Source organism: Camellia sinensis, chromosome 3, assembly GCF_055761805.1.
Source record: "Camellia sinensis isolate YWXY chromosome 3, ASM5576180v1, whole genome shotgun sequence".
In the NCBI taxonomy this organism is placed as follows: domain Eukaryota; kingdom Viridiplantae; phylum Streptophyta; class Magnoliopsida; order Ericales; family Theaceae; genus Camellia; species Camellia sinensis.
Window position 1 is genome coordinate 14096760 of NC_138963.1, and position 64969 is coordinate 14161728.

General features: G+C 37.0%; 3 protein-coding genes and 1 long non-coding RNA gene across 4 annotated transcripts; 1 reads left to right on the forward strand and 3 right to left on the reverse strand.

Moving 5' to 3' along the window:
- Positions 1–24273: 24273 nt before the first annotated feature.
- On the reverse strand, positions 24274–25051 carry LOC145822342 (uncharacterized). The gene is made up of 3 exons (XR_014363453.1): positions 24932–25051; positions 24677–24816; positions 24274–24596 (listed from the first exon to the last, which is right to left on the reverse strand). It is a non-coding gene; the product is annotated as an uncharacterized LOC145822342 (long non-coding RNA).
- A 207-nt stretch (positions 25052–25258) lies between these two features.
- Positions 25259–26532, reverse strand: LOC145821324 (uncharacterized). The gene is made up of 5 exons (XM_082917831.1): positions 26367–26532; positions 26067–26153; positions 25665–25968; positions 25485–25569; positions 25259–25396 (listed from the first exon to the last, which is right to left on the reverse strand). The coding sequence occupies exons 1-5, from the start codon at positions 26530–26532 to the stop codon at positions 25283–25285; spliced, it is 756 nt and encodes a 251-aa protein (XP_082773957.1). The 3' UTR covers positions 25259–25282.
- A 7611-nt stretch (positions 26533–34143) lies between these two features.
- On the forward strand, positions 34144–40993 carry LOC114319878 (putative anion transporter 3, chloroplastic). Its single transcript, XM_028266942.2, has 8 exons — positions 34144–35004; positions 38451–38677; positions 38803–39151; positions 39247–39291; positions 39573–39719; positions 39841–39978; positions 40131–40164; positions 40460–40993. Exons 1-8 carry the CDS (start codon positions 34576–34578, stop codon positions 40627–40629), a joined length of 1539 nt encoding a protein of 512 aa, XP_028122743.2. The 5' UTR covers positions 34144–34575; the 3' UTR covers positions 40630–40993.
- Positions 40994–45170: 4177 nt separating this feature from the next.
- Positions 45171–59909, reverse strand: DEX1 (defective in exine formation protein (DEX1)). Its single transcript, XM_028266939.2, has 13 exons — positions 59330–59909; positions 58891–59001; positions 58200–58282; positions 56930–57047; positions 56662–56819; positions 55234–55742; positions 55068–55138; positions 53714–53970; positions 46990–47171; positions 46589–46872; positions 46374–46491; positions 46100–46282; positions 45171–45813 (listed from the first exon to the last, which is right to left on the reverse strand). Exons 1-13 carry the CDS (start codon positions 59479–59481, stop codon positions 45496–45498), a joined length of 2544 nt encoding a protein of 847 aa, XP_028122740.2. The 5' UTR covers positions 59482–59909; the 3' UTR covers positions 45171–45495.
- Between the last annotated feature and the right edge of the window lie 5060 nt (positions 59910–64969).

Below are 64969 nucleotides of genomic sequence, written 5' to 3' on the forward strand. Positions count from 1 at the left end.
ATCTTATGCCTCCTAGGCCTACCACACCTACCACCATGATCTCGTCCTGACATCCTAATGAAGATAACAAGGAGATTAACACATTTACAAATGTGCCGAAACTAATTCACTCGCGTCCTAATACGATGAACAATAGTAATTCACTCCACATAAGCATATACCCACATAAACATACACAAATTTCATTTCCAGATAATAACCGTCCCTTGGCATTGCTGGAGTTCTAGTTAGAAACTGCAGTGATCAAGTGCCATTCCAACAAGACTCCCAGAAACCCATGGACCCGATCAACATCTTAGAAATTAAATCTCATACCCATATAATCACATAAACATGTTATCATATAAGCACACATCATCTATACTTAAGTGTCTAGCAAGCGAGACAAACCCATTATGGTACTAATGTATTCAAACCCGGTACGCTCTGATACCAAGTTGTAATGCCCTCAAAATAAAGTGAATAATCCAACCCATGAGATATATGAACATAACAGAAAATGTTATACTTTCCTTCATCAAAGTTTATATTACAAGAGATATTACATGCATTATACTTTCATAAATGTTTATTATGAAACTACAGCATGTAACGCTAATTAATTAAAATAAAATAAACGCCCTACGGGCTTACATCTTTCCAAGATATCACTTGGTTACAACAAAAGAGTCCTAAGCTCTATACATGTAAAGCCCTTGGCTTAAATTAACATTTAAGTACAAATATAACAAAAATGGAGCCTTCAGCCCTCACTCCTCCCAAGCTATATCTTTGGAGGTGGCATGTTACCAGTACGTGAAAATGTTTTCCCAAGTAGGGTGAGCCAAAGCCCAGTAGAGATAAACTAACACAATAGATGAGATTTAACTAAGATATAAGTGTCAGATAAACGTTCAATTGTCATGACCAACTCACATTCTTCCCATGACCATACAATACTGATACTTACATCTCAATCCATTTTCATTTATTCATTTCAAGTCTTAAGAGAAATATATATATATATATATATATAATATTCTGAATAACTCAACTGAGACCACAACTCAGTGGTTTTCAACCAACATAACTGAAAAATCGAGAAATCCCCTAGATGTTGATTTGTGATTATGTATCAATTTTAAGCAGTAAAACAACAATCCCAATCAAGCAATCAAGACAAATCGACACAACAATTTTACATGAAAAAACCACAATTGGACACCTCCAATTGTGATAAAAAAACCACGGGCAACAGCCACAAAACAATCCACTAAGAAGATATAAAGGAATTACATAAGTATACTCTCAATTACCTAGCGAATCCACGCCCGAATTGAACCAACCTCTATGTGTCTCTTCCAACTCCGTCTTCACCTCGGAATTGTCTTAACGATAAGCCACTCCAGAATCCACCAAAGCTTCAGGCTCGTATTCTTCAGAATCCACCAAAGAACAATTCTCTCTTTTGTGTAGAATTAAACAAACAATCCTTTGATGTAAACTTCTAAAACCATGAGTTGAATACTCAATCAAAACATCAAAGAAAACTAGCAAAATATCCCCAGATATAAACCCTAGAACCCAATAAGAAGATCTGGAGAAGTAATCCTAGATTTGGACTGAAACACGTATTTATAGAAAATTGTCCCGCGATCTCCACTCGAGCGTCAGATTGGCCGCTCGAGCGGACCTACGCTCGAGCGGGAAAAAACAACATCTAGTATTTTTGCAAGCGAATAAACTTCTAGAGCACAGCATTCTTCGCTCGAGCGGGGGAATGTCCGCTCGAGCGGACAGGCAACTTGGAATGTATTTTTGCATTTTGCTTCGGGGGCGCTGCCCCTCGACCTCGCCGTGGCACTGTCCCCTCGAGCCCCGCGAGCTGATCGGGCAGCTCGATCCCCATCATAATCAGCGAAGTGGCAATCTTGAAAGTATTAACATCACAAACTTCTCTGCAAGGCACAATTCAGGTTAGATTCGCATCTAAACACTCATAGCCTCACTGAAATAAAAAGTGCGAAAACAAATACAACTTAAAGGAGTTTTGTCAAACGGGGCTGCCAAGAATAAAAACCTAACAATAACTATCATACAAGCACTTCAACCTTGCCATTTTACGAAAATTTCGCCCGCGAGATCGACACCCATGTATACATAAGATTTCAGGACTTTCACCCTGGACATTCCAGCCAACTTAATTCTCAATAGAGTCCATCCCTTATTTCCTCCCAAACACTGGAGTACATCCCATTTCTTCTCCCAAAACATTATACATATACAATGTATTTAAAAACATCGTCATATTCAATGACTATCCATAACACATATTCAATGTCTTAATCATACCATCATATTCAATGGCACAACTTAAATGATTGGTTTCAATCCACCTAATCTTCATGCAATTTCTACAACAATCATGACTATCCTCCACTGATAGCCCAATATAGATATTTCTAAACGGATACACAATCTTTTAAACAGATAATTTATCAAATTTCCATAGGTGAGTGATTTAACAAATCCAACTACACTATTCATTCATATATCCTTCCAATTTTACATTTCCCATATCAATTTCATTATTTGTACAATTTGGTTATCTAACTCAAATTAAGGCAAATTTCTCCCTTTTTCAAATATCATCCCAAAGGTTAAATTTCACAATTCCAACACTAGAAAACCTCATATACAAGCCCAATAGTCATTTTATAAAAACAACATGGAGAACCCCTCTTTCAAATTTTGAATTTCAAACCCTAGCTTTACTCAAATCCTCCCACTATTTATACAAAACAACAAATACCTAGGTTAAAAACCATATTAAGGTGTAGAATGTCCCTACCTTAAGAAGAGAAGATGAGCCAAGCAAGAGAGAAACCCCAAAGATGTCAAAATCCCACTTTATTCTGTTCAAAAGATAGATCTTGAGATGCTTCAACTTTCTAATGAAGGCACAAGGGTATAGAGATCACTTGATTTAGGCCAAAATGTAGAGAGAGAGAGAGTATTTTAGTGAGAGAAAGTCTCAATCTATGTTTTTTGGAAAGTTTTAGAGAGAGAAAATGATGAAAAAATGATTTAAAATGTCACTTTCACAATCTGATATACGCGCAGTCCGCTCGAGCGGAGAGTTTGACGCTCGAGCGTCAGACACAAACTTATGTTTCGCTCGAGCGCAAGAAAGGACCCGCTCGAGCGTGGAACACACACTTCTAGAAGTTATCCAGACACGGTCAACCCGTTCTAGTGCAAAGAAGGCCGCTTAAGCATCCACCCACTCGAACGTAGGAAACGCCGCTTGAGCGTGAAAAACACTGTAGCGACCCCGATTCGTAAATAACAACTAATTCGTAATTATGAATGTTAACTAAGTGTTTAGAATGGAATTATGTGTTATTATTAATTGTGATATGTTCTTTGTAGTAATTTGTGCATATTTATCTGATTTGAAAATTATTTGTCATGATTTCTACTTTGAATATGAAATTGTTAGCCTAAATGCTTTCAGAAACCGAATTTGAGTTCATGGATTGACTAACTAGCATATTTGGAACCATATGAGAAGTTTTGTTAAAAATTGATTTAGTTCAATAAAATCTAATGCGATTAAATTGAGCCTTAATTGGAACTGTTTTTGATTAATTAAATTTTGTGCTAACGTTGACTAATTAAGGTTACTTGTGTTTGATTTAAATGATACATGATTGATACCTAATCTAATCTTATTAATGATCCAAGATATGATTAAGTATATGATGTGCTAAGGCATTTTGTAATGTTGGGTGTGGAGGATTAAAATCCTTTAGTGGGTGTGTGCTGAGAAATCTGTGTAGGTGTATTAAGAAATCTAAGTTAGGCATTTGGTGATATTGAATGTAAGGGATTACAACTCTTGTGGGTGTGTTGGAATAATGCATGTGTGTGCACATGTTGTGTATTCAAAATGTGAGAGTGTGTGTTGTGTAGTTTCTGATAAGATATGAGGGAATGTAGGCAACATTCCTTGGCTTATTCTATTTCATTGAGTTGAGAGTTCAAGCTAGAGAGGGAGAGAGAGTTTGACTTTAGAGAGAGAGAGCTCAAAAGTTTGAAGAAGAAGAAGAAAACTAGGAAAATGCATCTCACATTTCTGAAATTAAAGCCTTGGGTAAGGATTTTATGTCTATTTTCTGTAGCTATTCCTCCATGCATCATGATTTCATCAAGTTTTAAGCTACTTTCATGAGAGTGCAAGAAATGGGTCTTTGAACATGTAGATTACTTTCATGTGTACTCAAGGTAGATCATCTTTGATTTTAACATTTTGAGTTTGAGTTTTAAAGTCCTTGCATGCATGTGAGTTTAAATCATGTCCATTGTTTTATAAATTTATGGGTTTGTTGATCACCATTTGCATGTTATGAAAAACCATGAAAAGAGTTGAAAAATCTTACATGAAGGAGTTTTGATTCAAATCTTTCAAGAATTGATGAGTTTTTTAATAAAAGATGTTTTAAGGGTCTTGTATTGAAGTTTTCTAAAGTTATTTTATGTGTTTGATCAAATCATGCAAGACCCCAAGTTTTGAAAGTTGTTTGGAAGCCATTTTTGTTAAGCTTGGTGCCTAGAAATTCGCAGCTGGCTCGAGCGAAGAAGTGGTGGCTCGACCCAACATTACGAGCTCCCAATATTTTGAACTCTGCAAAAGCTGGCTCGACCGAAAGAGTGCTGGCTCAAGCGAGCTCAGTATTTGCCTTCAGCTGGCTCTAGCCACGAAAAGCTGGCTCTAGCCACCAACTTATTTTCAGCATGTTTTCAAAAGATGTTTTAAGTACATATCTTCACTCCCATCTCTTTTCGGGCATTCTTAGGCATGATTTATGAGCCATTAAGGATTAATAAGCTAAGAAACAACATCCGTAAGTGAATTAGAAATTATGTGTCGAATCCGAGTATGTGGTTCTATATGAACAAGCTATGTGATATGGAATGAATAGGAAGTTAAAGCAAGAAAGCTAAGCCATGTATGGCCACATGAATGAGTAATAATGAGACATGTTTTGTGCTATGTACATTTATGTTTGTAGGTCAAGACTCGAAGACTGACCAACCGTTTCTGGAAGTCCACTGTGAGTAACGTTATTGTAAAGATATGTTCATATGAATTATGTTCTAAATGTGATTTGACAAGTTATGATTTCTGAAATAATATTTGTTTACGTGAACGAATGTCCTATGTTTGAAATCTATTATGGCATCCATAGATAGTCCCAAGTCATGGGGGACGACATTTTAATGCGGGTCCATGACATATATGTGATTACGAGATCTCGTTAGCCACTTCATTGTGATGATATGTGTTTAATCGGTATCCGGAATCGATTACTCTAGTCGGAAGACGGTATGTGATGTGTTCTATGGGATGTACCATTATTATGTTCGGATATGAGGATAATTATGTTATGATCTGTTTTATGATTATGAAATGTTTGAAATTCGTTCACTACCCTCTTTACATTGATGTTATTCACTGGGCTTTAACTCACTGCGTGTGTATATATATGTATAGGTGAGCGTTTTGGAGATCAAGCCTGAAGACTTTTATCTGGATCTATGTCTTGTTGTCAGCCAACCATTGTGCCTCACGTGGAGGTTCCTGAAGTGTCACGTGTTTTAAACTCTGTTGTTTCTGTGTATAAGACTCCTTTTGTTTTTGTTGGCTGTACTTAAGATGTTATAGCTAAGTGTGTGGGTATAATGTGAAAATGATTTTTGGTTATGTATATAAAGTTTTAAAATCTCTGTTTCATATAAGTCAGTACAGCTCATTGGACGATTATATTTATGTATTTGCTTCCGCTAGCCCCCTTATTTTGTTAATCTGTTTCAGAGGCCTTCAGTAATCTTAGGATTACTGGCCAGTTACGATGCTAAACCTATAGGGATGGGTTTGGGTCGTGACAAACACCTCTCTAGTACTTTTGCAGACACGTCAAGCACTGAGAGTTTGCAACTCCGGCTCGAACGCAATAAGGCCCACTCGAGCGGATGGCCAAAATTCTGAGTAATAAAGTTTGGGAAAACATGCAACCAACCTGTTCCAAACTCAATCACAACAACCCAAAGGCCAATTTCAAGAGATACAAGGGAGAAAAGAGGTAAACAACAATATGGAAACATTAAACCCGAATTCAAAATACAACAAATGATGGGTCACAACCGGAATCGTTATAAATGTTATATCAAAAAAGAGTAAGACGACATCGTTTTTTTTAATTTCTTTTGTGACAAAAAAAATACAGTTGTATTTATTCAAACCATTTTGTGAATATATATATATATATATATATAAAGCCATCTCAAAGCCACAATATTTTTTTTTACTTTTTTTTTGCAACGGTATCTATTACAGTCGCAAAAAATTCATTTTTTTTTTTCCGGACTGAAGCTGGTATCGTCGCAAATATTCTCCTTTTTCACGACAGCAATTTTTGCCGTCGCAAATACTCTATTTTTCTACGACAACAAATTGTGTTGTCACAAAAACTCACATTTTTCGCGACAACAAGTTGTGAAGTCGCAAAAGCTCACCTTTTTCACGACAGCAAGTTGTGTAGTCGCAAAAAGTCACTTTTTGAGAAGGCAAGTGTGGCGTCGCAAATGCTTCCATCTTTTAAGCCCACTTTTCTTGTAGTGTCTAATTATTTTAATAGATAATTGTTAGATATAACTAAATCACACGCTAGTATGTGTGAAACTTCTAATGTGTGTATACATATATATATATAATGAGTAATACAATTTAAATTATGACATATGTAATGTTAATTATTATACCTGTTGTGTGGGTGATTTTTCGACCACACTGCCCGCTTAGTAACCAGCTGGAGAGCACTGGCAGAATAGATGGCACCTGACTGACCTGCAACAGAAATATAAGAATCCCGCGGTGGTTTCGACCACCCGGGGGCACTCCGACGATCAAGTCAGTATATCTCTCAAAGATAAATCAAGTACTAAACTGAATACTCAAAGTATAAATTACATACCTTAGACCCACGGGGGTGCCTCTCTTTTATAATATACTCAATCCAAGTCCCACTAGAAGTATGACTTCTATGAACTCTAGTTCACTGCTTACTCTGGACTCTTTTAAGTGATAAAGATAAACTCCTTGAGAGTTTTATCCTTATCTTGGTTCAGTCCCCTTTGTGCCTTAGGACTCTTGCCCCTTATCTCGGATTCCGATATCTTCGGAGATGACCTCAGCTTCTCCGAGATTACCTCGGCTTAACTACCAGGGCACGTGGCACCTCGGCTGACACATCGGCGTCACCATGCCACGTGTTGGTATTCAGAAAATACATCCCCACAACTGCCCCCTAGGTTCTATTACCTCGGCATTCTGAGGTGATAGAATCTATTCCGATATTCTGCCACTTCTTTTCTGAGTAATGGTGCATAAACTGATTTGGCCAATATTATTCCCCTTCAGCCGATGTGTTCTCTTCGGAGAACAAGGCTTCGATCGTACTTTCCCACGCGCATGAGCTGTCATGCATATCTAACCGTTCCTGTTCACGTGTTTTGTTCTCATTGGAGCGTGTCTGTGACGTGCCTGGAGGCTGTCTGTTCGTTCGTCTGCGCCGTCTGACGCGTGCGTTGCTCTAGGCGCAATAATTGCCCTTTTTTTTGCCGCCGTTTCAAATTTTTGACAAAACTCTTTTTTGCCTCTTCTTTTCCTTCACTTTTTCATTCCGTCTTCTTGTTCTTTCTCTCTCTGAAAGCTTTTTCTTCCTCGAATCTGCCATTGCTTCAATCTTTCTTCTGGAACTGCTCTTAATCCCTCATTCTTGCAAAGCCTTCTTTGCTGTTGCAACCGGTTTCTGGGTTCGACGAGCATTGCCTCGGCTTCATTTGTCCTGGTAAGGCCCTTTTCTTTAATTCTTCCATTCTCTTTATGTGCTTTTGTCTGTCTGTTGCCATTACTGATCTTGTTCGAGGTCTTGGATTTATTTATAACTTGAATTTGTGGCTTTACCTTGAACTTCTATGCTTTTTCATCATTCTCTTTGCCGCGTTCCTTGATTTTTTCTGTATCTCTATTGTTTCTGAGAATTATTCCTCTGTTCTTGAATCTGAAACTTCGTCTTTGTTTTCTCTTTTTTGTATCTGCCCCAGATCTGTGCCCTCGATCTTTATCTTCATACCTCATAGATTTGGGATTTGTCTGTAGAACCCCTAATCTTTAGGGAAACCTGAAAAACGCCTATCTTCTGAAACATATTCCTCTTAGTTTAAGCCAAAATAATGGGTATGTGGAGGCACAGGGTAAATACCCCGACAAAACTTGAATACTTTAGGCAAGAATTCTCTATCCCAGCCGACGTTCATCTTAAACTGGCTGGGGATAATGATACCATCGTGCCCACAGACCATTCAATGCCTTTTCCAATAGTTGCTTTTACCGAATGTGGACTTCGGCTTCCACTTGATCCCCTTTTTCGTCAAGTTCTCCATTTCTATAAGCTGAACCCTATGCAACTTACTATCAATTCCTATAGGGTAATTAACGGTATTATTGCCTTATCTAGGCAAGAAAACCTTAGAATCACCCTAGCCGACCTTCAATATTGTTATACCATGTGCCCTCTTGATCTGAAGGATAGGGGTTTTGTCTATTACCTTAAGCCGAGATCCACTCAGTACAAAATTATAGCCGACCTCCCAGACTCCAACAAGGGGGCTGGAGATGATTTTCTCATCGCTTCTGGAAATTGGGAATTTGGCCCAGATGAAGATGTCCACCTCTACCCTCTTCCTCGAACAATTACAAAGGGCAAGAGTAAGAGTCCTGAGTCAACACTTAGTTGTTTTTATTTAAGACTTTCATACTTTTTGTTTCTGACGTCTGTTTCTTTGCAGATCTTCATCAGCCACCGAAAAATTTTCGTCAATCCTTCTTCCCAGGAACAGATCTGAAAACACTTCTTGGCCTTCCAATCCATAAACGAAAAGCCCCAGTATTACTAAACTTCATCCCTACATACAAATCGACTTTACCCGACGTCCCAAGAAAAATGAAGAAGAGTCTTTCTCCACCCACAGCCACAACCTTAACTGCTTCTACATCCCGAACAGATCAAGAGTCCACATCTGACCCAGCCGATCTTCCATCAACTTCGGCCCCCTACTTAATACCAATTTCTGAACGTAAACGTCGAAGAAAGCTTGTAAAGACTGCCGAAATGGTTCGTCCAAGGCCTGTCGTCCAAGACCTTCTCGCCGACCTCCCAACTGACACCGAAGCCGCACCAACGCAATCAATGCTCCCACCCAAACCAAAGAGAGTTAAAAAGGCTCAGCCTAAGGCCAAGGCTACAGATGCCGAGGCTGAGGATGCTTTGCCGATTTTGAAGCTAGCTGAAAACAAAAAATCAGCCTCTACTTCAACCAAGAGGTCTGCTGAGGGCCAACCCTCAGGGTCTACACAAACAAAGAGGCCAAGATCATCGTCTGTGACGACCTCGGCTTCGAAGAAGCCCGACGTCCCCTGGACCCCTGATCTATCCCTGGAGGATAGGCCCATTATGGCTAGTGAAAGTGCTGATGACATTAATGTTGCTGTTGCCCTTAGCACTGCTCTTCTTCTACCAAATGACTTGGAGCGAAATGGCAAGCTTAGTGAGTATGAAAATTACGCTCTTATGCTCCAACACTCTGCTCAAGTAAGTATTTCTGTTTGTACTTTGTGATTTTTTCTTCCATTCTTCACTGAGAGTACTATCTCACATTTCTGTTTTTCTGCAGGCCATTCAGCATGCCCATTCATTTTCAATGCAATCCTTTGAAAATCGTCAAAGGTTGGTTGATATGAAAAGGGAAGCATCTTCTATGAAGAGAGAGATCAAGTCCCTTGAAGCAAAAATGAAAAAACTGGAGGATCAAGCCGAGGCTGCAACTAAAGTTCAAACTTTGGCTCTTGAGAAGGCCGAAGCTGCTGAGGCCGTTAAAAAAGTAGCTGAAGCCGACAAAAGAGAGGCTGAGGCTAGGAAGGCCCAAGCGGAGAAAGAACTCCAGCAGGCCCTGGCCACCAAAGAGGCCGAGGTCAAAGAGGCCGATGAAAAGGCCTATGCCCAAGGCATGGCCGACGTTGCAGAAGACTATAAGCTTCAAGTCAGGCAGGCATGCAACAGGGGATTTTCCCTCGGTTGGATGTCCTTGATAAAGAAGCTTGATCTTCCTGCTGACTCGCCATTGCGCAAGGCCGACGCTATTCCCTTACCATTTCCTCCACCTCCTCCTGAAGGTGAATCAGAGTCTAAGGCCGATGCTGTGGATGAAGATGAAGAACACGATGATCGTGACGCCTTGGTGAGAAAACCCAAGGATGCTGCCGAAGCCAAATCCCCTCCTCCTGCTGAGCAGGTTATGGACCTAACTTTAGATGAGGAGGGTGATGAGGTTGAGGGGGCACCCAAGGAGACTGCCACTGGGCAGCTATCGTCCAATCTTTTATTGGTAGAAAGAAGTGTTGAGTCAACAATCGCTGAGATTGATGCCGAGATAGAAGCGGAGAAAGTGGCCGACGAGGTACCACCAGAGTCGTCCGAGGTCCCAGTCCCTGCAGTGGCTAATATTGAAGAAGCTTGACAAAATTGCCTTTTGTGTTTTTTCCTTCTTTTTCTGTACTTTGCACTTTGTACTTTTTTACTTTCTGGATAATGCAAAAACTCTTTCTTTTGGCCGACGTGGTTTCTTCAATATATAACTGCAACAGTTCTTTCTCTGGATGTTTTGATCTTGTGATATTCTGTTTGACTGCTTCTGCATAGTCTTGTACTTAGAAAAAATCTTTTGCATGTTGTTTTCTTTGTGCAATCTTCTCGGGGTTACATACCTCGGGTATGATCATAAAACTTTTATCTCGGCAAGAAACTGTCCTGCAATCTTTTCATAAATTTCAACAAGTATAGAACATATAATTCGGAATGTAAACTTTTGCAAGCTTTAAGTTTCAACAAGTTTTAAACGGTTATGTTAGTCTTACCCACTTGTAAATTGCTACAAATTTCAACAAGTAATATACTTAGCCTGTAACTTTCTGTGTACCTCAGCGGGTGATCGTATGTCGGCTTAACATGAACTTGTAACTGCTACAAATTTCAACAAGTGTTAAGCATCTTCGCTAGGGTTTAAACAACCCACATATTGCTATGAGAACTTAAGCAACAACCTCGGCCTATCTTCGACTTGTAAATTGCTACAAATTTCAACAAGTGAAAATAAGGAATTAGCTTAATTTCAACTTGTAAATTGCTACAAATTTCAACAAGTGAATTAAGGAATAACATCGGCTTAACTTCAACTTGTAAATTGCTACAAATTTCAACAAGTGAAGATAAGGAATCAGCTTAATTCCAACTTGTAAATTGCTACAAATTTCAACAAGTGGATTAAGGAATAACATCGGCTTAACTTCAACTTGTAAATTGCTACAAATTTCAACAAGTGAAGATAAGGAATCAGCTTAATTCCAACTTGTAAATTGCTACAAATTTCAACAAGTGGATTAAGGAATAACGTCGGCTTAACTTCAACTTGTAAATTGCTACAAATTTCAACAAGTGAAGATAAGGAATCAGCTTAATTCCAACTTGTAAATTGCTACAAATTTCAACAAGTGGATTAAGGAATAACATCGGCTTAACTTTGCCTGAGTTTGATATGTCTTCAATATGCATAACTTTATCAATCGAACATGTTGAAAGGATTCTGAAAAGACTTTATTGATAATATAGGCCAAACAATGATGTTTATCTAATGATAGAAAAATTTCAAATTACAAGTATTCCAAGGTCTGGGCAATGCTTTGCCCTCATTGTCCTCAAGCCGATATGCTCCATTGCCTAATACTGAAGTAACTCTGTAGGGTCCTTCCCAGTTTGGGCCAAGCTTGCCCTCCCTGGGATCCTTCTTGTTCCCGACGACTTTTCTTAGGACTAGGTTGCCAACTTGAAAATCTCTTGGATTAACCTTCTTGTTATAAGCTCTGGCAAGCTGTTGCTGGTATACTGCGAGCTGAATTGCAGCTTTCTCTCTTCGTTCTTCCAATAAATCCAGGTCTCGGGCTAAGAGTATGTCATTGGTGCCATTCTCTACTCCCTGGGTTCTGATCCCTGGGATGCCGATCTCTAATGGGATGACTGCTTCTGTGCCATAGGCCATGGCAAAGGGGGACTCTCCTGTTGATCTTCTCGGCGTAGTCCGATATGCCCAAAGTACGTTGGGCAATTCGTCCACCCACTTTCCTTTTGCTGCCTGGAGCCTCTTCTTTATTCCATCCAGGATTACTTTGTTGGATGCCTCTGCTTGCCCATTGTTTTGAGGAAAACTTGGTGTTGAGAAATAATTCTTGATCTTGAATTTTGCACAAAAGTTTTTGATAAGTTTACTGTCGAATTGTGTTCCGTTGTCGGCAACTATTGCTCTTGGAATCCCAAATCTGGTGATTATGTTTCTCCAAATAAAATTCTTGACATCCACATCTCGGATTTTGGCAAGAGGTTCTGCCTCTATCCATTTTGTGAAGTAGTCTGTTGCTACCAGCAAGTATTTTCTTTGCCCAGTTGCTTGGGGAAGTTGTCCAACCAGATCCATGCCCCATTGGGCAAACGGCCAAGGGCTGGATACTGGGTTTAGGTCGGCAGCTGGCTGATGTATTAAAGGTGCAAACTTTTGACATTGCTCACACTTCTTAACATAGGCTTCGGCATCCTTTTGCATGTAGGGCCACCAATACCCCTGGGTAATGGCCCTGTGGGCCAACGATCTGCCCCCAGCATGGCTTCCACAGATTCCTTCATGAATCTCGTAAAGAAAATCTTCAACCTGCAAAGGGTGTACGCACCTTAAAAGTGGTCCAGTGAACGACTTCCTGTAGAGATGACCTTCCGCTGTTAGGCTGAATCTGGCCAATTTCAGCCTTATTTTGTGTGCTTCTTTGTGGTCTTCTGGCAGCTTCCCCTCTTTTAGGAATGCAATGATTGCATCCATCCAGCTTGGTCCAAAGCCCACGCACATTGCTTCTTGTTCGGTGCTCTGTTTATCTATGCTCGGGGCCGACATGTAGTCGATCATGATTGTCCTTGTTTTTCCAGTTTGAATTGAGCTGGCCAGGTTGGCTAACGCGTCGGCATGGGTGTTGTCATCTCGGCTAACTTGGAGTAATCTGCAGTTCTGGAATAGGGCTGCCAGTCGGATGACTTCCTTTGCATATGCCGACATTCTTTCGTCTCTGGCTGCAAATTCTCCTGTTGACTGGTTAACAATCAGTTGTGAATCACAAAAAATAATTACCTCGTCTGCCTCTGCTGCTGCTGCTAGCTTTAGCCTTGCAATTAATGCTTCATATTCTGCTTCATTATTGGAGGCTTTGAACCCCAGACGGATGGACTGTTCTACAATTTCTCCATCTGGAGATATCAGCAGTACTCCTGCTCCTGCTCCCTGGCGGTTTGAACTTCCATCGACGAATAATCTGAATGAATCGCCGATGTAGATGCTACATGGTCTGAGCTTTTCTTTTTCTTGCTTTTTTGTCTTTGACTGGGATTCTTTTTGCTTGTCGGGGCGCTGCTCATCTTGGCTCAACGGAGCCCGAGGTGTGATGGCTTCAGGTGTGAGTTCTGCGATGAAGTCGGCCAAAACTTGGCCCTTTATTGCTGTTCTTGGCCTAAATTCTAGGTCAAACTGGCCTAGTGTTACTGCCCATTTTGCTATCCTTCCTGTTAAGTCTCCTTGATGTAATAAGGATTTCAGTGGGTGCTCTGTTAGAACCACAATCTTGTGTGCCTGAAAGTAATGGCTCAATTTCTTTGAGGCCATTACCAAGGCTAGCATTAATTTTTCCAGTGGTAGGTACCTTGTTTCCGCGTTAGCCAGAGTCTTGCTTATATAATAGACAGCCTTCTGTTCCCCTTTTTCCTCTCGGATTAGCACTGCACTGACTGCGTGTTCAGAGACTGCTAAGTACAAAAACAATTCCTCCCCTGGGATTGGGTTAGAGAGGACCGGGGTTGTGGTCAAGTACTTTTTTAGGTCGGCTAAGGCAGCTTCACATTCTTCCGTCCATAGGAAGTCTGTGGCTTTTTTCACCAGGTTAAAGAAGGGTCTGCACTTGTCTGAGCTTCTGCTGATGAATCGGTTTAGGGTTGCGGCCCTTCCAGTGAGTACTTGAACTTGCTTTGCCGATGTCGGACTCTGTAGTTCCAGGATGGCTTTGATTTGGTCTGGGCTGGCCTCAATGCCTTTTCTTGTTACTAGATATCCTAGAAATTTTCCTGACCCAACTCCGAAGGCACACTTTGAGGCGTTGAGTCGGAGCCGATATCTTTTGAGTATGTCAAAGACCTCTTTTAGGTCGGCAAGATGACCTTCTGATTTCTTGGTCTTTACGACCATGTCATCGATGTAAACTTCTACCATTTTGCCAATTAGATGTTTAAACATTTTTGTCACTAACCTCTGATAGGTTGCTCCTGCGTTTTTCAGCCCAAAAGGCATTACCTTGTAACAGTACAGGCCTTTTGGGGTGATGAACGCGGTCTTCTCCTCATCTGGTGGGTACATAGCAATCTGGTGGTACCCTCTGTATGCATCTAAAAAACTCATCCTTTTATGTCCCGAAGTGGCGTCTACCAGTTGGTCGATTTTGGGCAAGGGAAAGCTATCTTTGGGGCAAGCTTTGTTGAGGCTGGTAAAGTCTACACAAACCCTCCACTTGCCATTCTTCTTTTTTACTACTACTGTGTTGGACAGCCACGTTGGGTACTGGACTTCTCGGATGGCCCTGAAATAAGGTCTGGGCAAAGTCGATTTGTGGCTGTGGGTGGAGAAAGACTCTTCTTCCTTTTTCTTGGGACGTCGGGTAAAGTCGATTTGTATGTAGGGATGAAGTTTAGTAATACTGGGGCTTTTCGGATGGCCCTGGCTTCAAGGAGTCTGTCTACCTCTTCCTCTACTGCTTCGACGTGCGTTAACGTCGGCCTTCTGGCTCGTTGAATTACTGGCTTTGCCGATCTGTCGACATTCAGACTGTGGCAGGTGACCTCGGGGTCAATGCCAGGCATTTCATAAGGTGTCCAGGCGAACGCCTCTATGTTTGCCCTTAAAAAATCTTCCAGTTCCTTTTCCTCTTCTCTAGCTAAGCCTGAGCCGAGAAGAAAAAATCGTTCTTCGTCGCCCTCCTGGACGAGGATTTTCTTTAGCGCCTCTTCGCTTTTCTCGGCTGGTTCTTTCCCGACATCTTCTAGGACTTCCATGTCCTCATCTTCAACTTCTGCTTTCTTTGGCTCCCGTATACTACAGGTGGATTTTATTGCTGCCATGGAGCAAGTTTTGGCTTGTAGTTGATCCCCTCTAACTTCTTCAATCCCATGCTCTGTTGGGAACCGGAGTAGTTGATGCAACGTTGAGGGAACTGTCCCCATTGCATGCAACCACGGCCTTTCCAAGATGATATTGTATGGTGAGGGTGTGTCAATTACCAGGAATTCCGTCCTGATCTTCTTAGTGCCGGCTTGTACTTCTAAGCTTGTTGCACCCAGTGGCCATGTCGGTGTTCTATTAAAGCCGACCATCGGGCCGTTTGATTGTTCTAGGTCATCGGGGTGAAGGCCTAGCTCTTTGTAACATCTGACATACATGATGTCACAGGAGCTGCCTTGATCTATTAGGATGCGTTTTACTTGGCACTCCCCAACCTGGAGGGATACTACCAAGGCATCATTATGCGGTTGTTGGACCAGTTCTAGGTTGGCTTCAGTAAAAGCTATCATTGGCCCTTGGCATTCTTCTGGCCGATGTCTCTTTTCCCCGACTTGGTAGATATGCTGTAAATGTCTTACCCTCTGGGTTTCTCCTCTGACTTCGTTTTCGTTGACCCTTGAGTGGATCACATTAACCACCCTCGGTTCTCCTGCTTGTGGTAGCTGTGCTGGGGGAGGGGGTGCCGCTGGTGCTTGAGGCAACCTTGCCTGCTCTTCCCTTGTTCTGGCCTCATCGACCAGGTCCCTCAGAAGGCCTTGTCTTACCAGGTCCTCCAAGTGTGCTTTTAAGGCTCTGCAACCTTGAGTTGGATGCCCTTCTTCATTGTGGTAGGCACAACGTCTACCAACGTTCCTTCCCATGAATTCCCCCGGTGCTCTTGCCGGAGCCCTGAAATAAGGTTGATTTCGAATCCGATCTAAGATTTTATGTATTGGGATCCGGAATACCGTGGTTACCGCCTGTTTATTTCTTAATTCAATTTCTTGTTTGGTCGGCCCATTGTTGACTCGGCCTCGCTTTGGCGAGCTGTTTCCTTTTTCTTGTTTCACCTCTTTGTTTCCCGATGTATCTTCTTCGGCCCTGGCGTATTTCTCAATTCTTGCCATGAGTTCTTCCATGCTTTTTGGCAATGTTTTTGCCAAAGACTTCCGTAGTGGGCAGTCATCTTTCAGGCCGTTTTTAAAGGACACGACTGCTACTTCCTGGTTGCATTCGGGTATTCGGTTGAATACCTCGTAGTACCTCTTCGCATAGGCCCTGAGGCCTTCTTCCTTGGTGATTCGTAGAGCCATCAAAGCATCAACCCTCAGGGGTTGCAGCTTGCTGGTCACGAATCTGGCCACAAACATCTTGGCCAAGCCTTCCCATGTCTTTATGCTTCCTTTTGGTAACTTGTGGAACCAATCAGATGCAATTTCCCCAAAGGATGAGGGGAATACTTTGCAGAGCAACGGCTCGTTCCCGCTATATAACGCCATTGAATTCAGGTATAGTCCAACGTGAAAGTTTGGATCTGACTTACCATCATAGATTTGAAACCTCGGCATACTGAATCTTTTGGGCGGTTCGAATTTGTCCAGTTCCACCGAGAAGGCTGTCTTCGGTTTTACTGGGGAGTTTACCTCGGCTTCTGTATTCTGCTGCCTCCTCTTGAGGTAGTCCCTTAAGTCTTCTTTGCTCCTCCCTGGAGCTCGGCTGTCTTTGGATTTTAGTCTTTTTGGTACACTACTTTCGGCCTCGTGGTGGGGTCGTTTGGATCTTTCTTCATGGGTTGTGTCAAAATGGAGTACTTGCCCCTGAACATGTCGATGTTCTTTGGGGTCTGGATTCTTCATGTGGTGTGTCCTTCGGGACTCTTCTTGCCTCGGCTTTTCCCGTCCGACTTCCCTGGAAGGCCGGTGAGAATGCCTTCCGCTTCTGGTATGCTGAGGGACCTCGGGGATTGTTTTTCTTCCATCCTTCTGAGCGTTGTTCGCCGGCATCGGCGTTTCTTGCAGCGGGTATGGTGGCTGCATGACATTATTCTGCATCATGAAGTTGACGACTGACTGGAGGTCCGCCAACTTGTTTGCTAGTTCTTTTACTTCCTCATCCCTCCGTAGGCACCTGTCCCTCCATACCTGGAGGTTATCTTCATTGTAGTACTTTCCTTGGTTTGCTCTTTTTGACGTGTCGCCTTCTGGGATGACGCCGTTCTCTCTGTGACCCTGGTCACGGGCTTCTGCATTGTGGTTATCTCCTTCGACGTCAAGGTCAATTGGTCTGCCACTCCCAGTGGGAGCGTCATCCCCAATATTTTCCTGTTGTTCGTTACTGGCCATCTATTCTTCCTTCGTTCCCACAGACGGCGCCAAATTGTGTGGGTGATTTTCCGACCACACTGCCCGCTTAGTAACCAGCTGGAGAGCACTGGCAGAATAGATGGCACCTGACTGACCTGCAACAGAAATATAAGAATCCCGCGGTGGTTTTGACCACCCGGGGGCACTCCGACGATCAAGTCAGTATATCTCTCAAAGATAAATCAAGTACTAAACTGAATACTCAAAGTATAAATTACATACCTTAGACCCACGGGGGTGCATCTCTTTTATAATATACTCAATCCAAGTCCCACTAGAAGTATGACTTCTATGAACTCTAGTTCACTGCTTACTCTGGACTCTTTTAAGTGATAAAGATAAACTCCTTGAGAGTTTTATCCTTATCTTGGTTCAGTCCCCTTTGTGCCTTAGGACTCTTGCCCCTTATCTCGGATTCCGATATCTTCGGAGATGACCTCGGCTTCTCCGAGATTACCTCGGCTTAACTACCAGGGCACGTGGCACCTCGGCTGACACATCGGCGTCACCATGCCACGTGTTGGTATTCAGAAAATACATCCCCACACCTGTCATCATTCCAAAAGGTGTAAATAATTTTTTTTTAATCATAATCTAAATAATAATCACAATATATTCTAATAAATATCATAATAAATCATAATTAATATTATAATAAAATGACAATTAACATTATAGTAAGATATAACTAAATTTTGAGGTCATACTGTTGTAGAACAAAAATATTTGTGAGTTTTAAACTAAGATCTCTAAGAAGCTCTACGGGTGGAATCCACCCACACTGATTTGGCGTTGTTTGTTTTTTTTTTTTTTTTTTTTTTTTTTTTTTTTTTTTTTTTTTGGTATAAAAAAACGTTACCGCCTTATTAGAGTCCTTATTAAAACAAAAATCTTAAAAAATATATATTTAGTTCCTTTTAAAAAAATTATACATCTTGTATTATAATATTGGACACACTTTTATGTGTCCCAAGGGCACAAGTTAAAACAAAAATTCTTAAGAAATAAATATTTAGCTCCTTATTTGAGTGGTCAACACCTTGGACAAATTTTAAAATAAATTGCGAATTAATAAATAGAGTATATAAGAATAATATATCTCTCTAATCTCTTATTGATCAATCATTCAATCACCAAACTTAGAATTGAATTGATTTGATTAGAATCTACAAAAACTTAAACAGCATATTAGTTATTATTTCTCTGCCATAAAAATTTGGTTAAATGCTAAAAGATAAATGTTAAATGTCATCTTTTTTTTGTCATTGTTTTTTGGGTGATGGGTAAATTTTCCTTGTTTTTTTTCCTCTCTTATATAAATATTTATGATTTTTTTACCTATGTGGAGATACTAATTCAAAAATTAATGGAAATAAGTGACATGTAATGCAACACCTATAAAAGTTGAAATAAAAATAAGAAACAATTAATGATATCATGATAATGTAAGGTCGCATTTGGGTAGGACCTACGGTGGTAGGTTCATACTTTTTTCTCTCGAGTCCTCCTTTCTAACACCTACCCTAGTTGAGATGTTTGCCTTCAAAATTTGGTAAAGAATAAAGAAACTACACAAGCAAAAAAATAAAAGATAAAAAAAATCTAAATTTTATTTTAAATGTGACTTATAGGTAATAAATATAAATATATTTCATTCACTTCATTTTCAAGACAATTTTTTTTAAAGGACAATCTCTCTCTAATTCTAAAGAAGTTAAGATTATTCAATTGTGTTATGTGGGTTCTACCGCTTGTTTGGTTCGATAATTCGAATTATTATAGGGAAAATTGGCCTAAGGTCCCTCCTCTACTTTTGATATGAGGAGAGGTCCTTTATAATATGTTTTGATGGCTAAGGTCCCTCAAATTTATTTTAGGTTATAAAGTACCTAAATTACCCTTCCTTTATAACATAAATTTGTTTGAATATTATATGGTTGACTTAACTGATACATTTTGGAAACCGAATTTGAAGAGGAGATTTTGTCGGAGTTTTCGTCGGAGATTTCAGTGGAGATTTTATGGTGGAGTTTTTTGGAGATTTCAGTGGAGTTGACGAGAAAGATTGCTACGATCGTGTAGATTTTGTTGGAGATTTCGTCGGAGATTTCAGTGGTGTGATAGTGTATTGATCGCGTAGATTTTCAGTGGAGTTGAATCAGGTTTGTTTTCGATGGAGATAGCACATGCATTTTGATATTTGTTTTGAATTTTTGTGTAGAGAGATGCCAGCTTGATAGAGTTGATTTTTATTTTTGGAATTAATTTTTTATTATTTGTTTTTTAATCAATTTGAAAGAGTGTTTACAGTGTGTTGATCGCGTAGGTTTTTGAGTTGAGTTGAATTAGGTTTGTTTTCGATTTAGATTCCAAATGTATTTTGATTTTTGTTTAGAGAGAGGCCAGCTTGATAGAGTTGATTTTTATTTTTGGAATTAATTTTTCATTCTTTGTTTTTTTGATCAATTTCAGATAGTGTTGACAGTGTAGGTGATTTTGATGTTTAGAGTTCATTTTTGGTGCTCTGTTTTTTATCAACATGCTGATGAATTATAGTTGTGTTCTATGTTTTTTCAAACCAGAGAAATTTCATTTTCTGCACTATTGTTTGTGTAGTCCAGAGGAAATTATAAGTGCATATGGACATGTTATTAGAAGTTTGTAATGGAGATAGAATATGAGAAAGTGAATGTAAGTTCATAAATTTCTCTATACTTGTATTTGTAGTTCAGAGAAAATTGTAAGTTTGTTACTCACTTTCAGTTTGTAGTTCAGAGAAAAGTATTTCTCTGGACTTGTATTCTATGTGATTTTTTTTCTGTAATTGTGTTTAATTGTTAGCAGTAAATTTCTCTGTGATTCATTAAGTTTCTGTGATTTTGTTTTTTATCATGTTGAAGGTGAATATCAGTTTGTAGATGTCTTTGGAGTTTTATTTTAAGTTCAGAGAAAATTATAATTTTTAGAAATTTCTCTGGACATTTATGTTGTCATTGTGAAGTGTTTCTGTGATTTTTTTTGTTGTTTTTTGTTTCAGTTTCAATGGACAGTGCAGTGTTGTTGCTGTGCAAATATGGGAATGATACTATTGTCATTAATGTTTCATGCGAATTGAATTTTGAGGAATTGGTTGGCATTTTGTGTAAAACATGGGAGAATTTGAAACCTGAGACTATGTGTATTTCATATTCTATTTTGGGCCATCCGAATTGTATGGTTCGAAATAATATTGATTTTCTGAATATGTTGAGGGTTGTTTGTGCACGCGGTGTTGATATAGTTGATGTTTCAGTTAGTAGATGTAGTACTTCTGATGAAGAGGATGAAGTGGGGTCTAATTGGGTAGATGTTGTGGATGGTGAGTGTGATAGGCTGGTGGATGTTGAAAGGAATTCACTCTCTAAGTTTTGTTCTCACCAAGAAAAGGTGTTATTGTCAGCTAGTTGGCGGAATAATATTACGAGTGTTGGACAAAAGTTTGAGGGTGGTGTGGTTGAGTTCCGTACTTTTTTATGCAAGTATGCTATTGAGGTTGGTTTTCAGTTTACGTATGTTAAAAATGACAAGCTGAGGGTTACGGCAGAATGTGCATATAAGGAATCAAGGGGATGTATGTGGCGTGTACATGCTTCTGTTGAAAAAACAAATGGGTTCTTCTACATAAGGACTTTGAACAATGAACATACGTATGGTGTGGCGGTTCGTACGAGTAAACATTCGAGGATGACTTCCAGCTTGGTTTCTGGGCTGATACTTGAAGAGGTAAGTGCAAAACCTTTAACTCGTCCAGTGGATGTTGTGAAAGGAATGAAAGACAAGTATGGGGTCTCAATTAGTTATAACTGTGGTTGGTTGAGTGTTGAGAAAGCAAAATGTAGTACATATGGGGATTCTTATTTGTCATTTGATCAATTACGGTGGTATTTTGATGAGGCATTGAAGAACAATCCAGAGAGTCGTTTTGAGTTAGATTTTGAAGATAACAAGCGTTTCAAAAGAGTGTTTGTGGCTTTTCATGCATGCATTGCTGGTTTCAAATATTGTCGGTCATTGCTTTTTCTTGATGGAACATTTTTGAAAGGACGATACAAAGGAGTTATGCTTGCTGCCACGGGGAAAGATGGGAATGAAGGTAATTGTAAATATATCTATTTTTATCTAATTATTTGAATTTTCTATATATGTAGGAATTGAGTGAATGTGAATTTTCTCTGGTTTTGGCCACTGTGTGGATTTTCTATTGTTGTGGCCACTGTGAGAATTTTCAATGGATTTTTGTCAGTGTATGAATTTTCTCTGGATGTTGTCATTGTGTGAATTGTATCTGTAGGTGGTCACTAAGTGAATTTTTTCTGTATATTATGATTGTGTGAATTTTCTCTGTAGCTGGTCACTAAGTCAATTTTCTCTGGATGTTGCCAATGTGTGAATTTTCTCTGGATGTTGGCAGTGTCAAACTTCTCTGGTTATTTTATTGTTCTATTTTTCTCTGTTGTTTTGTAGGTGGTCACTAAGTGAATTTTCTCTGTATATTATGATTGTGTGAATTTTCTCTGTAGCTGGTCACTTATTCAATTTTCTCTGGATGTTGCCAATGTGTGAATTTTCTCTGGATGTTGGCAGTGTCAAACTTCTCTGGTTGTTTATTGTTCTATTTTTCTCTGCATGTGTGTACCTAATATGCTTGTTCCTATTTGTTTTGTAGGTTTTTTTCCTGTAGCTTTTGCTGTTGTTGATGCTGAGAATAAAGACAATTGGTGTTGGTTTCTTAAACATTTATATGGAGTATTAGGATCAGAAAGGGTGATAAGTTTCATATCAGATCGACATTGTGGAATTGTGGAGGGAATTGCTAGGTTTTTCCCTAACTGCTTTCATGGATTTTGTCTGGAACATCTAAAGAGAAATTTGAGGGATAAGTTGTCATGTGGAAACACAAATTTGGTTAGGGAGACGATTGTGTCCAAGTTTTCAGAATGTGCATATGCTCCAACAAAGGCATCATTTCATTTCAAGTTAAATGAGTTAAAAAGTGAGGGAGGAGACATTGTGAGTGTTTTCTTGAGAAGTTTACCATATGAAAATTGGAGTGATGCATATTTTGCAGGGAAACGTTATGGTGAGATGTATTCAAATGTTGCTGAGTCATTCAATTCATGGATACGAGAAGCTCGGCACTTGCCAATAACAAATTTGGTGGACATGATACGGTTGCAAATCATGAATATGAGGTCTGATAAGAGGCTGCTCTCTAGTAAATGGAATAAAATTTTGTGTCCTCGTATGGATAGTGTGTTGGAGAAGTCTTTTTTGGACGGGAGGACATGGAATGTGAGTTTATCATCTGATAATGTCTTTGAAGTGCATTGTTTTCCTTCGGTTATGGTTGATCTTGGGTTGAGAACTTGTTCATGTCGAAAATGGGAAATAAATGGGTATCCATGTCAACATGCTGTTGCTGCAATTTTTAGGAGTGGAAAGAATTTGAATTCATTTGTTGAACCATTTTTTCATGCTGATATGTATCGTCAAGCATACTCCTTTTCGATTGGCCCAGTTCCAACTGTTGAAAAACCTGTGTGTAGCATTGAAGATGCTATGATTTTACCTCCATTGAGCAAGAGACCTGCTGGGAGGCCGAAGAAGAACAGAATTGCTTCTACTGGAGAGTTTAAAAGGGTGATTAAGTGTAGTCGTTGTGAGAGTATTGGTCACCATAATAAGAGGACATGCAAGGAACCTTTGTTAAATAGTTGAGGATTATACATTTTATTGATGGAATAATACATTTGATGATTACTTTGTGTATTTTGTTTTGTGAAATTTATTTTTTGGACAGTGTATATAATAATATCAATCAAATTCATCCAGAGAATTTTTTCAATATGAGTTAAAGTGTGTTTGTTGATATATACTATAGGCAGTGGGTTTGTAGTAACTGTCAAATTCATCCAGAGAAATTTTCCTATGGCAGAGAAAATTCTGTGTGTTGTGTTTTGAAGCTTCATATTCATCCACATAAATTTGACAATGGCAGACTAAAGTACTGTGTGGATTGTGTTTTTTCAATTTGATAATTGTTTTGTACTAACACAGTGCATTAGAGATTGAATGATCATATAGGCACCTTCTTTGGTGAGATATGAGTTAAATTTATCTGTAAATTTCTGGTAGCTTCATATCAGTCATTTCAAGAAATGTGCACAGCAGACAGAGCATTCAAAAAATTATTCTACAACCAAGAAACAAAATCAAGCTCTTTTGGAATTTCTCTGAGTTGAGAATTTCTCTGGACCAGTGAAGAATTTCTCTGGACTCAGTTGAACTCAGAAATTTGTGTCAAAGCCAGAGAAATTTTCATCCAGAGAAATTTTCCAGTGGCAGATAAAATTACTGTGTGCTTTGTGTTTTGTTGAGTTTGATGATTGTTTTGTACCAACACAAAGTTTTACAGATTACATGATCATATAGGCATCCCCTTGGGACGATACAAGTTAAATTTCTCTGTGAATTTCTGGTAGTTTATACCAGAGAAATTTCTGCAGACAATTTTCTCTGGCAGACAATTTTCTCTGGCAGACAATTGTTGAAATTTACATTAGTCGAAATAAAAAAAAAATGAAATTTAGATTAGTCAAGAAAGGATATATACATATACGTCAAGGATCATCATTCCTTCAATGTATCAACAAGAAAGGATATATACATATATGTGAGACAATTTTCTCTGTGTGGATATGTACATTGTCTTCCTTTCACTAGTTTCACTATTACATTTGTGGTTCTTCTGGGGGTATTTCAATTGGTTCAGTCCATGACCTGCCAACTTCGGTCACAAATCTCTCTATGAGTTCTGCCCTCATCAACCTTATCTCTTTTGTGGATAATTTGGATTTGATAGGTTCATGCTTGCTATATTGTTTCATTATATAGCAGACGAAGAGGCCACAATCCAGACTGCATACAAATTATAGGTATGGTTAGTTTTAAGAAACATGCAACTGAAATTATCTTATTTATAGATGTATGAAACTTACGAATCGCTTTCTTGTTGTGGAGCATTGTTGACATACTCAAAGTCATAACTTGTGTTTTGTGAGTTAATTAATTTGAAAGAGGGTTGTGATTGAGCGTCTCTTTCAAGACAAGCTTTCAGAAAATTCTCCACGTAATCTTGCTGCAAAAAAATAATTTTTATATAAGAGAGAAATTTACGGACAAGTCAATGGGATTCTATGAAAATTATCATCACATAAAGATGATGATGGATCAGAGAAATTTGCACTCGTTACCAATTGTTTTGCATCTTTGACATATTTGTCTTCTGCATCATCCCTCCTTGGCCTCAGTGAGTTGTAGAATCTCCATAAATTGTCTTGTTTGTCCAGGACAAGCAAGGTCCAGTGATTTCCATATGTGGACTTCTCATTACCTCCAGTATTTATTGGGAAATGGAGGAACCTATAGTTCCTCCATGCTGTTTCAATATGCTTGTCAAATAGGGAGACTCGAAAACTTTGATTTTCTGTCATGTTAATGAAATTCTGTGCTCAGAGAAAATCAAAAAATGGTTTTGTTAGTGAGACAACTGACTTCAAGAAGTATATTAAGAAGAGAAAGTAGAAAGTAAATTCCAGAGAAAATCAAATAAAATAGTAGTAACATACTAAGCACATGGATGTGAAAAAAAATGAGGTTGGTTGTTGTTTCTCTCTGATTTGGTCAGCCAAAAGGATCTCTCCATAGCCATCAATGACCTGAAAAATATGATTTATAATTGTAATATTGTTTTATAAAGGCTGATGGAACATTGCAGAGAAATGTTGATGAAAGGGAAAGACTTACATTGTTGGCAATTTCTTTTTGCTTTATGAGGTTTCCAATGTCTTCAAAGGTAATGATATTCAACTCACTTGTCCAAATTAAAGCTCTACAAGATGACAAAGAAGGGATTGAATTGTTGTTAATGCAACATAAGTTTGTAATTTGTTGTTTGTTATGTTCTATTTTGTTTGTTGTACTTACTCAAGCCCAGACACATTTGATATGTGCTGCAAGATGTCTTTTATATGATCTTTTATCAATCTTGAAATGGGAAGAGTTTGTGGAAAGACCCAAGATTTTGTGATGTTTATAGGTTGAGGCAAGACGTATGCATCAGCATCAAGCACTTCTTTGTCCTTTGTGCTTTGCTCAACTTGTTTTGCAGCTTGTTTTGAAGCTCTAGTCACTTTCGCAACTTTCGGATATTGGAATTCTGGATCATGCTGCTTTTCCTTCCTTTCTTTTGCCTTTAAATTTTTTATCATTGAGGTTGGATCTTTTTTGACTGTAGGCAGTGAAAATATTAGGAAAAGTGAAATTTCTCTGAAGGAACAGATGATATTTCAATATGTAAATTTATTTAATTCAATATTTTGCAGTTACCATAGAGTTTCTTCTTTTGTTTCGGTTGTTGTTTGTGTGGGATTTGCTCTTGTTGGGTTGTTGGTTGTTGTTCCAGTTGCATTCCAACTATACACAATGAAAATCAAACAAGCCCCAAAAATGAAATAAGAAAATATACAGAGAAATGAAATGAGCAGTAGAAATATAACTAATGTGTTGAGAGAGATATAACTTCCAGAGAAAATTACCAATGACAGAGAAAATTATAATAAATAGAAATTTCTCTGAGTTATGATGGCACAAGGACATAACTTTTTGTGGCTCAAGATTTTCACTGACCTTGTGGTTGAAGTTGTGTTGGTGTTCGGTATGGTTGTGTTGCTAGTTGGACAGATAGTTCTTGAACTTGTTCATGCAATTTGGCATTTTCAGTTTCAAGCTCCGAATTTGAACACCTCAACTGTTGAATTGTTTTTGCATCGTCTGCTTTTTCAACCTTCAACATCCTTAGTTTCATTCGGATTGTGCTTTCTTTTTCTTGAAGTTCTGAGTTATGTGATGTCAGGATTCTTATTGAAATATCCTTTTCAGCAAGTAATTCCATCCAATTTCTGTCTTCTTCTTTTTTAGATTGAGACAGTGCCTTCAGTCTTTGACGTAGATCAGCAATTTGGGCATCCTTTGATTCCTCAAATTCTTCAGGCTGATGCATTGTTGAGCCACAAATGCCATCATGTTGTTGGTCCATCTGCTCATTATTTTCTTCTTCATCACTTTCATCCTTGTTCACTTCTTCTTGTTCATCTTCATCTTCATCTTCTTGTTCACTGTCTTCTTCATCTTCTTGTTCATTTTGTTCTTTGTCTTCTGGTTCTATTTCTTCACTTTCTTTGGTGGTTTCTTCTTCTGTGCTGCTTGCTTGATGTTCTTGTCCATTGCTGCTTTCTTTGGTGGTTTCTTGTTCTTTTTGTTCATTCCCTCCATCTTCAGATGGATCTTGTAATGTCTCCTTGAATATGACAATTGCCTTTTTTAATTCTTTCTTCGTCTTTTTGCCAAGACAGAACTCCTCAGATGGGTTTTTGGCTAGCTGCTTGTTATCAATCTGTAACAGGAGACTCTTTTATTAGAGAAATGTTACAAAATTCACTGAGAGAAAAAAATCAAATAAGGAAAATAAAATTCATCTAAATGATACTAATTGGAAACAAACTTCAGAGAAAATTGTATTGGGCCAGAGAAAATTAGAGACATGGAGTTAATTGTATGGGGCAGAGAAAATTATGAAACAGTGAAATAAACAGTGTTTATAAGTTAATGTTTTACTATATTTGTGTCAGAGAAATTTGAATTCCAGTGAAAATTCATTAGAAGGGTAGAAATAAACAGTGTTTATCAAAGATGCAAGGCACACAAGTTATGGGCAGAGAAAATTACACACAAGGAGATAAAATTTGATGGGCCAGAGAAAATTATGTAACAAAGAACATAATTCAGATATTAGAGAAAATGAATCAGGGCATATAAGTTAATGTGTTACAATTGTGGTCAGAGAAATTTGGATGGCAGAGAAAATTGATTACAATGGCAGAAATAGACCAGTGGTTAACAAAGAAGAAAACAGAAATTGATATTTCAGAGAAAATTAATCTTAATCAATCAATGCACAAGGAGGGAAACAAAGCAGTGGTCAGAGAAATTTTGAAATTTCACTGAGATTTCGGTAGCAATAGGAATCTAACCTGTCGAGGTGCAAGAGAGTGGACTGGTGTCTTCTGCAGCTGTTTCGTCAAGGTTTGAAGGTTCCACTTGGCACATCTTGGGAAGTCTGTTGTGTTACTGTCTTCTGAGTCAATGATAGTTGCATGTTCACATAGCCAATACTGTGATGAAAATGAAAGTAAATAAAATTTTGTAAACGCACAAATTTGTAAGTTTGATAACTGGAAATTTGAATGGATATTATACTTACCAGCAATGCAATGACACACCCCGTAACTTTTTCTGGAGTTCTATGCAATGCCATGATAGAATCAATCAATGTTGATGTGATTGCTTCCGGCCAATCATACTGTTTCATTGATTCAAGAGGTTCCACATACTTTATGAAAACCCAACCTATTGAATTCCCACTTGTTGCAAAAAATAGGGTGAGACACAAGTACAATGTAACAATGATTGCTACATCTTTGAAGTCAGTTGGTTGCTTTCCTTTCATTGCTTTGACCAAGGCATTTTTAAGAACAGGACCAGTGAGCCTTGTGTCCTTTTGGAATCTTCTCCTGAGGAATGCAGATTTTGGCTTTTTAGAGTATCTTAATGACATGGCTCCTTTACCTCCTTCCAAACCAAAAATCAAGGTCATGTCATTTGTTGTAAAGGTCAGGTTCTTCTTCCCAACTGTGAATGCTTTTGTTTTTTCATTGTAACATTGGATTATGGCAACTACATCATCATCGGATTTCCTAGACTTCTTTGGATCCATCCTTCCAGTGGTTAGAGCTTGGATCAAATACCAGAATGGGGTCTTTTGAAGCTCTAGAAGATGTTTTGAACTGAATTTAAGTGTTTGAAAGAAGGAGACGACAGATGAGAGGTTGGATCGGAATTGAATGCTGTAGTGAGCTCTCTTTCTGTGGAGTTTAACAGGTTTTTTCCCCTTTGAGCTTGAGTCTTTTGAAATTGGGGTACTCATCTAGATGCTAGTTGCTTCATCAGCTTGGACTTGTGTGTTTTGGGAAGGAGTTTGTGGTGTTTTAGTGCTGGTTTTTGATCTTAGATGATAAGAGGACTGAGAGAGTTGTTCTTGCTTCCTTGGTTTTTCTAGTGTTTTGCTGCTGGTTTTTGATCCTAGTCCATAAGAAGACTGAGACAGTTTCTGTTTTTTGCTTGGTGTTTCCGGTGTTTCGCTGCCTCTACGTTTTGCCATTTCTAGACAATGATTAAAGCATAGAGATGTCAACATTAAATCCCAGAGAAAAATGGAAATGTCAGAGAAAATTACAGATAAGGGAGAAAATTGGAGATGCCAGAGAAAATTACAGATAAGGGAAAATTACAGAAAATTTGACATGTCAGAGAAAATCAACACAGCATCATAAACATGGGAGAGAAATTTTCAATAATTGTTTAAATTACAGATAGAAGTAAACATACCAGAGAAAATGAATGATAGAAAAAAGTAAACATGGCAAGTGAAAGAAAATTTGCATTCCACAATTAGCAAAGATAAAATAAACAAAGTAATGTAAACATGGCACTGAGAAGTACACCATATTGAAATCAAGAATTGAACAAAATAAACATACCAGAGAAAAATGCACATTCTGGAGAAAATTACACATTCTTGAGGAAATTTCCATTCCAGAGAAAATTTCAATTCATAATATTAAAATGCAAGAAAAATTTACATATACAAGCAGAGAAAATTAACCATGATAGAGACACTCAATGGAGGAAAGTGGTGCGATGTGGTCAGAGAAAATTATAAATACCAGAGAAACTTAGACAGGGGCAAGAGTGTAATTGACATTGCAGAGAAGGATACATATTGCAGAGAAATTTACAAAGCAGAGAAATTCAGAGACAAAATGACAAAACATATTCAAGAATAAGATTAAAATTCAGAGAAATAACTTTTTCTCAAAGTACATATGGCAGAGAAAATTCCAAGAAGAAACATTCATTCCAGTCCACAATATTAAAATTCCAGAGAAAATTTAAAATGACAAAGACACAAGGGAGGAAAGTGATGTGATGTGGTCAGAGAAAATTATAAATACCAGAGAAACTTAGGACAGAGGCAAGAGTGTAATTGACATTGCAGAGAAGGATACATATTCCAGAGAAATTTACAAAGCAGAGAAATTCAGATACAAAATGACAGAAACATATTCAAGAATAAGATCAAAATTCAGAGAAATAACTTTTTCTCAAAGTACATATTGCAGAGAAAATTCCAAGAAGAAACATTCATTCTAGTCCACAATATTAAAATTCCAGAGAAAATTTAAAATGACAAAGACACAAGGGAGGAAAGTGATGTGATGTGGTCAGAGAAAATTATAAATACCAGAGAAACTTAAGACAGAGGCAAGAAAGCAATAGACATTCTAGATTAAGATAGACATTGCAATTAAAAATACATATTACAGAGAAATTTACGGAGCAGGAAAATTTATAGACAGAATTACAGAAACATGTTCAAGAATAAGATAAAAACACAAAAAATTGTTGTGAAAATAAACTTGCCAGAGAAAATTGAAAGAAGAAAATTACATTAATCAAAAATCAGAGAAATTCAAATGTCAGAGAAATTTACAGATAAAATCACACAAACATGTTGAAGAATAAGTTCAAAATACACAGAAATAAATTTTTTCAAATGCAGGTAGCTTTTTATTACGAAATTGAAACCCTAATTTATGAAAGGTTATTATAAAATGCTATTAACTGTGTTTCCAGAGAAAATCTAGTTGTATTGTAGAAAAACTGACCAGAGTTAGGATGAAACTTGAATGATGAGCTGATATGGCCCGCGATGAAGATGCGACGTGACAAAGATGGACTGAGATGATGATGAGCCGTGAAAACGAAGCTTTAACCTAGGTCAGAGAAATTTGTGAGGAAGGAATGGGAATGATTTTTGGAGAGGATAACGAAGCTGTAATGTCGATGGTGCAGATGATGTTGAAACCCTAATTCTGCTGGTCTCCTGTTCGTGAAGATGCTGGATGTTTGGAATGTAACTGAGACGTCGGAATGAGTTTGGTTCTGTGTTGATTTTGGCGAGGGTATTTTGGTCCACAAAATAATTAAAAACGCGCGCCAAGTTGTTTCAGGGACGTGAGGCATCACTATCTTTTTGTGTGTCCTTTATCCTCTAAATTGTTATTATTAGGGACCTTAAAAAAAAATCCCCATTATTATAAGTCTCTATGTAAATCATATATGGAAAAAAATTAATTGATTTAATAATTATAATTGCATAATTTTATTTTTAAAAAATAGGCATTCAGTATTATATTGAAAATAATCTTCCATTTTTTTTGATAAAGAGACAAACTTTATTTGAAAACAAATAACATAAAATTGTGACAATTATTATCAAATTAATTTATTTTTTATAATTGAATTACACAAAAAATTTATAAAATAAATTATTCAAATTATCCATATAAGACTAGTAGAGGGTTCCATAGAACAATGTGAAAAGAATCGAACATCTTTCTAAGTAGAGAGGAGTGGCTGGTCCCTTTCGAAACACAAATAGCCTTCCCAATATTCTAGTCAATCTCCACTTTTTGGCACCCAAAATAAAATAAAAATAAATAAAGTAAAATAATTTAGAAGGGTTGAGTTTGAAGTTTAATAAATTCAACTTTGAGAGAATTTGACTCTACGGCCCTTTTATTTATATTATTAATAAGCCCTTTTATTTATATTATTTTGTAGGTCAATCTCCAGGTAGTTATTTTGTAAGCCCTTTTACTTATATTATTAATTAAAAAAAAATGGCCGATCTGATAATTTTATTGTTTTTATTTTATCGTCTTTATTTTAAAAAAAAAAAATCAATGATCTATTCTTAAAAACGTACGTGTCATCTACTTTTTCAGAAATAAATAAGATAAAATAAAAATATGGTAATTATCGGATCGACTTTATGTTTTTCATAGAAGATATATATAGAAGATTTTAAAAAATAAACGATGCGAATCATTTAAATAAAATTCATGATAAATCTTGTGGGCCTCTTAAGTGAAGCCCAACCCAATTTGGAATTCATAATTCATTCTTAATAACATATATTACGTTTTAATTTTTAATTCAAAAATAATTGGGACTCCTAAAGATGGCGATTCCCATGACCTCCAAAATGATATGAGTCAATTATTTGTGTTTTTTTTTTTTTTTTTCTTTTCTAAACCAATCACAGGTGAGTGAAAGTAGTGTTTTTTAAAAGTATGTAGCATTGTTATTTTTAATTTCTTACAATTTCAATCATGTAAAAGGTACCTTTCATGAATTAAAATATGATTCACACCATCCATTAGAGGAGGCCCCACATCAATTGGAGTGAGTTCCATACTAATGGATGATATGGATCACCTTTGCGGCATTATCACAAGTGATATTTAATAATTTTTTAAAAGAAATCTCAACTTGCTAACAATGACATAACAAGTTATTGATTTGTAATAAATTCAATCATATAAAATTTACCTCATATGTCTCGCGTCATTTATGATTAAATTATGAATTTTTAGCATATTTGATGGCTGTTTTGAGGTCAGTTAAATAAGTCATCTTTTTTTTTTTGAATAAATTTGTCTTTAGTGAATTATGTCAAAATTTTTAACTTTCTCAGCCCATCTTGTGCACACGAATTTAAAAGGTTAAAAAAAAAAAAAAAGATTTTATGAGAGAAATATCAGAAAATTTTTCATAAAGATTCTTTACTCAGGGATTAAGTTATGGTGTTTTATTATATATTATGCAATCACAGACACTATAATCTATCAATCATAAAGTATTATAAGACAAAACTAAACTTTTACTATTTGCAGACGACTTTAAAATTAAAACATATTTACATTAATGTAAGTCGTTTTTCTCGTTTTGTTACATATCACAGTAGATTATTTCTAAAAGTTTCATAAAATTTTCTTCATATTTTTTCATAAAGCATAACATTATTTAAAAAAAAATTATTATCTTTTATTTTTTTAATTGTTTTTTAATTTTAAAAATCTTCAATTCACGAGCAACTAAATGTGAAAAATCAACCTTAATACCAATGGCTAAGGGCCGTGTACTAAACGTGACTACGCCAAACCTAACGGGGTTTATCCATTTTGATTCCAGCACATTAAAGCTATCCTCACGCCGCGTAAGTTGATCTCGTCAACACTTTTTCGCAAGAACCTTTCACGCCGTTGATCTCAAAAGCTCATTCCTCACAATCAACGGCCACAAATGCATCTATTTACCCTATTAAACTACCATCGAACCACGTTAACATACTATGGGGACAATTGATCACCGGATGTTACCGGTTCCCGGTAAAATCTGCCGCTGAATAGTTGGCTTGGCAAGTTGGCGGTTAGGCACCCCACTGTGGTTGGTGACAAACGACCCAAGAGGAGACACGTGTTGCCACGTAGAAGTACTCGGTCGTGGACAACAATTTTCCATGCATACATAATTTTTTTTTTTTTGATTTTAGAAAGTAATTTTTTAATGACTTTATTAATGGAGAAATCATTATATTTTTCAGAATATTAATGATTGTTTTGATAATAGACTAAAAAAATAGAAAAATTACTATAAAAAATTAATTATTATTTTTTACATATTTTTTTTTTTATAAAAAGTTAAAAAAAAATCTTTCGGATTATATGTCTACATAATTTAAAAATAAAAATAAAAAATATTACAAAACACTATTAGTCAAATACATAATTACGACCTTATTTGATATATCTTATGCGGCTTATAATTTTTTTTATTTAATAAATTTGTATTCAGTATAATTTCTATTTATAATTTATAACTTATGAAATAGGTTTAATTTAAATAAATTAAATAAATTAATTATTGAGAAGCAGATAAAGAAGTAATTTTAGTTCTTGCTTTATGATTATTAACTATTAGTTTATAAAATTAGATTAATAAGTTAGATTCCAACAGAAGGGTCGCAGTCACTCCTTGATTCAAACCATAAACCTCTAACATTCTCACCATCTTAAATTATAGTTTCATGAACTATTAGGCCAACCACCCTATTATTTATCAACAAGTTTAAAATAATTATGTATTTTACTTCCCATAATATGTAAAGGATTACTATTTTTAATGAAAAATATTAGAGATCCTAAATATTTTACCAAATGTTCTATTAAATGTCTCATATAAGTGTGAAATTCATACCATATTATGAGTTTCATGTGAATCTCATCCCTATGTGACATATTTGATACAATATTTAAGATTCCTAACATCAATTATTTTTAATTAATGAATACTTCAAAACACTCTCCATTAGTAGTAATACATTATTTTTAATATGACATAAATGCCCTTTTATGCTCCTATATTTGTTTGTAGCAGTAGTGGCCAAGTCTCACCAACCCACGAAAATAAAAAGACTCACCAACCCCAAAACACGATTTGCTTTTTCTCTCTCCCTCCCTGTTTTCTATTTGAGTTAGGTTAGGAATACCAAAAATTATATTAAATATTTAATCAAATTTATCATATAAGTGTGAGTTCTACGGAACGTAGATTTACATCATATAAAATATTTGATCAAATATTTAATAAAATTTTGAGGCACCTAACATTGTTGTTTCTATTTATGCTACAAATCTCTAATCCAAATCTTGCCAATAAGTTGGCAATAAATAATCAACTCCTTCAAACTAGCAAAACCACCATTTTTGAATTTGGTTGATCTATCTATTAAATGGTTCATTTAAAGAGTTCCATTTAGCATTAGATATATCTAATTCTCTGTCCCTCCCTCTCTTGGAGCTTCTTCTCTCTCATGGCTGCCTTTACTCCAACTAAATCTCTGTTACATTCATCATTATCCAATCCAAATTCTTCATGTTTCTTCAAAACCCATTTCGATTCAGTCAGTTTTAAGAGGACCCATTTGGGATTTGAGAGAAAAATCAGTACCAAATGGGCACAAAATGGATTTTCATTAGAGAGAGAGAGGATCAAGGGGAGAGAGAAGCAGAGAGGAGGATTGGAGGTGAAGTGTACGGCGGAGGGGATAGAGAGGGGGTTGCTTGTTGGGGGGAGAGGGCAAGAAGGTAATTTGACAGCCGTGCCGGAGAGGTTTAAGGTGGTGGCTTTAATGGCTTGTGTCATGTGTTTGTGTAATGCGGATAGAGTTGTAATGTCCGTGGCTATCGTTCCTCTTGCTGCCAAACATGGCTGGAGCAGCTCTTTCTTAGGCATCGTCCAGGTTCATTTTTTTTCTCTCCCACTTTCTTTCTTGTTTTCCTGGAAAGTTTGGCTTTTTGTGTGTGTGGAGGACAATTTCTTGGTACAGACAAGTCTTGTGTACCCTGTATCAATCATTGATTATTATTTCTTTTATGTTGTTGAGAAAAATACTGATAATTGTTATTTATTATTGAATTTATTTCTTATGTTAAAAATAGTGAGACTTTGTTATAACACATAGTAGTAAATTACATAATTATGAAAGGTTTGAAAAAATATTTTGATGATTTAAATTAGGAGCTCTTAAAAATGTATACCATGTATATTGGAAAATAATAACACAATCATTTTATCTACCAACTGTTACACTACATACGTATGAATTTCACCGGTTGTATTTGTTATCAATATATTAATATATTGTGACATACTGTGATAAATAAAATATACAAAAAAAAAAAGACAAAATAAGAGAAATTAGAGATATTGTTTTATCAATTTTAATCGTTTGGTTTGATTTTCAATATTTATTTTTATTTATTTTTTTCTAAACATTTACAAATTATTTTAGTGAAAAATAAAAAACACTCATTATTTTCATATAGTTTTATCTAGAAATAATTTTTTAAAATTTAAAAAAATTAAACCAAATAGAGCCAATATATTTTAAACTTTTATACTTATTTTGAAGACATTTTTCGTCACAATTTTAATTGGAACGAACGCTTGAGACATTAGTTAAAATTTACCTAAAAAAATTATAACTTGATAATATGATCGATTAATTTAAAAAAACATTTTTCGTCACAATTTTAATTAAAACCAACGCTTGAGACACTAGTTAAAATTTATCTTAAAAAATTAGAGAAAATTATTTATAAGTTCTATTAGGGAGACTTATACTACATATGGTCCTACTAAAAAACTTAGGTTCTCATAAGTCCTGTGGGAAGTTTGTTGACACATTTACCCTCAATATTAGTTGTTAATATCATAAATAATAGTAAAACCATATATAAGAAATTGAATATTACCATAGATCATATCTATATAAACGTAACGTAACGTGGCATATACATAAACGTAACGTGACACCTATGATCTATGGTAATATGTAATTTCTTATATATAAAATTGTATGTTACCATAGATCATATCTATATAAACGTAACGTAACGTAACACCTACATAAACGTAACGTGACACTTATGATCTATGACAACATTCAGTTTCTTATATAAGAAATTGAATGTTACCATAGATCATATCTAAATAAACGTAACGTAACGTGACACCTATATAAACGTCATGTGACACCTATGATCTATGGCAACATTCAATTTCCTATTACCATAGATCATATTTATATGAAACGTAACGTGACACCAACATAAACCAACAACATTTTTACATTCAATTTAAAAAAATAAAAACTCATTAAGTTTGCGAAACGTAACGTGACACGTTACGTTACGTTTATGTAGGTGTCACATTACGTTTATATAGGTGTCACGTTACGTTACGTTTATATAGGTATCACGTTACGTTACGTGTATGTAGGATTTTGTGGAATGTATTCCTATCTAAATAGGACTTGAGACTCTATAAGAAATTACACAGGACTTACCCTATTAAGTCTCCCAAAAAATTATAACATAATAATACAATCGATTAATTTTAAAAAAAAATTATTATCAGAGGACTACATGATTAAATTAATAAGATGAGAAAAGTGATGACCATGAATGCAACTACCAAATCGGCTACACATACTTTTTGTTTGACTAATTAATTGGAATATTTTCCAAACGAGGTCTTATCTGCCAGCTGAATTGGCAAGGGGGATGGTTTAACTCTTGGTGGACCCCACTATTGCTCACCATATCTACCAAGAACTGAAAGGAAGGGGCACCTACCAAACACATTTAATTTCCTCATAAGTAAATAAATATGCTAACTTTAAAATTGCTTATTAATTATTAATATTTATATTCAGTTTTTATTCAACCGTATGAAATTATGATATTATACTTGAGGTTTTGCAAATTTGTATAAGGATGAGAGACCTTTTAGAAAATTAATTGCTTTGTATGATTGAGTTTTTAAAATTAAAAAATATTTTCCTAATAAATTGCGTCTCCTTAGTCCCAAAATTGAAAATAAAATTATTCAATTTTTTCATATGTATCAAGTTGCATGAGTGACATGATATTTCACAATATTGTTGGGAGCTTAGTTAACTGTCCCCTTAAAGTACGAAACCGTGGTAATAGGCATGCCACTTATAAATAAGCGGTTGAGTGTCATTTATATTAAGCTTTGTGAAGTATTAGGCCTTTGTTTGGATGTGGGTTGATTTTTTGACTATTTTAGTTTGAGGTTAAAAAGTTTCGTTTGAAATAAGATTTTTGAATTTTTTGATTTGTTTGAGAAAAAAAATAAAATAATTATAATTTAAATATGACATTTTTTCTTATTATTTTTTTAACTTATTTTATCTTTTTGTTAGCTCAAATAACCTATACCAAACATAGCCTAGGTAGTGCTCCGACAACGTAATAATTTCTTCATAATGAGGATGTTGGGATTTAAGTGTGGATGGTAGGAATGATACATTGAGTGGAAGAGTAGCGTCTCCACCCATGGCTCTGTTTGGGAAGTTTTATTTTGGGTTTTTTTTATTATTTTAGCTACAAAAGACAAAATAATCCAACTCATAATTATTACACTTTTTTTTTACAAAAAAAAAAGTCAAAAAGTCTTTCCCAAACCAAACTTTTTAACCCAGGCTAAAATAGTCAAAAAATGAAAAAACCAAAAAACTAACTCACTTCCCAAACGACACCTCTATTTGTTTTTTTCTTTCTTTCTCTTTTTTTTTTTTTTCCTTCTATTTTTTGGGTAATGTCAAAAGAGAACCAAAAAATAGATATTCGTAACCCAAAAAAAAAAAAAACATATTATTGAAATTTGCATTAAACACTAGAAATGTGGAGTGGTGTGGTGCATCCGTTTCATAAAAAATTTTCTCATTAGATTACAATGGTTGGTTAGCCATTGATGATTGATGCGGGCTTGTTTGGTTTGTTTTTTTGAAAAAATTTTGAGAAAAAATTTTCTACAAACAAATTTTTAAGAGTAATCAGACCAAATAAATTTTTTCAAAAAAAAATTTAAAATTTTGTTTGGTTACTTACTTTCCAAAATCACACTCTCTCTCATATACATCAAATCAATCATTTTTTTTAAAACTCTCTCCTCAAAACAATTTTTCAAAACCATTTCTGAAAAAAGACAAACCAAACAAATTTTCATACTTTTTATCTTAAAAACTACTCTACAAATACAAACCAAACAAGCCTACATGTTTGTCTTTGAGACTCAAATTGGACTGATATTTTCTTTGCTCAGTCATGTTGATTATTTGATATGCTAACATATTTGATATTACTTTTACATGGCCAGTCCTCATTTCTATGGGGATACATATTTTCATCAGTTGTTGGAGGAGCTTTGGTAGACAAATATGGAGGAAAGAGAGTGATCGCTTGGGGCGTGGCCTTGTGGTCTTTGGCCACTCTCCTCACCCCATGGGCTGCAAACCACTCGACAACCAGCCTCTTGGCTGTTCGTGCCTTCTTTGGTCTTGCTGAAGGTGTAGCTCTTCCTTCCATGAACACCCTTTTATCAAGGTAATGCTCATTTCCTTCTTGTTGAGTTCACTGAACATGTAATGCTCATATACCACATGATACAAATATGCCGATATGCTAGTTCTGAATGTTGCACTAGTTGTAATGTATCTACATCTTATCAGGTGGTTTCCAAGCCATGAAAGAGCCACAGCAGTTGGAATATCTATGGGAGGATTTCATCTTGGAAATGTTGTGGGCTTAGTACTCACTCCTATAGCTATGTCATCGATTGGAATCGCTGGTCCTTTCATCTTCTTCTCATGCCTTGGACTACTCTGGCTCTCTACATGGGCATATGGGGTTACAAACGATCCCCAAGAATGCCTGTTTATCAGCAAATCAGAGCTGCGTTTGATCCAAGCTGGAAAGCCTGACACTTCAGCAAACAAGGGCGAGCTTCCATCTCTGCACCTCCTACTGTCAAAACGGCCAACATGGGCAATTATCTTTGCTAACATTACTAACAATTGGGTAAGTTGTCCTTGGTCCTTATTTACAGTGAAATACAAATATTTATTTTGTATTCAAATTTTCATTAAGAATTTGAAATTTGTTCTTAAATGCAGGGATACTTTGTTCTTCTCACATGGATGCCAGTTTATTTTAAAACGGTGAGCATTCTCTTTCCCTTGTAGTTTCTTGTAATTTTGGCTACAATTTTGCATAGTTACCAAATTGTTCAAGTTCTGTTATGTAGCTATGGAACTTATTAAGATAAGCTTGCAAAAATAGAATATTGCCTTCTATCACAAAGTATTAGTTAATCTAAATATTTGTTTCTCACATTTAATTTGCACATTATTTTACTATAGTAGGCGATTATAGTGCCATGAAATGTTGCACAATCCTAATAGTGCAAGTACTAATCAAGTTTTCTGGTTTGTGCTAATAGGTGTTCAATGTGAATCTAAAACAAGCGGCTTGGTTTAGTGCGGTACCATGGGGAACAATGGCACTTTCAGGCTACGCTGCAGGAGTAACTTCAGATTTCTTAATCAAAGCAGGGTACCCTATAACATTAGTCCGCAAAATCATGCAGGCAAGTCTTTAATTACCCATTTTTCAAAAAAAAAAAAGTATTTAAATTATAAAAATTAAAAAAAAAAAAATCAAATTGTGTGTAATTTGTTTCTGACATTGGCTATCATAATTCGTGACAGTCTATTGGTTTCATTGGGCCCGGGATATCATTACTCTGCTTGAACTTTGCCAAGACACCGGTGGTTGCATCCATTTTCATCACAGCAGCCCTGAGCTTGAGCTCTTTCAGCCAAGCTGGTTTTCTACTTAATATGCAAGTAAGTGAAGACATTTCATTATTGCAAACTTTTATCAACAAATCCAAAGTTTTTTATGATTCTCTATACAATTAATCATAGTTCTTCAATGCCAAGTTGTTTTACCTCCTTGTGGGTCAAAAATATTGACTTAGCTTTCATTGTGTGATCAGGACATTGCTCCTCAGTCATCAGGATTCCTCCACGGTATGCTCTCAAATCCATCAATACATTTCTTCCTCCTTGAAAACTTTTTTTCGCCTGTGTTTGGATCTTGAATTTGTATAGGAAATGAAAAAAAAAAACACGACCTGCTAGTTCTTAAAAGATTGATTACTTTATTAATTATTTTTTTATTAGTAATCGTTTTATAACCAAAAAAGAAAGAAATATAACAAGGCTCGAGACACGTGTCCAAAGAAGACACACTTACATGGCCAAGAGGCCTACTACCTCACAAACGAATGCTAACATTCTTCCATTTTCCACACTTATCGTGCAGGCATTTCAAATTCAATTGCTACATTGGCAGCAATAATGAGCACAATCGGAACAGGTTACTTTGTGCAATGGCTCGGATCTTTTCAAGCATTCCTTACTGTCACTGCTGCTCTCTACTTTGCTGCAACCATCTTCTGGAACCTCCATGCTACCGGAGATCGGGTCTTCTAGACATTAATTTACACTTACCTCCTCAGTTTTCCAACATCCGAAAAATTGGATGTATCCTAGAAAAACAAAAGGAGGAAGGAAAATATGCAAATATGTATTAAGGGTTGAAATTTTGAGACATTCTTTCTGGCATTTGTAGTCTAGATCGAAAGGTGATTTTGTTTTTATTTTTATTTTTATATTTTTTATTGTACAGTTTGTTATATATTGTGCATCAGAGAAAGAAGATAGAGAGTGGGAAGAGACAGTGTTCAAGTTAACTGGCTCTAGTATATCTTTGTATAGACTTGGAATTTGTATTAAATTGGGGGATTTGATCAAAGACCCTCATAATAATAACTATAAAAAAAATTTCTTTGAAAAATCTTAACACATATCACTATTATCAAAATATTAAATTTTAAAATAATATAATTTTTAATGTAGATGTTGATTTTTAATAAAGTTAATATTTTTAAAATTTTCTTATCAAAATCTATCAAATAAGATTCATATTGACCATGTAATTCTTAAAAAAAAAAAAAATTACCATCGAAATTGATATAAACAGTAACATATTATTTTGTTTGATAGTAACATATTACTTAGTTTCACAGTAACATGTTACTCTGTTTGACAGTTATTCTGTTTGATTCTCACAGTAACATGTTACTTTGGTAATATTATTCAAGAAGAAAAATATATATTTTTTATTTGTTCTTACTTAATTATGTGTTTTCTCCTTAGAAAGTTTATGAAACAAAATAAATTGAGCTGTTCTTTTTACCAAATCAGAATTCAATGAAAGGATTTTGGCTCAATTTCCCTGTTAAATTCGATTGAAAAATGAAATCAAGGGTGTGTCCATCGCGCAAATTAGATGGATTTGTCTTTCTCTAATTTTTTTTTTTAATTATTTGATAGAAAAAAGAGATTTTCTATTAGTTCATCAGCGGCCAAACAAGTAGGTAGGAATGTGTTGTTGAGTTTGGTATGGATTAATGTGATGTTGTTTGCTTATTTTTACGCTAAGGCTGTATTTGATTGGGAGATTAGGAAATGATTTAAAAAAAGAAAAAAAAATATGTGTGAAATTTGATAAAATATAAGTATATTTTATTTTTATTTTACCTATTTTTTTCTTTCTCTTTTTAAATTTCTTTTTAAATTCCCTCACCAAACACAATCTAATTATGGGAGGTAGGTGTGAATTGTGAGATCTAGCTAGCAAGTTGTTTGGTAAGGTGGAAAGGAAAAATAGAAAGGACAAAAAAAGATACGTACATAGAACTGATCATTGACAGTCTCATTGAACCAACTACTTCGGAGTAGGTTTGTGAAGCATTTAAAAATAATAATATAATCTTTACCTTTCCTAATTCACCTATTTTCAAGGTTTGGGTATTCTTTTGCACATACAAATCAGATGGTGTGAGACCTAAACCCTTATAATTTTTTTAGGTATTTTTATGTGGATTAATTCCCTTCAATATATGGGGGTGTTGTTGAGGCAACATATATATTTTTCTTATAACTTGGTATTTGGCTTTTAAGGACTGATTAATTTCAAAAATAATCTCATCGTCTACTAATGGAGGTCTAATTAAAGTTGGGACAAATGGATTTTGCCTTAAAAATTGTTTGCATCCAAAAAATTTCGAATCTAAAACTATGGAGGAAGTGTAATCCCATACTTCAAGCCTTAACTACCTAGTCAACTCTAGTGTCGTTAAGACACCACATGAATTTTTCAAGAAGAGTAGGGTTTCAATAATTGATTTTTTATTGTGTTTGTACTACCAGAGCATCAACAGCCACACATGATTTGTAATTTCAAATGAAGCCCCAAACCTACAGAGAGTGACCACTCACCTATCAACTTCCATTTGGGAATTCTTTAAATGTTTCAAACTTCTCAATCCCAATTGGGAAAAGTCTATAATGGGCCCTCTAGTTGAGTGCACATGGTATGTATCTTATAAGAAGTATAATATTTTTCACAAAATGTATTAACTTTTGTTATAAAAAATATAATTTGTTTTGTTTTCATAAAATGTATAATTTTAGTTATACATGACTTTTAAAGTGCACATTATAACTTTAAAATTCATAATATTCATCACAAAAATCGTGACTTTTATCTCACAAAATGTATAATTTTTCTTACAAAAAGTATAACTTCTTTTACAAGGTACAAGTACGCATTATAACCGCTCCCACAGAACTGGCATACAACTACTGATTCAACCATCTTCAAAACCTAGTTTGGCTTTGACATGGGTAGGCCCATAAAGGCTACAGCCTACTATGAACAACCCAAACTCACCACTTAGGGCCCAATACATAATCCAATTAATGAAGCCCAGCACTGCTGAAGCCCCACATAGCAATAAGAACCAATGGCATCAAGACACATGGCAAGAGAAGGGCAAGCCACAACAGCAGATAAAGATCTGCAAAGTTATTGCTACGCCACATCGCCATTAATGAGGCCCCTTACAGCATTTATTGCGATAACCCCTCTCCGTCGGGACAGCACGCCCTCACCCTGAACAAGGTAAGCTACAGTATAGACTTTCAGCCAAGATGACCGGTCGAAAGGGACAACGAAATGATTACCAGAGGATATAAGCAGATGTTGAAGACAAAATGAAAGTTAAGCTTTTCTACCTCTAATCTATCTACATTCTTCACTTCTCTCTCTAACTCGCTCGTCGGAGGGTTCGCTGGGGGACTTTCCGTTGAACTCTTGTGCAGGTCTTCCGGTGGGCTTGGTAATTCAAACAAAGGCTTGAGGAGCGTGGATCAGTCTGATCCATCCTACCATCACGAACTGTATTATCAGTTGGCGCCGTCTGTGGGAAAGCTTTGCTCCGCACGCCAGTTGTACTCATTGTCGCCGGAGACCCTGTCCCAATAACCCTTTCCTACTACGCATCAAAGTGTATGGTCACGACTAGATCTATGGCTTCTCACCATAATGCTGCCGACCATCAAACTGACCTCCCCAATCTAAACAACCCACCACAATATTTCATCGAGCTTACCAACAGCATTAACCGCATGGCCGAGGGTGCTGGAACAGCTCAGCCGGCAGAGCAACATATTGTCCGCTTTGGCGTTGGGCCGCTTTGAGCTTACCCCCTCACGGTTTTGTTCCTGGGGTTAGGCTGCTTTGAGCTTGTCTCCAGAAGGCCTGTTGACAGATGGAGGGGGCCAGTACGCTTATAAGGTAGATGACGAGTCCCTTCCGAGTCGATGCGGGATAGACCCAATAGGCTTCCAAATTTTTAGGTTTGTTTCCAAATCACAATTTCAAGAATACTAAGTCAACCAAACACCCAATAATCCAAGACTCTGAGTTGAGTATATTGAGATCAGGGTTTTCAAGAAGTCCCAAACAGCCAAATTCTGATTTGGGTTTTTCAATCGAAGAAATGAATTTCAGAAGCATGGAAGAGTTCTGGACTTTCTACATGAACCAGCACTCAAAACCAGCCACAAGGCTTTGGCATTTTGTGGGCACACTCACTAGTATTCTCTGTTTGGATATGGTTTATCATGGTACAGTCATTTCTTTGTTGAAGGGAATTTTCCAGCCAGTTTTGGCCATCCATTTTGGTCTCTTTTGTGTGATTTCAAGGTGTTTAGGTTGATGATTACTGGTCAAATGGATAGAGAGATCAAGAGGCTTGGTAAGAGGCCTATTATCCTACAGTCAATTTGATTTTTCTTTCGAAATTTTCTTTTTATGTTTTTGTTTACATTTAAACTAATAGGTTGAGAATTAAGGCTCTCATTTTGTATACTTCGATTGAAGCATACTATTCAACTTTGCTGTTTAATGGTCTATTCTTATTTTGTCGAAGGATGTTGAAATTTCCTGAAATCCACAGCACATTGAGGGTCCGCAATGTTTTTTGTATTTTCATGATCAACAATTTTGGTACAATGAAAAAATGAAAGCAAATAGAAAATATTTTTCATGATCAACAAAAAAATGAAATCTATTTTAGCAAAAAATATTTCACTTTTAAAAGGCGAAAAATATTTTCCGAACTAAAGTCTTACCAATGTTACTACACTATCACCTCCACCACCACACCACCACCAACACCACCACCACCGTAGCCACTTCGCCGCCACTCCACCGCCACCTTCATCCCACCACCACCACCAAATATATAAAAATGTTTTATTTTCTGAAAAAAATATTTCATAAAAAGATATATTCGCCCAAAGAGAGCACTGTTCATAATGAGATAGAGGATCAATGCAATCTCTTACCCAAGTGATTGGCGCAATTTCTAATCTTTAATTCAAACAATCTATTGGGTTTCAAAAATATCACAAGACAGTATCCAATATTTAGTCACGTTGACATCATTTTTTTGAACCAAAAAACCTCAATTCTGTCAACTGTAACATTCTAATTTATTGAGCTACTCTTATACTTGAAATGCATTCATGTTGATGTCTGTTGAACCTAACCATGGAATCCGAAATAATTCCACCATTAAATTGAACATCCTATTAACAATTTCACACACACTTTAAAAACATTTTCTCAAAACAAAATCCTAGAGTCAATAAATATCAATTATCCTCGGATTATACCTCACAATGGGTTGAACAAAATACATCAGACAGAACGCACACAAAATGGGGATCAAGAAATCACTGGATCCGAAAAAAATATTACAAAGGTCTCACTTGGTATCTTCAAAACTTGGTATCAGTCAACATTACCTCATCTGCTTCCCATGCAAGTGTTCAAATGTGGCCATCACAATTGGATGTTTCTGGCATCTGGTCAATACGTGCAACTATTCGCGTTCTGTGAGATTTGACAACCATGTATCATCACATTTTGATATGACCTAATTATCACAAGTCGGTGTTTCGTGAAAAGGACGGCAACGGCATGGCCTCCTGTGGACGAAGGATCACGAGCACACCAAACATCCCGAGCATAGGAAGGACAAGAAGCCACTTCAATAGTTTGTAGTAATACATATGGAATGTGAGTGAGAATTCATCTGAGAAATGTAGTCCGTTCTTGTCGACCATCTCCACCAAAACTGTCCCCGTGGTTCGTACTCCCACTGTCGGAAGCTTAATCTTGTATTTTCCAGCACGGTCAAAGATCTTGTTTTGCTTCATCGTTCTCTCTCCTTGGTAATTTCCAGGAACTAACAATGTTGTCTGTTGTTTTAATAAAATATCATAAATATTGGTTAGAAGAATGAAAAGATTTAGCTAGATGCTGAGATGGCTGACAAATGAGTGATGATACACAAACAGAATCTGTATATAGAATTTTCATACAGAATGATGTGACTTCTTGTGATCCTTTCATTTCTATTCAAAACACCCATCATCAACCTCAATTTTTTTCAAATGCCATGGACACATCATTCTGGATGTCTTTTTGTATGTAAATATCATTTTCCCCGACAAAATGAAACCAGGGTAGGGAAGAGCATCTTACTGTGACATTATAAGGTGCTTGAGACCCAGACGGAAACCTGTATTTATCTATAATCTCAATTTCAACCCAGAAATTCTTGCCTTCTTCATCGCGGAAAGCTCTTGATGAAGGCGAAATGTAGATGCCTTGACGATTGAAGCGGTTTGCAACATTGTTTCGTCCCTGATTATGCACTCTCCATGCCTGAAATTGCACAATACTTAATTAAATATCAATAAACTTGGATAGTATAATGTCATTGTGCTAGAACAAATCAGATTAAGTTCTATTCTGCCTTGAGTGGATGATGAGGAGCTGGGGTAGAGAAACAGAGGACATTGCCGTTCATTGTTGCCACAACAAGGTCAAGATCATCTCCGCCATCAACATTGTCAGCCAATACCATGCTATATCTGTTATGTAAATGATTCACATTTCAGCTGAATTTTGACAGATCAAATAGAAGAGTTCATGCATCAAAGAGATTTAAAAGTTTCAAAGGGATCTTACGAAGTTTCACCAATATCCACTACATCAGCACATGATGTGGGTCCATCTATAAGATACAAATAACCATCAAATGATGTAGTAACAATAGTCAGACCCTTCTTTTTCTCCCCGCATTTGCTCAAGTCAACAAGAAGAACTTGATTCATCACTCTCCCATGAGTTCTATATGGATAAGGACGAATATCTGACCCGTCCTTGCCACTAAGAACGTATACATTTCCCGATAGTGTTGGAACTACAACATCAGTATGGCCATCCCCATCTACATCACCAACACTGGCACCCTGAGGAACACAAAAGTATTTAATAAGGATGAAGCATGCGGGATCACTTTTATGGTTTCAACTATAACAATCCCTGCAACACTTGATAAAACAAGGAAATAAGATGCTACATCCTACCTGTGGAACAAGACTTTTAAGATGTCTTTCCCAAATTTCTTTTCCTTGTGCAGTCCATGCAGCAACATTTCCATGTGTATCAGTAGTAACTAGCTCAATCTTGCCATCATCATTGATATCAGCTGCAACTACAGCTCCTTGAATTTCAGCCATTTCAAGAGGAAATTTTTCCCTCAACTTGCCTGAATAAGATACACTTCAGTGCTAAAATTTCCAAAAAGAATTAAGCATGGAAAAATCACAGAATTTAAAAAGCAGCTAAAAAAACAAACAACAATGTCCAAAGTATACTTATCCAAAATAACATTGCTAGTTAAAAGACGACTAATGGTAGGGCTGCAAATGAACCGAGCTGTTCATGAACAAGCTCGGCTCGTTAAGGGTTCGGCTTGGCTCGATTCGTTTTGTAAACAAGCCAAGCTTGAGCTCGAATATTTAGCTCGCTTAGTAAACGAGCTGAGCTTGAGCTCACATAAACTCGGCTCATTTATCTTTATTTACATTATATGATAAATATATTATTTATATATAAAATAATATATAAATATATATAAATAATAATATAAATACATTATTTATATATTAAATAATATTTTTTATTTAAATAATATAAATAATATTTTAAAAAACAATTATCGAGCTAAGCCAAGCCAAGCTCGAGTTTCATTAATGTTAACGAGCCAAACCGAGCTCGAGCCCAATATTTTATTGAGTCAAGCTCGAACTCAATAAATGAGCTCGATAAGTAAACGAGCTGAGCTCGAGCTCAGCAAAACTCGACTCGGCTCGGTTCGTTTGCAGCCCTAACTAGTGGAATTAGATGTGAGTGAATCCAGTGACATTACAGTGTTCTTAAAAACATCACTTATTTTATAGGCCATTCTTGATAAATCTTTAGATACAATATCAAGATTTGTCAACTTTACCAAAAGGCCTTGTAAGAGTTCACTAATTGAACCATATATTTGTAGGAAGTTTACTCCTTTAGTTCAATAAATGAAAATTTCTTTCTGGAGCTTGGACCAAACAGTTGGCACAGTAGAACCAATGACAAATACCGGGTGCGGTTTGATAGCTACCCTTAAATCTAACAGTCAGTAGACAAGCTGGTGCAATCTAATATGATAAACAAACATGGAGAATATTTTCCTGCAACTTTAAAGTGAAACCCTAAAATTTGTAGGCTTGGTTTGATCAGCTGAAAAACAAAATCAGGAGAACAAGGTGCCCCTGCATTGGATATGGTAATCACAAGTAGTATTTGTTATTTTTAGAGAATTCCAAGATTAAGGAATGATTAAGATATCATCCCCTATTTATATTAATGAAGATTAATAATTACAAGAGAGCCCTACGGCATAGAATAATCACAAAATAATAACTCAAATAATAATATATAATGCTAACACTCCCCCTCAAGCTGGTGCAAAGATATCTCTCATACCCAGCTTGCCTAAGATGTCATGAAATGGCTTACTCCAAACTCCCTTGGTGAGGATATCAGCAAATTGTTCTCCAGACTGCACAAAGGGAGTACATATGATGCCAACTAGTGAGTTTCTCCTTAATGAAGTGGTGATCAATCTCAACATGTCGAACCGGATTGTGAGCGATGTTGATAGCGGCCTTATTATCACAGTATAACCGCATGGAGTCCATCTGATCAATACCTAAATCACTCAACAATAACTTCATCCATAAGAGCTCACACACCCCTTGTGCCATAGCTCTAAACTCAGCTTCTGCACTTGACCTGGCAACCACATTTTGTTTCTTACTCCTCCCAAGTAACTAGGTTGCCTCCAACAAAGGTGCAATACCCTGAAGTCGATCTCCTATTAGTTACTGATTCAGCTCAGCCAGCATCTGTATAGGCTTCCACACGAAGATGATCATACTTTGAAAAATAAAAACTCTTACCAAGAGTAGACTTCAAGTGCCTCAAAATTTTCATGACAGCCTCGAAGTGAATCTGATGAGAAGTATGCATAAACTGGCTAACCACACTGACAACAACAACAATATCAAGACGGGAGTGACATAGATAAACGAGCTTACCCACTAATCGTTGATAGCTCCCCCTATAAACAGCTTCTCCTCCTTCATCATCCCCCAATTTCTAATTGGGTTCCAGTGGAGTGTCACAGGCCTTGCAGCCAAGCATCACAGTTTCCTTCAACAGGTCAAGCACATACTTTCTTTGTGAGATAAATATCCCATCCTTGGAGCGAGCAACTTCAATTCCCAGAAAATACTTCAAGGTTCCCAAGTTATTGATTTCAAACTCACTAGCTAAATATTTCTTCAACGGAGTTATTTCCTCACTATCATCGCCCGTAAGAACTATGTCATCTACATAAACAATAAATGCTGTAGTCTTACCACGTGAAGAATGTTTCATAAACAAGGTGTGAATTGCCTGACTCTGTTTGAAGCCATATTAAAGCATAGCCTGAGTGAATCTCTCAAACCAAGCCCTTGGAGACTGTTTGAGACCATATAATGATTTCCGAAACCTGCATACTTTGCCTTCTGTCTGAAGATCCTCAAAATCAAAAGGAATGTCCATATATACCTTTTCTTCGAAGTCACCATGGAGAAAGACATTCTTTACATCAAATTAATGAATTGGCCAATTTAGATTAGCTGCTAGAGAGAGAAGTACTCTAACTGAATTCATCTTAGCCACGGGGTGCAAAGGTCTCCTGATAGTCAATGCCATATGTCTGAGTAAACCCTTTGTCACAAGTCTTGCCTTGTAACGCTCAATGGAACCATCCGCTTTGAGTTTCACAATATGCACCCATTTGCATCCCACAGGTCGTTTGCCTGTAGGTAACTCAGTCAATTTCCAAGTGACATTCTTCCTAAGTGCTTTAATTTCCTTAATCATGGCAAGTTTCCACTCAGAGGTAGCAAGAGCATCTTGAAAATGGTTAGGAATGCTAACAGAGGAAATAGTTGACACAAACGCTCTATATGAGGATTACAAATGAGAGTAGGACACAAAATGTGAGATAGGATGTTGAGTACAAGATCGCACACCCTTTCTGTTGGCAATAAAAACATCAAGATCAATGGACTCAAGAGATTCAAAGTTACCTGAACTCTAATTAGAAGCAGGAGATGGCAATGGAGGAGCAGAAGTGATCTCTTGTATCCAGTTAACTTTTTGTCTGTCTTTGTCCTTGACATAAACTTTCCCTTCCCTATCCTTGGTGACATTGGGTTATGTAGTCCCACCAGTAACAGGTGGTGGTGCAAGAACAATTGGTTCCACCATCGGAATCACAGAAATCACTTCACACCAAGGCTCCCCCTGAAGGGAGGATTGTGACACCGAAGAGGATAAGAAATAGGACTGGGACTCAAAGAAAGTGACATCTATGGACACAAACCACTTACAAGAAGGAGGGTTGTAACACTTATACCCTTTTTGAGTAGGAAAGTAACTAAGGAAAACACATTAAGGGAGCGAGGAACCAACTTACCACAAATGGGAGAGTAATTATGGACAAAACAAACACAACCAAATATTTTGGGAGGAATAGAAAACAAGGAGTGGGAACCGAGGAGGACTTCAAGAGGAGCTTGTTTTTGCAAGACCTGGGTAGGAAGACGATTAATAAGATGGGTAACAGTGAGAACAGCGTCGCCCCAGTAGGATCGAGGCACACTCATAGAAAAACACATGCATCGAGCCATCTCAAGAAGATGGCAATTCTTGCGTTCCGCCACCCCATTTTGTTGAGGGGTATTGGTGCAAGAGGTCTGATAGATAATGCCATGAGTAGAAAAATATTGCCCTAACCCAGAATCTATGTATTCACCCCCATTATCAAAACGGACTATTTTGACGGTGGCCCAAAACTGAGTACAAATCAACTGATGAAAATTGCGGAACACAGAGAAAATCTCACTCGTCTTTCATGAGAAACACACAAGTAGAACGAGAAAAATCATCAATAAATGTAACAAACCATCGATGACCTTTTACAGACATAACACGAGAGGGACCCCAAACATCAGAATGTATTAATGAAAAATGAACTAAACTTTTATTAAAACTGTGAGCAAAAAAAGCTTTGTGTTGTTTTCCAATTTGACAAGACTTACAAAGAAAATCAGACACATTATTGTTTACGAAACTAGATGAAAATAAATGCTTAAGTAAATAAAAAGAAGGATGCCTAAGACGTCAATACCACAGCCATAAATCATCTTAGGTAATACGACTCGCGGTGAAAGAATGAGCAAGCTTATCAGGTTGATCTAGGAAGTAGAGACCATTTTTTGCACTACTACTGCCAATTGTCCACGTGACAAGGTCCTGAAAAAGACAACGATCAGGAAAAAACATCACATTACAATTCAAATCCTGGGTAATACGACTCAAGGATAATAGGTTAATAGAAAAATTGGAAGCATGGAGAACAGAAGGTAGAGGTATGGTAGGAGTGATATGGACTAAACCTTTTCCAGAAATGGAAGAAACAGTACCATCTGCAATCCTAACTTTGTCCTGACCTAAAGATGGCTTATAGGCAGAGAAAAGGTCAGAGAATCCAGACATATGATCTAAGGCACCAGAATCAATAATCCAGGGCAAAGACTTATGAGACAGGAAAACACGAGGAGAAAAGGCTAAGTTAACTGAGCGGGCAAACAACGATGATGATGTACTGAGAGCAGTAGAAGACTGGCGGTCCAACAAGTGACATAGAGCATCCTTAAGCTCAGGGGTAGTCATGCCATAAAGACCATTAGAAGCCTGGCCAATGGAAGCGAAAGTATCATCAAGTGTATCAACGGCACTAGACTGATGAGCTCGTGGATAGGAGCCACGTCCTCGAGACTGGCCTGACCGACCTCCTCTAGTACCTGACCGATCACCTCGACCCCTGGATGGAATCTCATAAAGCTTCTAATACGTCTCACGAGTATGCCGCGGCTTTTTACAGTAATCACAGAATACAAACTCCTTGGCGGCAGACGGAGGGATAGGAGTCAGGCTGAGGCCATCACTATAGGTAGACAGTAATGCTGAGCGGTCGGTAAAGACAAGGGACATCATAGCAGCCGACTCTCCTCATTTTGTACATAGGCAAATGCCTCCTGAAGTGAAGGAAGGGTGTCCATACTCAGAACCCGACTCCGAACCGGATCATACTCCACATTAAGACCGGCCAGAAACTTGAAGACCTTTTCCTGTGCAACAAACTTCCGATACCCGACTAAATCGACAGTGCAAACAGGCTTATAGTCCTGCAGGTGATCAAGGCGTTTCCATCCATTGGTGAGGAAGGTGAAGTACTGAAGAACCGTTTGCTCCCCCTGAACAGAGCTCCCAATAGAGTGGTGTAACTCAAATGCTTGTGAGAAATTCCCTTTGTAGGAATAGGTGGTAGCCACAGTATCCCAAATATCTTAGGCAGTCTCCATAGATAAGTAGCCCTCGCCAATGTCTGGCACCATTGAATGAATAAGCCAACCCATAATCAAAGAGTTGGTAATCTCTCATTGGTCATAACCCGGGTCAGCTGTACTGGGTGCCTGTATCCGGCCATCCACATACCCCATCTGCCCTCTGCTCTTCAAAAACATAGTCAAACTCTGCGACCACACAAGATAGTTCTGATCATTAAATAGAGATGTAGTGATTTTAAGACTAGGGTTGGGGTTATCAGTCATTGTAGTAAGTATAGGGAAACTCTCACTCCTAAGTGTCTGAGAAGTAGTGGATACACCGGTGAAATCTACCATAGATACTGTACTACCGAACCATCAACAAAACTAGCGCTAATCACAAACCTGAAAGGTGGAGGAATACAAACACAATGACCACTAAGAAAAATTAAAGACTCAAAAATTTCATCAACATCAATCCCTTTTTTTCTTTTTCTTTTTTCTTTTTTTCTTTACTACATTTTTCTTTTTTTTTTTATAGAATAAAGGGGGAAAACGAAGCAGAGGTTTAGTTGTTGAATACAGACCACAGAATGTAACTCAGCTTACATATCACGTAACTCGGCGAAGCAGAGGTTTAGGTGTCGATAGGGACAGACGACGACTCACCCTTTCTCGTCCCTCGCCAACAACGCTAAGGCCAGGAGGCCTAACGGTAGTGGTCGACTGGGTTGGGAGAGCCCAACGACTGGCTCTATGGTGGCCAACTAGGCTGGGAGAGCCCAACGACGACTGGCTCTGTGGTGGCTTTGTGTGTGTCGATTGGCTCTGTTGACGACTAGCTCTGTGTGTGTCGAAGGGGTGTGACGCTTGGCTCTGTAGTGGCGATTGACGACTGTATAGGTGAGGAATTTAGGTTTTAGGGTTTTGCTCTGATGCCATGTTATTTTTAGAGAATTCCAAGATTACGGAATGATTAGGATATCATCCCTTATTTATATTAATGAAGATTAATAATTACAAGGAACCCTAAGGCATAGAATAATTACAAAATAATAATCCAAATAATAATATATAATGCTAACAGTATTATTGAACAATATGCAGAACCTGATAAGAACATCCCACACTGCATATCCAAAACAAAATAAAATGCATATACAGAAGCAAGAACATTGTGCTGTCAAACTAGTTACTACCACCATGATAAACAGAAAAGAAAAAAGCCTGCAGAGGAACATATCTAGACCACACAGTAAGCATAAAAATTTAGAATAAAAACAACAATGAAACAATAGCAGTAGCCTCAGGTTATTACCCTTATGATCAAAGACATAGAACAAGCCATAGGAAGTTCCAACAAGAATGTCCAGATTCCCATCACCATCCAAATCAACAACAGTTGGGGAAGAATATACATAGGCACGAAATTTTCCAGTATCCGTACTCAGATCTAGCTGTGCAGTCCATTTAACTTGCTTTGTATCAAGATTAAAAACAACAATACCACCAGCTACATATTTTCCAATATCAATACCACCAAGTTCCTTTAAATGCTCTGGGTTGTCATAGTACCTGGCCACTTACAATTAGTTAGCTGAAAAACATGCAGTTCACATCCCCCCCCCCCCCCCCTTTTTTTTTTTGATACATAACAAGAGAGAAGAGAGAGGAATTAAAAATGGATACAAACAAAGATTTTCAAGCATTTCCTCAATATCAGCAGAAGGGAAGCCTAATTATCATACTGTAAATCTAGCACTTGAAATGAATAGCACAGATGGACATAGCATAAGTGGTTGGAGATCCATCTTTACTAAAAACTGAAGAGAAGACCTACAACATGAGAAGAATAAAACCTTGAGCAACTTACCCAATAAATTAGCTTTTCAAAGGAATTGGGAATTAAAATTTCAAAAATACTTCACAGGCACAGTTCGAGGCATGAACACATCAACCCATTAACAACCAAACACAATTGACCACAACCTACTGCACACTTATGTTAACTATAATAAATGTCCAATATCAACAACTATAAGACAAAGGACAGCAATGCCTTAAGCCACGTGCAAGAAAATCAATGGCCGAGAAGCTCAATGAATGAAAAAATGACAGGAAGTTGGCTAAGAGACAAAGGACAGCTATGCCTTAAGCCACATGCAAGAAAATCAATGGCTGAGAAGCTCAATGAATGAAAAAATGACAGGAAGTTGGCTAAGATGGATCACTGATTCAATGACTACACTCAAGGACTACGTCAAGGGAACTTGTTAAGGATATAACATATATTTACTTTGTTTTTTTAAGCCAACAGTTTAATAAAGGAAATGAACCAAAAGGGTTAATTTAGCTGAGCACAGGTAGTTAGTAATGCTTTTTTGAGGTTCGAAAAGGAAAACATTCTGTTCTCATACACTTCAGCTAGGGTCAAAACTTGTCTAAGTTCCATCAAGTTGAAATACAACCGACAATTAGCCGTGAAAAAGTACTCTGCTTGGCGCCTGTTTTACACAAGCCCTCATCATTAAAAGAGTTTTTCACCAAAACCATGTTTTTGGACTTCACAAATTAGAATTGAAGGCTATCTAAATTAATAAGAATTTAAGTAGCCAGGAAAGAAATAACAACGGCAAAGAAAAGCATTATAAACAATATGGGAGAAAACTCACTCATGATCAAAGAAGTAAGATACAGCAATAACCATCTCGGATACCCCATCATTATCAATGTCTGCTATGACCTGAAGAAAATTAAAGAAACTACACTTAATTGAAGCCTCATAATAATACCAAAGAAGCATCTTCAAGAAAAAGTTTCATCTGCCAATACACTTACGGGAGTGCACAAGATGTGTGAGTCAACGTTGACAAAGTCTTCCAAATTTTCATGGTCTGTTTCAGTCCACTCCTCATCCCCCCACATATTTTCATCCACATAGTCATCATAGTCATAACTATACTCATCAGCCAGCTCGTCACTATCTCGTAATAACTCAAAAGATGAATCAGCATCTGCCTCCAAACCTTGATCATTCTCCACGGTTGCAGCATGAACATCCCCATTGCTAGCTTTGGAATCCGAACCACCTACTTCCGAGCCTTTTGAGGCAGCATCTTCAAGAAGCCGTCTTCTACTGTTAGTTCCATTCTCTGCATTGCTGGTTTTTGATGATCCAGAGTCCAAAGTACTATTATCCATGCTTGTTGGCAACTTAATCCCTGCGTCTACTTGACTATCGTTAAATTTCCCTTGATTCTCTAAATTGGATGCATTCACTGTGTTAGTCAGGTCTGCTGGTGTAGTTAAATTTGAGGTGCCAGATCCAGTTGCACTTCCATTAGTTTCTACAATTATCCAACATTTACTGATGAACTTGTGAATAGTAGAGTGCACTTCATATAATCAATCATCAAGAGCTACAAGTTCAAAATCAATCTTGCACTCACTGAAAAGAAAGAGGAGGGGGGATTGTGGGGGTGGGCAGTGGGGTCTACAAAACCAGCAATTTCCACCTATTAATATATGATCAAAGCTTTTAAAGGCAAATGCATAACGTAAGGTGTTTTACCCCTCGCGAGGCAAGACGTAAGCATTTCAAATTTCAAATTTTTAAATTTAGTAAATAAATAAAATATTCTAAAAGTGCAACAAAAAAATGATAAAAATTAAATATTTTCTCCTCAAGCTGTCGAACATTTCACTGCATATGATATTATTAAGATGACTAGGATAATTGGTAAAACAAATAGTCTCTTGTAGAACTAAACCATGCAACAAAACACTAACACAAGCAAATCATGCAACAAGCGAATTTTAATAGTAACATGAGTGACAAAATCTTAGATGGAAAGCGCTGCACCAGCAGAAATTTTCTGTTGTTGATGTAACGTGAGGCATTCCTAACCAGTACTTGAAGTGATCAGTAACACTTACACCAAAATCAAATCAAATCAAATATCAACTGTGTTGAGGGACATTCAACTCAAAATTTAGATGAGAGATTGTCCACCAAAATATCAGGCATTTCTAATGACATTTGAAGCTAAAAACAAATGGCCAATGCTCTTCATGTACCAGCTACCAATATAGCGAGATATCAATCAATATCATCAGATGCTATATGGTTTGATTTACCATGTCAATACTATAGTGAGATTGCTCAGTTAAAGAATAGATAATGTATAATAATAACAAAAAATGAGAATCGATAAAAATTGCAATTCATTGGATCATACATTCAGACAGGTGCAGATGATAACTTACGACGAATTGAATTCATAACAGCCTCCCGAACAAGTGACTCATCATGAACATCTGGATGAGAACGATCCACTGGGTCTGCACGCAAACCGACATGCCAATCTTTTTTAACTTTCAACCGGGGTATCTCCAATTTATCTGACATCATGTAGCCAGAAACCCTATACCAGAATAAATAGAACTGCTCTTAATTCTGAGAAATTGCATCCCCACTACCTTCGCACAGTGAAAAAAAAAAAAACAGCCACGTGAATGAATAGGAGAGAGTTACCTGAAAAAGAGCACCTCTCCATTGTAGGTAGCCAAAGCTATTTCTCTCACACCATCCTTGTCAATATCATATAAGAGAGGACTGGAATGTACAGTTGACTGATGAAAAGCAGGCCATCCTAGTAAATTATGTAACAAGTGATAAAATGTTCTCCATATATGGATCAAAGAATGCAATATCACTGAAGTTCTATGCTTGATGCATCTCTCTGTCATATAAATGTAATGCAATCTTTAAACAATTTAATCAGTGATTCATATGGTTTTAAATGCTGTCCAGTTCATCACATTCTGGCCGGTTTGTACCAATTTTTTAGCATCCCAGTTCAGAAACACCCCGGTACACCAGTGAGAACGAAAATAACATGCAAACCAGCTGATTCTCGATACAAACAAGCCTGCACTGGATTTATTTGACCAATTTATTCTAGTGTGAACTGGTCCAGTTTGCAGAATTGCAGAGTTATAAGATTTTAACTTTTAACTCTACCTACTGAACCATGTGGCAGTGTAGGCAAACAGCTAGCAGCTTTTGTATTTATGTTTTGTGCACCAGACCTCATGGGGCTTATTTAAAGATATTGAGGCAGTGTATGCCTCAGTAACCTACCGATGTGGGACTTTGAGTGTGGGCACAATTTTATAAATATTGGGTCTGGTAATCTAGCATTGTTTATTCAATCATTTGATGTGACATCGAAAGATTTGGGTTTTCATAGCGATAAAACTACAAGGCAGCATGTCAATAGATAAAATATTGCTTGAGTGAACAGATCAAAATTCTAAAAAAAATTATTTGAATTCTGGTGACAACTAATTGATGAAATGTGATTCAAATTTATCTATTCCATGTGAACGGAACCAATTCTTCTTTTAGTACATATTTTTAAATGTCATAACATCTATTAAAATATGATAACTTAATATTAAAATAGTCCCAAAATGGGTATCATTGAGTTTTAGAGGGATTGTTGACGATTTAAAAAAAAAAAATGACTACACCAAATTTCCGATACGTAACGCTTAATACTCATGATACCATTACACCGTGACCATTACCATTATGTGTCCTAATACCGCGATTTAGAACCTTAGTGATTAATGATTTTAAAAACATGAAAACCTTAAGGTCCTCATGCTCTTGTACCTTCTAAGTTCTCACTAGACTAGAAAATAGTGAGTTAAATGCTTCTAATTTAACATAATCCAATAAGAAGGAAAATTCATATTCCAACTCTGGCTTTTCACACAGAACCAATAACAAGTTATACCTGGCATTTTATCTCCATCAGAACCTTCAAGAACTTCCAGGTAGTGAACAAATGAGGGAACAACTATATCAAGCTTTCCGTCACTGAGATATAAAATATGAATACAGCATAAAACAGGTTATCCACCACAAATATTAAAATCATTAGGCAAAAAATAAAACATGTTCACTACAAATCCTTGATATCAAAGAATAACAGTTACTAGATATTTTATTTTGTTTTTGAAGTTTCTAGACATTGAAGGTTTCTCTGCTGAATGCACTCATTTCGGAGGGTATTTGACTGTGAAGCTTGGGAAAACTGTGTTGTCAGTTAAAAAGGGCAGCGCAGTCCAAGAGGCTGCCGCCTTTGCAGGACTTGGGAAAGGGGTCAGATGCACCATGTGCAGAGAGGCTCTTTCTACGTTTCAAGCCCACATTTTTGTTTTGTCATTAAGCTACAGAAAAAAAATAATCTGTTTATTTTTTTCTTGGGTTAAAGTTTAATTTTAAAAAATTGCTTCATATTAATTCCAATGGTTAACATCAAAATTTGGCTTCCTTTCCTAGAGTGTTTTCAAGAAAATTTTGAGCAATACTCTTAAAACAAAGAGAAGAGAAAAACGATTAATTAAAATGAAATATGTCACATGAATTAAAAACCAAAATTGGCGGCGTAAAATACTTGAAAGGAAAGCTTCTTTTTTTTTCACCTGTTTATATCAGCAATCAAGGGGGTAGCATATACACTAGAACTAACTTCTGTCTGCCATCTCAGCTCCAAATGTTGAGGACACTGAGTATTCAACAATTCGTCTTCATCCCTACACACACCCACGAGAAAAGTAAATACACAATCATCCTTTGAAGTTATTGATTCTATATCTCAGGAGAGCAATACAGTAAGAACAATCAATTCTACTCCACTTTACCACGAATCTCATCGAAGTTAATTGAAAAAACAACAGAATCGTCATACTTATCAGTAGTTCTCCTAAAAATGGCCCAACTATACCACTTCGAAATCGAAGGAAATTCAAACGAAACCTGGAATTCAACACCAACTCCGACCCCTCAAACAATTTCTGGTTTTCATTTCCATTTCTCGCCTTTTACAGATAAAATTGAGATGTAATGAGTTAGAGAACTTACAGGTTGGGATAACCAAGGGCATCGTCGGTGGCCTCTCGTTCCCGAAACTTGTTCTTCTTCGTCCCCTCCGATTCCGATTCAGAAATGCCATGAATAGAGCCTAACGAAGCAAAAACGAGCAAGGAAATCAAGAAAACTGAACTCGTCTTCATGAGATCGATGAAGTACAATGAAATTCTTCGAATTGTGGATCAGATAAAGGCTAGGGCTAGTTCTTGATCAGGTTGTTGTGATTCGATTCATAAGTTAGTAGAGTTGAAAAACCCTAGCTAGGGTTCTAATAGCGATCTCCTCTGTGAGAAGAAGAGGAGCAATCGAAGAGGAGTTTTAGGACACGCTGGTAAGGCAGGGAAATTCTACTACCACCCACCTGATAAACTCAGGGAGTTTCTGTATACACACCCAATCCACTCTATACACACGATATTTATTTTTATTACAATTTCATCTTTAAGTGAAATTACTATTTTGGATATTATATCCAATTCAAATAAACAAACGTCTCATTGCACGTCCAGACTTCACATCCATTTGTTGAAGCTGTTAAAGCTCCAAGTTTATTGTAGCTGCTACTTCTTCCATTGAAGCTGTTGAAGCTCCAAGCCAATTGTATCTTTCCATTTCCATTAGTTTACACACTGGCGTCATCTTCATTCATCATTGTTATGAAGGATTTCTCTTCTGAAAATTCAGATTTTTTAGAAGCAAATAAATGTTTATGAAAAAGATAGCCAAGGAAATGTGAGTTTTTGCAATAGTCTTGTTTTTTTTTCCAGCGTCTTTCGGATAACCAGAATCAAAATATATCATGTTTTTTCGAAATTTTACTACCGAAATAATTATTTAATTTCGGAAGTTATTGTCCGAAATAATTTAAATTTTATAACATTCAACTTCCGAAATTTTAAAATTAATTTGGACAACTACATTCGAAAATTAGCATTTTGTTTGACACTGTACTTCCAAATAAAGTAAATTTTTTTTTCCCATTTTATATTCCAAATTTGTAAACTGCATACTAAATTTACAGTTTTGAATTGCAAATTAATCTTTATAATGCCATTTCAAATTTATAATGTTATACAAAACATGTAAGAATATGTGTCAACTCAAGGAAATCAGGTTTGCGAGGATAATGTGTTGGATTACATTATTCAATTCACAACTGAACAGGTTCACTCTACAAATTATAATGATTATGTTTTGAATTGCTCAACAACTGTAAATGTTTGATAATATTTATTTGACTTTGTTGGTATTCAAAAGTAAGGATGAATTGCTCAATTGGGTACGTGAAGTTGGAAAGAGAAATGGTTTGGTCATTGTAATCAAAACATCAAACTATGGTGGAGGGAAAAAAAAAGACCCAGGATGTATCTTGTTTGTGAGAGAAGTGGCCAATATAGAGCGACAAAGAAGTTAAAACATAATGGCAATAATACATTAAGAATAACCGGTACGAAGAAGTTTGGTTGTCCTTTTGATATGAGAGCTCACAGGTTTACCACACACGATGAATGGACATTGACCGTAGTATGCGGATTGCATAACCATCCACCTGCGGAGCACCTTGAGGGACATTCATATACGAGAAGGCTGTCAAATGATGAGAAAGCATTGTTAATGGATATGTCAAAGAGCATGGTTAGGCCAAAAAAAAATCCTAGTAATCTTGAAACAGCGAGATGCCCTTAATATAAACACACTTAAAACCATTACAATGTACGCCATTGAAACAGGGTGGTACAGAGAGCTGAAAGATCACAGATGTAACACTTATTGGGTAAATTGGCCAAGTATAATTACATTGAGCGCCATCGATGTGAAGAGTTCACGATAACTGTGATAGACTTATTTTGGGCACATCCTACCAATTTGGACTTATTTCGATCTTTCCCACGTATATTAATTATGGATTGCACATATAAAACCAACAGATATTATCTTCCTCTTCTTGAAATTGTGGGAGTGACATCAATTGAAATGACTTTCTCTGTAGCTTTCGCATACTTACAGTATGAGAGGGCCGATAACTATGTGTGGGTGTTAGCTACATTGCGTGATGTCATGGATGATTTTGTTTTGCCAGCGATTATTGTTACTGACAAAGAACTAGCCTTGATGAATGCCATACAGAAGATATTCCCGAGTGGCAGACATTTATTATCGCTAGCTTGGGCAAGTTAGCAAAAAGCTAGCTTTTTAACAACTTCCCAAAACACCACTATGTCGTTGACATATCAGTAATAATGTTTCTACTTGTCGTGACCCGTGTGCAAATCAATAAGATATCCTCGGGATCATAAGAAGATCAATGTTTCTCCTCGTCGTGACCCGTGTGCATTTGAGTTGGTGCAATTTGGACATGATTCCTTCTCACCTAGGGTCACTCAAATCACTACATTAGCTTCTACTCTGGAAACCAAGAAGAAGCGACCTGTTAAGGGAAACAAGAAGGTGAATGTGAAGGGAAAAGTGTACATTACTAGAACAGTGAAACCTGGTGCATATGTTGATGCTTTCCCTTCTAGGTTGAAACCATACATTAAGTTTGTCAAGGATGTAGCTACAGATGGGAATTGTGGTTTCAGGGGTATAGCTGCTTCAATTGGTCATGCAGAAGATGATTGGGCTCAGGTTAGGCGTGATCTTTTTGGTGAGCTGCACACACACAAAGAGGAATACATTACACTTTATAGGTCCTACGAAAGGTTTGAAAAATTGACAAGTATATTGTCATACTTTGAAGACAGTCCTGGCTACTCACATTAGATGACTATGCTAGACATGAGGCATCTTGTTGCATCGTGCTACAATCTTGTGTTATACCACTTGTCATTACAACAATGTCTCACCTTTTTACCTCTTAGGACAGTGCCGGTACCTCAACTTGATAGACGTGAGATTGCCATTGGGTTTGTCAACGGAAATCATTTCATCCAGGTATAATAGAAACTTATCAATTTGTGCATGTACAAGAAGTTATGAGGTATGACCACTAACTCAATTGACATTTGGTGCAAGGTTTCTTTGTAGCCAGGCCATCCAGTTTCTCCTATAGCCATTAATTGGCGAAAATACCGTCACCCTTGCGCTGTCGATTGGGATGATGCATATGTGCGCCACATTCAGCATTTCAAGGACATTATTCATGATACTGTAGCTACTTGAGAGATATTTGATGTTGTTGATGTCGAATGACACATGTATGCATTTAACAATGTTACAATTATGGAAGAAATTAATGGATGTGTTTTTTATGTTGATGTGTTCTGTGGCATGGATTAAATGTTATTAACCATTGTTACCATTCCATTCTAATAACAAAATATCATTTACAAAATCATCGACTATTGTTACCATTCTATTCTAATAATAAAATGTCATTTTCATTGTCATCAACCATTGTTACCATTCCATTCTAATAAGAAAATATCAACCATTGTTACCATTACAACAATGTTATCTTACAAAAAACACCACAAAAAATTCATCAACTAACAAATAACATGTCACAAATCAGCTATATGCCTACGACTTTATGTCAATGTTGGAGATGAAAAGCAACCTCCAATACAACTAGGTCCAGCAGAACTAGGTCCAGCTTCGTCAATGTGCTGACCTTCAAAGACATGTGCCATAGCCTCGATAGCCTGGTAAAGTCGATGAGGATGTCGAATCCCGTCCTCAAAACCAGCTTGAATGATAGGATGTGCAATCCTCAGTACATGTGCAATACGCTGTATTTGAAAAGAATATCACATTTTAGGGAACATATCAGAAAAGAAAAAATAAGTTACAAATGCATAAAAGAGGATAATATATTACATCGGCATGTTGGCTGAAATCCTGATGGTCATGGACACGTGTTTCATCAGTGTGCTCAACATATAGGTGCGTGATATTCTTATACCAATCCATGTAACCCGGTACGCATTCCCAAGGCTGATAAACTAGTGTGCTCATTCGCTGCTCAGATAACACGTGGTTATCCCAAGCCTCTCAGATCCTATCCAAGTATCTATACATGACTATATATCGTGCAGATATGTTGCCTCGAGCACCACAAGTGGGAGCCAGTGGTGTATCTGGGATGGTTTGAACCTTGTCAAACTACCTCAGAACTCTATCTAGATGATAAGGTTCGACCACGTCTAAGCACTTCAAGCATCCATGGTAAAACGTAACCGGGGTTACATGGATGCCGGTCTCTGCAACTGTGGTATGGATCTCAAATAACCTGTAAACGTAAAGTTTTTTTGAATTAAAGTATATAAAGGGTAAGATAAATAGAAAGTGTTAAAATTGTCTCAGGACGAGTAAACTTACATTAGTCGCTACCAAACTGTCAAGCTTCGCTCGAAAAGATTTCAAATGATCAATGGAGGAACCCGCCTCTCTCCTAGATGCCCAATGGTACATGTGTGGCATGTTTTCACTGTAGGCTATGTTTTGGTGAGGTCAGAATACTTGGAAGTGCTCATAAATCCACGCCTCCAGAAGAGTCATATAACCATCCATCTGCTTAACACCGGACCGGCTAGCATACCCCAACTGTTTGTATAAAAATGCTAATGTAACAGCACCCCAGGCATAAGTATGAATGGATCCCAAATCCATCAATAAGCCAAGGTAAACAACAGGAACCTGCCGCCACTCTTGTCACTAAAGGGTGTACATTCCAACAGAAACAACAAATAAGCTCTAGCAGCACACTGTATAGCCTCCTCTGGGTTTGAATCTGTGACACCAGCAAACTGACTTCGCAACTACTCAAGCCTGACTGAATTTCCACCAGCAGTAGAAACCTCGTCATGTGCTACACGTTCAGTAATCCTCAAGCCAGAAACTAGTAGTGTAACTCCATGATAATCGGTCACATCTGGTACGCTGACTGATCTGCCTACAATGGGAAGGCTAAGAATAGTGCCAACATCATCCAAGGTCAAGGTCATCTCACCAACTGTCAAATGAAATGTGTTCATCTTAGATTGCCATCTCTCAACAAAACTGGACATTAGAAGCTTGTTGACGAACCGATAAGTGCAACGAGCTAACTGTGACAGCCCAGACTGCTCAATAATGGCTTTGAATTTGGTGTTGTTGTCTACTGACCACCATGGCCATGCAAGGATCTTCGAAGTGTGATTATGACACTTTAGGGGCCCTTGTTCCTATAACACAAATGATATCTCATTAGAAACTACCATACAACACAAAAAAAAAAAAAAAAATCATCAGGAATGTTTACCTCTCCATGCCAAACAGTTGCAGTGACATGACTATTGAAACTCCGCAATATTGATGGATCAATTGGTCTACCTGGAAAAGCATGAGTAAGGTCCTCTTCCTAGACAGTAGGAGAATCGGGTAAAGAGGCATCCTTCACGGCATGTCAGGCATATCATCACCTTGAACTCGTCTTTGGCTTCGGCTCCGACTTTGACTGGCACTGGAGATATCATATTCTATCGAAACTGGATCACGACATCGACCACGACCTCGACCTTGTCCTCGCCCACACCCTCGTCCCCGTTCATGGTCAACATCCAATTCACGTCGTCATCTATTCGAAGCAGTAGGTGAGACACGTTGTTGACATTCAGAATCCATATTATCTGCAAAAATTAATATGTTTAA

Excerpts from the sequence above, each read along its gene's own strand:
- LOC114319878 (XM_028266942.2), top strand. The coding sequence starts at position 34,576 with ATGGCTGCCTTTACTCCAACTAAATCTCTGTTACATTCATCATTATCC. Across the intron at positions 38,678-38,802 it reads ATGAACACCCTTTTATCAAG|GTGGTTTCCAAGCCATGAAA; the intron begins GTAATGCTCATT and ends ACATCTTATCAG. Across the intron at positions 39,292-39,572 it reads TGCCAGTTTATTTTAAAACG|GTGTTCAATGTGAATCTAAA; the intron begins GTGAGCATTCTC and ends TTGTGCTAATAG.
- DEX1 (XM_028266939.2), bottom strand. The coding sequence starts at position 59,481 with ATGAAGACGAGTTCAGTTTTCTTGATTTCCTTGCTCGTTTTTGCTTCG. Across the intron at positions 59,002-59,329 it reads GCCCTTGGTTATCCCAACCT|GGATGAAGACGAATTGTTGA; the intron begins GTAAGTTCTCTA and ends GGGTGTGTGTAG. Across the intron at positions 46,492-46,588 it reads GTGGATATTGGTGAAACTTC|ATATAGCATGGTATTGGCTG; the intron begins GTAAGATCCCTT and ends TTTACATAACAG.
- LOC145821324 (XM_082917831.1), bottom strand. The coding sequence starts at position 26,532 with ATGTTGAAGGTTGAAAAAGCAGACGATGCAAAAACAATTCAACAGTTG. Across the intron at positions 25,570-25,664 it reads TCAAATGTGTCTGGGCTTGA|AGCTTTAATTTGGACAAGTG; the intron begins GTAAGTACAACA and ends GTCATCTTGTAG. Across the intron at positions 25,397-25,484 it reads AAAAAGAAATTGCCAACAAT|GTCATTGATGGCTATGGAGA; the intron begins GTAAGTCTTTCC and ends CATATTTTTCAG.